This window comes from Enoplosus armatus, chromosome 11 (assembly GCF_043641665.1).
Source record: "Enoplosus armatus isolate fEnoArm2 chromosome 11, fEnoArm2.hap1, whole genome shotgun sequence".
Lineage (NCBI taxonomy): Eukaryota > Metazoa > Chordata > Actinopteri > Centrarchiformes > Enoplosidae > Enoplosus > Enoplosus armatus.
Window position 1 is genome coordinate 15,133,510 of NC_092190.1, and position 72,089 is coordinate 15,205,598.

A 72,089-nucleotide genomic window follows, 5' to 3' on the forward strand; every position below is an offset into this window, starting at 1 on the left:
ACATTTTAAAAGTCTTGAGAGGTTTTCTTTTTAAAATGGGTAAAAAGGACACAGGTAACCATTTGTTCTTCATGTTACAGTTATACTTCAGGACATATATTCAGAAAGCTGTACCTTTTCTAAAGATGACCAGGCATCTGTATATACCCCTGAACACTTGTTCTTTAATCCCGCATATAAATTAACTTTATAAGATTTTCTGAAAAACACAATTGTACCATTTTCATTTTTAAACTCTAGTGAGGCGACACGGCTGTGAAAATGAGGTTTCTTAAAACACAATAAGGGCCGGGGGGACTCTGGCGAAGGCCCAGGCACAGTAATTATGCTCTTCTCCTCTGAGACAAGAAAGGAGGTCTTGCTAATGTAATCTCAATTTTATCTTCTTTGGGGGGCGGGAGGCGGGGTGGGAGACAGAATAAAAGGGAGAGAAACAGAAGGAGGGAGTAAGAAAAAGAGGAGCAAGAGCATCGACTTGAGGAAATGGAAAGACAGGGACTGCCATTTCAGACTCACAATAAAGGAAGGATAATATCAATCCCCAGTTATGATGATGTCTTCTTATTCCCTAGTCTCTGTCGCAGCCTACATTTATATTAAAGCCACTGAAGCAATTCTCCTTTCCGCACAATGACTTATAGAGAGAGCATCAGATATACTAAATATACCCTCATCCCCTTGTGTCTGCTCTAGCTTAAATGTTACAATACTTTTACATCATTGGCACTGAGCTGACAATCTCTACTGCAGTTTCTTGAGGAAAAGCAGCGACTTTTGTATCTTATGGCACATAGAATATATCAAAGGCAGCTTGTAACTGTTTGCAGCTGAAGCCAGAGTGTGACCTGCAGGGTAGCGTCCACATGTATGTTGCTGAAGAAGCTGAAGAACAAGTAAGATTATCTTTGGCAAAAAATTTAATTAGTGTGAAAAAAACAAAACAAAGGGTGACATAGCAAATATTGAAAGTGGCCTCTTGTGAGCAACATTTGCTGGACTTGATTAAAAATGTGGATTAAGTGTTTGTGATAGTGTTTGTGTATTAGCATGTGGCTGCGTGTGAATCTGTGTATGACCAGCAGTCAGGAACCTCGCATATCCACGTCCCATACTGTGTTGAATCTGTGATCTTTGTTTTTGTTATCTGTGTTTCTTTAACGTATATTTTAACAAGTGTGTTATGTGTATATTATTATACGACATAAAACCAAACCAAAACAATCTGCTGTTAGCTGGACATATGAGATCCTTTCCGGATTGCGTGCAAGGGAACTCATCTAATCTCTGACAAGAAAACACTGACACCATCAAAACAGAACACATTCAAACTCAGTTCATAGACTATAGATACTTTTATCACAATCCAACTTGTTGCTATCCAGGTCCTGTGGCTTTCCCTTCACACAGTCACTCTGGGGAGCTCCGTGTTCCCTTGTGTGTGTTGTGATGTGTTGATTGACTCAGATATTAAGAGGTGCCAGGCTCCACAGCGGTTTTCAGTTAAATTTGATAACCATTGAACAGTTGCAGATGATTCTGCAGACGAGAACTGGAGGCAACATGAAAGCAGAAATGACACCAGCAAGAACCAATTAAAATTATTTGTGTAGCACAAACTATTAAATAGCAATACGTGTACACGACAGCATTTGGACAGCAACACATGCACATAAAGTTGGTTTTGTGACGGTTGTAAGTGTCCAGCTGTCATGTTGTGTGGTGTGAACTGCATGTTGACTGTGATGAGCTGTGTATCCATGGCGACAAAGTCATCTACCATTCAAGCTGTTGTTATATTTTATCAAGACTTTAGCTGAAAGGCCTGGTAATTACAAACTTGACAGTCATCTCTGTCCTACACACGGTGTTAGCTAAGTTTCATCTCTGTAAATATGGAGTAACAAGACTAAAAGCCTACTGCCATGCAAGCGTCTCTGTGAGCTCTACTTACGGCTTGTCTACGCAGGAGGCTTTCGGCTATATGTGTCACCCATCTCACAAGCGCCTGACGGAACAAATACGCTCCCATTTTAATCAATACAGCTGTCTAAATAGACAGTGTATACACCATGTTTCCCTCCAACTATACACGTGTAACCAATTATTCTATTTTCTTCTATCTTATGCAAGCACCTGCAGTGATTGTGTGTTGGGCTCTGAGGGCTGCCAAATTGCAGGTGACCTACACTCAATACTGTTCTTGAATGCATCCTGTGTAGACCCAAACACATGACTGAAGCTGCTGCTGCACTGCAAACGTCTTGCTTTTGCGTAGACATTGTGTGCTTTAACATCAGCATGCTAACATTCTAACAATGACGATGCTAACATGCTGATGGTATTTTGTTTACCATATTCATCACCTTAGTTTAGCATAGTAGCATGCTGACATTTTGCTACTTAGCACTAAATATAAAGTACAGCTGAGGCAGGGCATCGCCGGAGTCAGCAGGATTGATCACCTGACAATCCATCAAAAACTGTAGGAGTTTAGATATTTCAGTCTGCGCCAAAGTGATGGATACACAGACTACCATTGCCATCGCTAGAGCTGCTCGGCTACTGGCATCTAGACACTAGATCTACATTAGATCTACACAAAACACTGTTGTCCACATTAACATGAAAAGCTTGCCACCTGCCTCGGGGGAAGTCAAAGACATGATTATACCAATGTGTCTGTGCACATAGTTGTGTGTGTATGCGTTTTTGTTCATGCATGAATGTGTGTCACTCACACACATTCATGCATGAACAAAAACGCATACGCGTGTGTGTGCGATAGTTCGTGTGCCTCATACATAAGTGTGAGGATGATATTCAAGCATGCTTTATTATGTGTGTTCTTGTCACTCTGGGATTGTGTGCATAGAGAGATTAATCAGGGCACATCAACATTTGCAATAGACCCTGTGTGTGTGTGTGTGTGTGTGAGTGTGTGTGTGTGTGTGTGTGTGTGCGTGCATGGCAGGCAATGCCACCAGAGATTTAACAGGAGAGGTTCTTTGAGTCAGCAATCCTGAGGGGTTCTGACTCAACTCACGACTGGTGGGTGGTGTTTGTGTTTATGTGCGTGTGATGTTTATGCATGTGTGTACAATCAGGGTGATGTCGTGTGTGAAAGAGCCACATGTTTGTGTTCATCATATGAATACGTGAAAGGGCAAAGGATGATGTTGATGATTATGGTGTGCAAGTGAATGTGTTAAATGACCATCAAGAATTTCTCATCTTTCTCACTCTAGACACACAGTACACTGTAAGGCCTAACCCTCATCTTAGTTTTATAAATGAAAACTTCAACTCAGAGGATTTTATAAAAATATTATATAAACCATATGCACTCAGAAAGGTTCAGCTCATGATTATGATTTGCTGCCAGACTGTAATCATAAGCTAAACCTTTCCATCGATTCAAACTAAATAACTTACCCTAACCTAAACTACAGGAAATCTGTATTATGTGACAAATACGATTGTCATGTCATGTCAGGATGGTTTTACAGGTCATCATAGCAAAAGTAGGGCTTTTTGTAGAATAAAATAGTCTCTGTTAGAGCATCACACACATCTCGTCGCATAGACGAGAGCGATTAAGGACAGATGAAAAAGGCTATAGAGGACATTAGAGAGAAGCTATGGAACAAAAAGGAAGAATCGGCTTAAGAAAGGATCACTGAGCAAACGCACAAATGAATGAACAGAAGAAAGAAAGCTAAAGAGAGGAAGAGAGATGAGAGAGGGGATAAAGACGGTGAGACCCATAAAGACGAAAGAGGAGGAGGAGGAGGAGGAGGGAGAGGGGAGGAATTATCCCCTGAAGGGCTCTGCTCATATTTAGACAGACAGACAAACAGAGGAGTCTGCCCGCCAACTCTACTTACAAAACTGATTCAGATTCACTGGCTGCTGCCGACTTCAATATGCTGCCCAGATCAAGTGTTCCCAAACATTTCAAGTTGGGAAAAATTCAAAGAGTATTCTCTTGCCTTAGGATCTGCTGTGACACAGAATCCACCCTTTAACCTTTGACCGTGGTTCCCAACACCAGCACTCGCTTCATCTGTTTTTTAGAAATCTTGATCTTAAAATAAGGCAGATTAAACCACTGGCATCACAACAGTGTGGCTTTATTTGGGACAAGTTATTGCAATGCAACCCTAATAATAATAATAATAATAAGATACTGTTACGCCTACAGTGAGAAACAGCATGATGGATTTTTTCTGAGTTATGTCACACTTCTCAGTTGCAACACAACTGAGAAGAGCTCTCTTGTTCAAAATATTCCCCAGGCTGTTTTCTGCAGTCCCTGGTTGTGACAACAGGACAATGGCTCCAGTCTTGTGGCCCATTGCAAAGACTGTCAATTCTTTTCATGTGAAAAATTGAACGTGAAATAGAAGAAATAATAAATTCATGCATTTTCCTTATACTTATTATTTTGTGCAAGGCACTAGAGTGAGTTGGATTCTGTGCTCAAGTGATAAATATAAACACAATACTTTAAACTACTTTGTTACTTTATTGTGTGATACTGGGACTTCACACAATCACTACTAGGTCTCTCCCAGGACATTTGATATCACAGTTATTACATACCAGTAAAGGGGTCCACAAACAAACATACTTAATGCATATATATCTGTGGTCCCATCATGGCATTAAGGAAAGATTTGTGTGTTTTGATAAAAAATCAGACTTGTTAAATTTCTCAGATTTCTAAGAAGGTTATATTTTATGTGTCAGAGCTAGATGAGCTGAAAATATGAAGAGTGCAATATGTTTATGGGCCTTATTCTATCCTTGTATCACATGCATGGACATTGTTTCCCCTTTGATCAAATTGTGATTGATATGCATTACATATACAGTTTATGATGCAGAAATTCCTTCATCTTGATATTTTCCAGATGAACAACTCAGTTAAAAAGGTATTTTACACAATGAGTTGCGAAACTAAGTCCTCACCAATTTCATCTTATTGAAATGAGAAACACCTGATGAGTGAAGGCTTTATTTTTTTTAGAGATGAGAGCCAATCAAAGCCAAGTATACTTACTGCAGAATGTGTTGACTCAAAAGTTTCTGACTTTCAACGATAACCCAAGAGAGTGCAACATTTTTTTAACCCACGGTTTTCAGAGATATTGTTAGCTGACATCATGTCAATCAGACCACATTGCAAAATACCAATTAGCATTACATAACTGAATGGCAATCAGACGTTGAATCCAAACTCTTCTGGCCACACCCCGGTGATGCAATGAGGCAGGTGTTTTTAATAAGCTGGCAATGGCAAAAACACCTGTGTTGACATCACTGACTGTAGTGTGGTCAGAGGTGCCACATGTCTGAACGACCTGGGAATGAGAGCGGGTTGGCCCGAATGTCTGAGCCCACAGACGATGTGAGTCAGTGACAAATTGCATTCAAAATATGCCAGAACAACTAGTGTATGTGTGCATTGTTTAACATATGTGAAATATTTCCTTGCACTTAGAGCTGATAACATGCTAGTCATGTCATGCTAACTTTGTACCAAATACTTTGTACCAAATATATTTTACAATGGGAAAAAATATCACAATGGTGTCCATGTGTCTTCTCTGTTTTTTTCCAGACCATTGGAAAACACAGAGGTGGAGGTTTTTTAGGGTGAAAGTGCCCTAAGACCTTTACATTTAACTGTGAAAACGTCACATTTCTAGTATTTTATGGTATGTTTAGGGTTGATTGTTATGTTTTCCCTGCCAGAAGCTTTTAAAAATGCACCATTGCCAGACTCCACCCTGATGACGTTTAGCTGGTTTGAATGAAGATGACAGTTCACAGTGACACCACCCTTCTGTGCCCAACTATTGGGTTTAAATTTCTACAGGCTGCTGTCATTTTCACAGAGGTGTCGCAAGATGAAGGGTATCACAACTACAAGACTCTGTTGTAACTTTGACACTGGCAAAGTCAATTAGGCCCATTGCTCTCATAATACTAAATGTTTATTTATCAAAGAGGCCATTTGAATTAGCCTGGGCAGAAGGACACGTTGGTCCAAGAGGAGGGATACACTGAAGTAAAGCTAATGCATGAATGACACCTGGAACATAAGCCCAAGAAAAGTCATGGATATCAGTGGATTGTTTTCTTGGCCCAGTACCTTTCTACAGAAAAAAAACTGTGACCTTAGAAGTCCTTCCATGGGAGTCATGAAGCTCACTGCTGTTACTGCTGCTAGTTTGCAGGGAACTCTACAATGAGGCCATAGTCTTCAGCTACACACCCTCTCTGTAGTCACTCTTTCAAACACACGCACACACTTTCTTTTGCTGTCTTTTATTACATCTCTCATACCCACATGCACTCTCTTTCCCTTACTGCCTCTTCTGCTCTTACCTACAGTATGCAGCCAGTCATTGCTATCGTGTTCAGTTTGGAGTTACAACTCGTTTCCACTGGTCAAAAACATAGTTCAGTGACCACATTTAGAAATAACATAAAACTGTACAAAAGCACAATCTTTTCCTAACCTTAACCAAGTGGTTCTTCTTTTAATCATGACCACAATCTTTCGTTAAAAGATAAAGCTGGTGATGTTCTTCATTTTTCTTGATCCTACAGACTTGTGTTGTCAAAGGCTAATATAACTTATTCCTCTATGCCGTAGACCTCTATTGTTCAGAAACAAAATACATTACTTTACTATTGCATTTGCTGACATGTTCCTTCATTATAACGAATATGGGCACTGTAGTTTATTTTGAGTCGATTGTACAAACTGTCCTGCTGTAAATACTCACCAAATGTGTACTGATCCGCAACTGAAAGTACAAATGCACCTTTGACTCCTATTTGAGTAACATTTGCTAAAAACTACAGTGCCCAGCTGTAGTAATATATATATATAGTTATTATATAATCATAACTAGTAGGGATTCACTTTTACAAGGGATGTGTTGAAAATAAGAAACAACCAGCCTTATCCTTAAACCTTAGCAGTAGTTGTTGTTGTTGTTGTTGTGCCAAAATGTAACCAAACATTCATTTGTCAAGCTGTTGATAGAAGCATGAGATAAACATTTTTGGAAGGAAATGACAATCAACCTATTTAGTTGATTACTTTGGAGGACTTGTTGTACCACCACAAAACACACCACACACACACACACACACACACACACACACACACACACACACACACACACACACACACACACACACACACACACACTCTGGCGGCACATTCCAACGTGTTGTCATTATCAGTAAGAAACAGATGTGCTTTAAACCTAAATCATCTAAGGGGAGAAAAGAGAAATGACCTACATATGTTTAATGATAGCACAAGCATGACCTCAGTCCCGCCACTCCCTTCTTCTCTCTATTATCCTTCTCTCTTTTCCTCATTCCTCTCTCTCTGCATCTCTCCATTTCCCCCTTTTCTCTCCCTTGCTCCATCGTTTTGCCCTTCATCTCTTCTCACCCACCCCTGGCTCTCTCATGACCCCCCCCCCCCCAAAGCGGAGTGACTCAGCGTTTTCTCCACCGTCGTCTCCCTCACTCATGTGTTTCTCACTCAGGCCATCACTCTCTCTCCGCAGAGAAGTCACCCCTCTGACACGTCGTTTCACTCTCTAATTTCTTGTCTTCCAAATTGAAATCAGCTTTTTAGGCATGACCATAACTAAGTAAAGTGTTGCTAAAGCATGCTGTGCAAAGTTTACAGTGTAAAAATAATAACTTAGAATATGAGGAACAGACATGAAATGAAAGACTATTTATTATTAAGGTTAGATCTAGTAACAAAATAACGTATTGGTAAGATTATATAATAATCAGGAGTCAGAAGCGTTAGAAGGTGCTCAGTAGTTTTCTGTTCTGCTGGTTTTCCCTCAGGCTGTGACATGTTCTGACTTATTTTGCTTATTATGTAAGCTTTTACCCAAGTAAGTGTTGATTTTTGTTGAATTTTTTGGTGTTTGAGTTCTATTTTGGTAAAGAACTTGGTTCTTCTGTCTCCATACAGGCTGCAGTGTAGGAGGAAGTGTTGCTCAGTCTCTGCATCTCGTTGTTGGCAGAACTGACACATTCTGTCTCAGTTGTCTGTTTTCTTGGAGACGCCAGGTTTGCGTGACTCGACCAATCTCAATGGCCAGACTGTCATGTTTTTCTCTGTCTGTGGCAGCTCATAATGCCCAGATAATTTGCCACCCACTATTTTCTGTTCAGTGCTACATAACATTGAAGTGTACCTTCAGTTTTGGTGGTAGGTGTTCAGTGATTGATGTACTTTTCTTTTTCTTTGGCTGGTCCAGATTATGAGGGCTTTGCTGACGCCATGCACTGCTAGAGGAGCTGATCCTCATGACCATCTGGCCGAGGGGACTTGTCTCTATCTTGTCCTCTTGGCATCACAGAGCTGAGAGAGCTAGGATCTCTGGCTTTAAGGTGTTAAAATAATGGTATTGCTCTTTTTTGGACCTGAATTAAAAGTGGGATTCGGCCTAATTTCTTTGGACAAATTTCGGTGTGCAGGCTTTCATTTGGGTGTTCTCGTTCTCGTCTTTGCTTGTTGCACCTCAGTTTTGTACAATAAAATTGGTTGGATTGGAATATTTTTAGCCAGGTTTGTGCTGGTACAGGTCTGTATATTTCTTAGAGAAGGTCTCCTATCCTTTGACAGTTACAGCTAAATTGAAATTGCTTGTAATTATTCTTAAATTTGTAAAATTATGTCTTTGTTCAATATCACTTGAGCCCTGTAAAAATGTTTTGGTTTCGTCTTACATTTAGGCTTTTTCTGAAGAGCCCTGATCTTGGTTTTCTCCTGACTCGCAGTCGAGGCCCCGGTCTGATGAAATTTCTGCAGATGATGCCTTCATCTCTTTCTTTCTCAACTCGTCTGACACTGACTACCACCTCTCACCATTCTCACACACTGATAAATCAGTAATGCTTCTCAGAGTCTTCTTTCAATCTCTGTAGACTACCTCATCTGGATAAAAAAAAGTGTACATTTGCTGCAGACTGGATCCCTCATATTTCCTGCTTCTTTCCAGAAGATCAAAGAACTGCCTCGGTGCAGTGGACTCCATATTCTCATTGGATTTCAGCTTCTCTCTCTATATTCCCCCTACTCTGCTTTTCCTCCCTTCATCTCTTCCCTCTGTGACTGTTTTCTCTCTCTCAGGCTCTCATCGTTTCTGTGCCTCCTTCGCTCCATCATCCCTTCCTCTTTTCACAGCCAGAGGCCCTCTCTCCATCCCGAGCTGTCTCTCCTCATCTCTCTCTCCTCCCTCCTCACATCAGAATCCCTCAATCTCTCCCTCTCCCCGTAAACAGAGTGACCCTTCAGTCTGCTGTCGCCTCTCCGCCTCCAGACTCCTCGCCGTCTCTCTCACTCTCCCTCTCCTGTGGGTAAACATGACCCATGCTTCGATCATCCTCTTGTCATTTTGTCATTATTATGCCCCCTGAACCCCTCTCCATCTCTCTTCATGTCCCTTTTCCTCTCTCCTCCCCTCTGTCTCTCTCTCTCTCATCCCTCGGTTCATCTTACTCTCCTCTTCTCATCACCCCAGTGATGACAAATACTTCTATCACTCTTCAGCCATCTCTCAAGAACGCCGCCTCTCCTTCTTACTCCTTCAATCTTTCGTGTCATCTCTCTTTCTGCTTCTCGACGAGATGTCCCTCTCCAAACATTCATCCCTTCCCTCTGTCCTTTTTCTCTAGAAGGAATGACTCACACATCTGAACCACATGGCCAAAAGTAAATGGACACTCAAACATTACACCCATACAATATGTGCCATTCCAAAACCATGGGCATTAATGTGCTACTATAACAGCCTCTCTTCTGTGAAGGCTTTCTGTTTTTGCTCCAATTCAGCAACAAGAGCATTAGTGAGGTTGGGCACTGATGTTGGTCCTCCAGTTAATCTCAAAGGTCTTCGATAAGGTTGAAGTCAGGGCTCTGTGACACCAAACTAGAAAGTACACTTCTTTATGTACCTCACTGTGTACACAAGGGCAGTGTAGTATTGAAATAGGAAAGGACTTTCCCTAAAAATATTGCCTCAAAGTTGCACCATTGCACACCATTATCTAAAATATCATCATATGCAGTAGCATTAAGATTTCCCTTTGCTGGAAATAAAGGGTTTAGCCCAAACCAGTGGTGAAAGATAGATACAGATAGACAGGTATTTTATTTAATTAAAAGTAGGATTGAGAATAACACAGTTTATCTTAACCTATAATAATACATAATAATAGTACACAAAGGTATTTGGACCAGAGGTGTCCATATACTTTTGGCCTTAGTGTATCTTTCTGTTGTTTTTATCTTAGCTGTGAGACCTCCTTCTGCCTCTCTTTCCCTCATCCTTACTTCTTGCTTCCCTTTACATTTCTCTCTCCTCTTTTTTTTTGTGTCACAGGATCACTAAAGCTTTTCTCTGCTTTTGGAGAGAGACATTTTCTCAGTCTATCTCTCCAAAAGCATCCTCTTCTCCCTGCTGCCATAGTTCCTTGTTATTTCGACTTTTTATCCTCCACCCTTAGAGTGAGACCCTTAAGGTTTTCATCAGCGTCTCGCAATTATTTTTTTTCTCTCATCCATACTTCAGCCTGTCTCCTCCTGTTTTCTTCCCCAATCATCATGTTGAGTGCTTTTCTCAGTTCCTCCACCTGTTCATCTCTCTGTCAATCTTCCACTTACATGAAAGAGTACATCATGACAGAAGCTGCTCTCATTCTTCAAGAATATTTTTTTCTCCCTCTCTTCCTCCCTCCTGCTCTCTCTCTCTCTCTCTCTCTCTCTCTCTCTCTCTTGTAATCCTCTTATGAGTAAAAGCAAACAAGTTTTGTTCAATTTGTCATCAGCCAGTCTGTATCATGTTGGTCACACTTCAAGCACCCCTCCTATTGCTATGCCTCCATTCTCCGTCCTCTGTTCCCACTGCCACTATCATTCGTTCCATCACACTCCCTCCTCCACTGACCATCGCACCATTTTTCCATTATTCATTCCCTCTGCTCTTCACCAGCCTGGACCCTGTCATGATGAGTTATAGAGGGAGTATTTGGTCCTATAGTTGTAAATGCTTCAAACTGGTTTCAGTTGTAGTTACACAATGTTGTCACAAAAGGATTAAATCTTAAACATTTTTTCATGAATTGGGTGTTTTTTCTCTTTGCAATATGATTCCTGTTGTATGTTTATTTGTATAATCATGTCATTTGAACCTGTTGGGGAGGCAATTTTCCCTTGTGCGATAAATAATTTGTTTACCATCCTAAATACAACCTCTAATAGATTCTTAGATTAGATTACTTTGAAATGGTCATCAGTTTGCTTTTTTCCTCTTACAGCTACTTCCAGTTCCTCCTCTTTGTTTAAGTTCTATAATAAGTGAGCTTGTACACCTTAAGTGTTAACTAAGTTTCTTTAATAATAATTAGTGTCACACATTTCCGAGTATTACTGTATGTATTTTGTGGGGTGAAACTACCAAGGTGGCATAGTTGGTCAGTAATTTCATTCTTCTCCCTTCCTTGCTCTGCCACAATCATCAGAGTTCAAACATGGGAAGCCACATGGATTCAGTTTAAATACAGTTTAAACAACAAAGAGCAGTGATGATAATTGCCACTTAGTGTCAAAACCAGGGGTTTTGGTTTTCATGTTTAATATTTGTGTCTAAAGTGCCTAAAAATGATTGCCCTCAAAGATCCTGAGAGTTCCACCAACCATGTGGTATTTTTTTGACCTAATTTATGTCAGACTAAGCTGAGTGACTTGCCTTAACAAAGAAAGAATAAAATAAAATTCAAACCATGAAAACTGTTGCATCCTACTTAGTGGTTTTGTAACCACTAAGTAGGATGAGTGAACATATGCAGGCCATACATGTAGTTTTCAGGAAGCCCATCATACACGATGACTGACATCAGTGTGACATCTGCAGTCTGACTTGAAATAGGCTCATGCAGTATGTGTGTGTGTGTGTGTGTGTGTGTGTATGTGCATGTGTGTATGTAGGTCGAGGTGTCAGATGTGGGAATGGGTTTCTCTCTGTAAACCTGTAATTCCCCTAAATTACACACACCACTCTGACGCGTCCTACTAGCCGGGAGTAATTTAACAATTTTGCTGCAGTTGTTCTTTTTTAGCCCCCGAATTGAAGCATGCCTCGGCAACAAAAAAGCCTGAGAGCTGTTGCTCTCGAGTGCTAAACTGAAAAACAGATGAGAGTGGTTGAGCCAAATTCTGTCAGTTTAAGAGGCATAAGGACAGGAGGCGAGGTTAAGGACCTGCATGTGTGTGTGTGTGTGTGTGTAGGCTACAATTGTCCCATTAGCCTAGTTATTTAGCTATCTGTTCTTCATCAAACCCCACCTCACTAAACACTTCCTGTCACCAAAGAGGGGCTGAATGTTAAAGCTAGCAGGGGGTAGTGTGTCAGTTTGTGATTGTGTGTGTGTGTGTGTGAGTGTGTGTGTGTGTGTGTGTGTGCATGAGTGTAATAATGACTGAAAAATGTTTTGAAATGGGAGAAAATGTATGTGGAGGGCGTGTGTGTGTGCTTGTGCACATCAAGTTTTAAGGTTTGATTATGTGTGCACAGGAGTGTACGTGTGTGTGTGTGTGTGTGTGTGTGTGTGCCGACATGCTAGTCCAAATGCCCTGTTCCCTGCCTGAAGCGCTGTCCCCTGTGAGGGGTAATTTTGACCATATGGTACACAACATGATACATACTTAAACCACAGACACCGTACCACACTAAATACACAAATGCACAAAAACACAACGTGGTCTGGTGCAGTACAACTCCCCCGCCGGTCCCAGGGATCAGAAGAAGATCTACATTTAGATACAAGGGCAGAGTATGGACATGCAGAGATGGAGAAAGGCTTAGAGTCAGTTAGAGTTAGTGTATGTGTGTGTTTGTGTGTGTGTGTGGTGAAAGTTCTCCAGCAGAGACAACATTTCATCCCCTGGAGCCTATCTCACACGGTAACAATTTAGCCCAGTGCTGCTGGAAACACGCACACAATAATCTCACAAACTAATACATACGCACAGAAATCTGCCTCTGCTGCACTGACATGATATGATATAAATAAGCACACAGCTACAAATACATTCTCTTCACTGTACTGTGCCCTTACACCTAAAGACATATACTGCATACACACAAATCCAATCGACACTAATAGCAGCATAAACACCTCCATCTTGTTCTCTAAAAGCCTCACTGACGACCCTGACACAGACTCGCACTCACTTTCTCTCTCCATCACACACATTTTCTGTGCTTCCTTATGTAATAGTGTTGTAATGGTGTGTAACTGCCGCCTTGCCACAGCAATCTGTTGTGGTAGGTGAGAACACCTTAGATAGAAAGACAGATGAACGAGAAAGAGGAACAGATACATAGTCAGCACTAATTGATGACCTCTTGGACTGGTTGGTCAGCAAAGTTAGAGAATTAAGTAGTAGACAGATGTAAGTTGAATGTATTGTATTCTGCAGAAACCTTGCATCTGTTTCCCCCTCAATGCATCACCTTTTTAACATTGTGCTGTGTATTTAGCTTTAATTTTGAGGAAATAATAAAAGGCGTAAGAGGGCAAAGAGTACATGCTGCGTTGGGCATGGACTGTAGATTGTAACGGTATGTGATGGCTTTACCACAGAGGTCAGTTGTGGTTTTTACAAAACCTTAGCCCAACAGAACATTAACATGGCTACTGACTGGCCACAGAGACTCTGCCCTCGTTTTCATGTATATAAATAGATTTTCTTTTTCTTCACTTCCCTCACTTCCACAGCCAATAACCAGCTATTGTGTTTGTAGGTCTCCAATTATCTCGTGAATCTTCTCACAGTGACACTGTGAGGGGATAAAATAGACACAGGATGTGCTGTCGAGGTGGAGAGGTTGTTAGATGAGTTTGAAGGGGTATTTTCACTGCCTCCCAGCTCCAGCTTCATACTTAAAGCACAGGCATGAGTGGTGTCAATCTTCTCATTTAACTCTCCAAAAGAAAGCGAATAAGCACATTTCCCAAAATGTTAAACTATTCTTTCAGTGGTTTATTATCAGGCTGGTATGCATACTCAAGTTAGAAATGTACAAAAGTAAAGCAGCAGTTCAGAAGAAGTAATTTGAGCAGACGGAGGGACGGGGGAAGATACTGGCCAGGAAGCAAAAGGTTACAGTACTTGTTTGCTGTCATTCAAACACGTACAAAACATTTTGACTGATAGCACAGTCGTGGTGTGTGTGTGTGTGTGTGTGTGTGTGTGTGTGTGTGTTTGACATTTCAGTATCAGTTTTTTTATTATTCAAACTTCAAGTGTTGAACACAACAAACATTTTCCAGGCTTGAGACTGTCACTGCGGTGGAAACTAATTACCAAGACAGTTTTTTCCACAACAAAGATATTCTGCCACACTTGATTGACAATGTTAATTTTAAAAATGCTCTCTTGCCTGTAATGATCCCTATTCTTGTCATCATCCAAACTATAGGCACAGACCCACAACCGAATCAAAACACAATGCAACTACAGCCCCTTAGCTATTTGTGTATGTGTAACAGGAGAGCTATTTCCAGTGTGTTTAAGCTGCCATGCAGTATTCCTACCTTTTCAAGCAGTATGTGTTTATGTGTGTCGAACAGAGGGTTGTAAAAATGCTTTATGTCGTCTCCTGAAACACTGACCTTTACAGAAAACCACCGATCTGTTCAAAACAAAATGATATACTGTGTGCATGTGCGTGCACAAACCTCATGTGTGCTCATGCTTACGTGTGTGTGTATGTGTGACATGATGTACGGCTAGTAGCATTCTATCCCACCAGCCATCATTAACTTTGATGTACAGCCAAATGTCGTTATGTATGGTCGACTGCATGATGTACTGTTAGAGATATAATGGAGTGGCTACTGTAATGAACTTGCTGAGCGTTTGATGTACGGGCCTGAGCTGGAGGGAAAGAAGTAAATACTACGACCGTGATGGCAACGATTACAGTGATGATGATGATGATGATGATGATGAAATGCCCCTCCTCACTTGCAGATGCCAGTGACATTTCTGGAGGGAGAGGAGGAGGAAGAAGGGAGGACAACAAGGAGGAGGGGATGCGGAAAGCAGTTTGAGGACATAGAGGAAGAGGAAACGGAGAGAGGAGGGAAGGAATGAAGGGGAGCAATTATATTCTTCTGCTGTAGCAAACTTTGATGTTTTGACATCCAGCCACTGCTGGAGGGAGACAGTGTGAGTGTTGATGATGATGATAATCAATGATGATGACAGTGATGATGGAGATGTTCACAGTCTTTAAAGTCTTTTATTAATGGAGATCTGTGAAGCCATGGGGTGCCCTTGTGGTCAAACTAGGACACCCTGCTGGTAGACACCCTCCCTGTCTCAGTGTCCTTGAGCAGCGCTGTTCTGCAGCTGATCTGGTGCTCTGATGTTCCTGAAGGGGAGTGACTGACAAGAAAACTCACTTCCAGTGTTATTATATATATACCAGAACATTTTGGTTGAATAGGAAGGGAAGGTGACAGGTGAGAATTTTAAGGAGAATCAAGAAAATGAGGGGAAATGAGGAAGACACGAGGAAGATGGAGCAGGATCAGTGGATAATAAAGAGCGAAAGGAAATAAAAAGTCAAAAAGATGATAACTGGGAGGTATTTCTCTGATCACTAGAGCTAAAAACAAACAAAACAGAAAACAAAAAAAGGGAAGGGATACGATTTTTAACCTCCAGCTAATCACCACTGATGCAAAATTACACCAAATGTTACAGCAATAACAAAATGTTGTTTTACATTGTGCTCATGTATTTGAGTACCTGTTTTGCCTTGAAAATATGTAATGTAATCCTGATATTTAATTCAAACCACACTGCACAAGAGTCCAGTGACAGAACTGAGCTGAAATCTTACCCTTAACCCGCACACACCCCTCCCGTGTCTCTCTCTCTCTCACAGTGCAGTTAACTACCATGCAAACACAGTTTGGCTCTGCCCTCTAATGGCGAACAGTGTAAACTACCTTATTAAGGAATTTTACCTCTATTTTCAGTCTTATTCTACTGAAATGTTTGGCTGACTTAACCAAATCTATGAAAGACATCATCATAAGCATTATGATAAATCCGATGACCTCACTATCAGTCTGGATGTATGCAGACAGAAACACGAACAAAGGGCCTCATAGAATTCAAAGCGACTAGAGAGATTTAATGATGTATTCAATGAGACAGAAATGCAGTGGGAATTTTTTGAATAACCTTTTAGGTACTTATGTACTTAAAGCACTGTTTTTATGTGACTTACTTACTGTAAGAAATAAGAGCACCAACTGAAGAGATTCTTCACTTAATGAATGATACATATATGTAAAGATGCATAATTTTTGGCTACTACTGCAAGTATGTCCAGAGTAATAATGCACTGACTGTAGTCAATGCATTGTTTAATCTTCCCTAACCCAATATGGACCTTCACCAAGCCCAAGCTGTTTTTTTTCCTTCAACTTTTTAAGACCGTCTGGTGGATTTCTCCCTTAAATGTGTGTTGTGTCCTCTTTGCAGGCACAGAATGGAAAGGTCCCACAGCAGGGCTGCAGCCAGGGTCTCCACAGAATCTTGTCCCATGTCATCTGGCTTTGAACGCTGTGTGCATCTTTGTTCGGGTGTGAATGAGCATCATCAGACACCGGCTTGTTAGTGAGGGTATTTCGATGTCTCTCTACAGCTTTGGCAGTCTGCTCGAGGATTTCAGCGTATCGCGGCTCAGTATCAGGGGTCAGTGGGCGAGACTCTCTGGGATCGTTGAAAAGGTCATACAGCAGCGGTGGGTTGTGGTGCGTCACGTGTTCTCCGTGACACAGACAGACTTTAGTGTCGTAGCATCCACCGGCTCCCGGGGGAGAAAAGTTGGGAGTGAAAAAGTGCATCTTGAAGACGGAGTCACCTGGAGGGAAACATACCAGGGAACACGTGAAGTGAGATTTTACTTCTAATTTGACATTTTCAGTATGACTGGGCTGAGAGAAATGGTTCTGAAATTAAAAGAACCATGATCTGTTAAGAAAAAGTAAGGTCATCTAACAGAGTTGTTACAGCACCACACTGTAGGGGTAGTGGGCAGTGTTTTTGATGTCTTCAGTCGTAGTCGCAAAGAGCTAAATTCTAAACAACAGCGATGCCTCGTCACGTTTCTCACATGTTTAGCGAGCATGTCAAACGTTTTGTCTCTCAAATTTAAAGGTTTTACAAAAGCAAGAAAAACAGAAACAACACTGCACTGAGACAGAACAAGAGTTTCACCATGACACTGCACTCAATCACACATACACATATCGTAATATATGCATCTTTACTTGAGTACTTCAATTTTCGTTTATTTTAGCTCTATTCTCTGGTATTCTATTTGTCTCAAGGTACAGATCAGTTTAAGTTCAGTCTTACATCAACGCAGGCGGTCAAAAATATTTGTCTGCTAGATGATTATATGCATTTGTGTGTCCACATGTGTGAACTTACTTCCGGGTGGGTGCCAGCGTACTGTGTTCAGGTAGATTCCACAGTAGTGGAACATGAATTCATGCTCTGATCGCTCTACCTTCCCCTCCAACAGTGGCATGAGATTATAGCCGTCTAATGGTCTGTGAGAAAGGTCCAATTAAGAGAAAGAGAGAGGGAAGAGGGGAAAGGTGAAACACAAATACAAAGAAGAGAAAGCGTATTACCACAACACTATGTGCAGAAAGAGATACAAGACTTTTGACGTCAGCTACAATACTTGCTAAATTAGCTAAATCAGAGTCCACCCAGCAGCCTTCTCCAAAACAAAAGCCATGGTTGTTTACAGATAATGAGGTACTTTTGGATCCACACTGTAATCATCTGGCTACAACACACTTGAATTATTATGCTCAACTTTAGAGTTTTTTCTCCCCTCTTTCTCTAAACAATGGTTTGATGTACTATTGTATTCAACAAAATAAAAGATTTTCAACCTTTCCAAGAGTAAGACTCCATGACTCAAGTACAGACAATACAAAGGAGGCACCAATAGTCCAGCCTTTACCTGTCTGGTTGTGTGTCCTTGGCCAAATATTTTAGTGTTGGATACAGGTCCATGAGGCTAGTGGGTTCGTCCACTACTCTTCCAGCTGCCAGTCTACCAGGCCAGCGGAAAATACCAGGCACCCTGATTCCCCCCTCCCAGCCCCCCATAGCTTTCCCACCTATAGGTGAGAAATTAGGAGAAATTACACCACACAGATATCTCTATTTTTGCAGTAAAAGATATACACTTTGTATAATGGTCATTTAACCAAGCTAATAATTTTCAACATTTATAATCACCAAAAATAGTTAACCAGCTTTAACCTTCGCTACCCTGAAATTATTTTAATCCCAAGGAGGAGTCCTGCTGATTTTCGGTAATGAATCACTCATTAAAAAAAATTCCTATGCTGTTAATAATGCTTCATCAACTCTTTATAGATGTTTTGATACTTCAAATACCACAGTAACACGTGGAGGTCTGTTTAAATTACATCAAAGTTTTGTTACATTGCAGCTAAAGTGACATTAATACTGTCATTAAAAAACAGCGTAACATGACGTCTACCTTTATAGATACCGTTCCAGCCTCCTCTCTGGCCGATTCGCAAATTAGCATCCTCTAGGTGTCCACCATGGTCTGATGTAAAGTACACCAGAGTATTGTTGGCTAGGCCGAGGGAGTCCACTGTCTCTGTCATTTTACCTAGAAAGCATATTAATAAAGCATTGAGGTGAGAGAGTTTAAACAGATAGAGAAAGAGAGGTTTGCTCTGACTTTCCAGAGGGTTAAAGGACAATTCTGGTAATTCTGATTTTTCGTAGTTTTGTCATTTCTAGTGGTTATCATAACTTTAAAATGCCACACACAAAGAACAGTACTATACATAGAGACCCCAGTCATGATGGGATGTTTGCACCTTTGTGAAATGTTGCACTGAGTAGGTGACAACCAACCAGACCAGTCTGACACCCTCAAACTAGAGGCCAGTATATAATGTTTAACAATGCATGCCAACATCAGCACACTGACTTTGCAGCCCTCACTCACCGATGATCCAGTCCATTTCTTCTAGGTTGTCACCGTAGCAACCATGGCGACTTTTGCCAGCAAAGGTGGGGTTTTTGAAGAGTGGCGTGTGGATGTGGGCCAATGAGAAGAAGAGGAGGAATGGACGGTCAGCATTTCTGAAGAGGAGAGTGAGAATCTTTCATCAGCCATGAGTGTCATTTTCAATATTAACAATTTATGTTGTTTTTTGGTTTAGTATGACAAAGGATAAGGCGACAAATATAAATATGAATCCCATGAACAGCTTTGCCTGTGTAGCCAATGCCTGATATAGCTTATTCCTAGGTGCCATAGAATTTAGCCGTATTCTTTAAGTTGCAAGTCTAGTCAATCAGTAATCAAACCACACGTGAACATAAAATATGATCAGATTGCAAACATAAAGCCATCCAGAGGGGTTTAAGGTGCCATTTTCTGTTTCGGATAGCTAAAAAAAAAAAGAAAAGAAACCAACAACATTCCTACCTCTTTATAAAATTTTGTGCTTCTCCCAGCAACCTCTGGGGCAGCGTCTCCACTGTCATTGGCTGTTCGATCACCTCTTGGTTCCTCATGATGATGCAGTTCCAGGTCGGCAGGAGTTTAAAGGGCATGTACCACACAGCGGTTGCTAGGATAGTGAGAGTACAAAGTGCTACCAGGAGCCTCAGGCTGACTTCAAGGAGGCCACACACGCGGACACACACCTGGAAATACACAACACATACACACACCCGGTGGGTTTAGAAAGACAACGTACACACTAAATGAAACCACCGCCGTACAGTACACAGCAGATACAGAATATCAAACATTTCTGTTGTGAATCTATTCTGTATACACGACATCTACTGCATGTCTATCCGTCCTGGGAGAGGGATCCCTCCTCTGTTGCTCCTCCTGAGGTTAGGTTGTTTTTCAGGGGAGTCTTTCCTCATTCGAACCGAGGGTAAAAGGATAGAGGGTGTAATATGCTACAGATTGTAAAGCTCCTTGACATAAATTGTTATTTGTGATATTGGACTATATAAATAAAATTGACTTGATTTGACTTGACATGTAATATCGGAGTACCATGACACTTATGTTACTGTCTGTGACTTGGAAGTTGGATTCTGATGTAATTCCATGATTTTGCCACTAGATGATATCACACACCATTATTAAAGTAGTTATTTACTTTCACTTTCAAGTGAAACAAGTGGTACAATGTGTCCTTTGTTCATTCATACTGTACAGTGTTATAAATCTAGACCTGTTGTATGACTCTGACTTCAGAGTTCTCCATTTTCCTCTTTAGAACACACATTTGTTTCAAGCTTTGTTGTTTTCCATACCTGTGGCACAGCTGGTTCCCATTCGTCATACTGGTACCTTCCATCACTAATTCCTCACCGAAATTCACCTACATAATTTGCTTTCCCCTGAAACAGGTTTCTGGCAGAGGTGACAGTGAATTTCCCAATCGCAGCCTCTGTTCCCAATCATTTGTTCAGCCCTGGGGCTCATGTCTAAGTGATTACGCATTAGTTATTTTGCTTTGAGGTGAACGGCACAGCAACTCTTTGTTTCCCAATTTCTTCCTCTTGGTCGTCTGGCAACCCAAATGTATCTCTCAGTTTTCTTTGTTTTTCATTTTGTCTTCTAGCTCAGCCATCTTTTTCTCATATGATCTTCCTGTGTCCTCAGGAGATGTTCCTTTGTGTGATCATTTCTAAAGAGAGGAAAATGAAAAAGCTAAACCGTCACAAAAATCACCACCCACCAGTGTGATAAGTCCAACTCCAAGCAACATGGTCAGATTTTGGAGTGTGTGCTGGAGGTCTGCCAGGACATCATTCCCCTCTCCGGGCACACAGTTGTTAAACAGGGTGAACGGCAGGCCGTAGAAGTAGCTGAAGCCGTGCTGGTTCGGATGGTGGCAGTGGTCCCCTCTGCGTTCACAGTTCACACCCAGGTGCCACTTTCCTGCAGAGACACAGAGAGAGAAAAAGACAGGAATGTGAATACAAAATCATTTTCATTTCAACATCCTACATTCACATGGGAATCTTTCTCTTACTAGAGATTCTCAATTTATGGCACATCCTTCCATTAAATATAATGACTCTTTATCATTCCTTTGAATGTTATCTTAAAACTTGGTTAAAAGACCTGCCATGAGTCACTGCATGCTTGCCTTGTCTGCTCTCCTTTCTCCTGGTTTTACCTCTCTGCTGTAATGTAATGAGATTTATGTTGTCATATTTTAGCTTTGTTTTGCATTAATTACATGTCCTACTTTGCATGATGCTGCTTTACTCCTCCAAGCTTTTTATCCTGTTCAGCTGTGTCATGTTTTGCTTACTCCTGTTCTAAATTTGTGTGTTTCATTGTTGTTTTCATGGCTAATTTAACATCAGGCCAAAGGGACTGCAGTTGAAAATTAGCCTTTTGGCTAACACTGGCACATTTACAGTGATGCTGATCAAATTTGGCATACACTGAAATTTCACCGTGAGGACCAATGAATAAATGATCACATTATGTTATCTCACCCACTAGGCTGGTGGTGTATCCTTGCTGCTGCAGCCTCTTGGCGAAGGTGGTCTCACTGGGTGGCAGCCCCCCTGAACCCCCAAGGAACAGCAGCACCTGCACACGGCCTATGCTGCCCATTCCTTGTCACACACAGACACACGCATGCAAACATAAAATAAATATGGAACAAAATGTAAACAGCCCTGTACAAATATGACCGGGATGCTTCTACTTGCACTGGCTGAGTAAGTTTAAGAGTGTCTGTCACCTGAGCGGAGTGCATAGCGACCCGTCACGAAAGCGGCCCGGCTCGGGGTGCAGAGAGGAGCAGCTGCAATGTGCTGAGTCAACTTTACCCCTTCAGAAGCAAGTCTGTCTATGTTAGGAGTCCTGCAGGGAAAGAACGGGTGGGAACAGGTAGAATGAAGACATACAGATAATTAGATATAAATACACATAAAATTTACACGCAGCACAAATTGTAAAATTTCCCCCCGGGGATCAATAAAGTATTTCTGATTCTGATTCTGATTCTGATCAGCGGTAGACAAGAAACAAAGTTGGGATGATGATAAAAGACGTTAATAATGAATGACAGTGGGTGAGCACAAGAGGAAGAGGCACAGAAACAGAAGCACAACACATTTACTAGGACTGACCTGACGGTATCATTACCGTAGCATCCTACATCACCGATACCCAGGTCGTCCACCATCATCAGAACAAAGTTGGGCTTCCTGTCCACCTCCTCCCCTCTGACATCACTCCTTGCTGCCAGGAGCAGGGAGAGAAGAAGAAGTGCCAACGGGGGGGACCTTAGGGTAAAAGATTCAAAGGGATTTCTGCAATTGAATTTGATGTAAAAAAAACAAATACATAAATAGACGACCTATGAGACCTTTCTATCACCAGAAAATGAATCAACAACTGCTTTGAGAATGGATTCATCCTTTAACTCATTTCTAAAATGTGAGATCTGCTGATTTTCTCAGTTTTATAATCACTGTAAATTGAATAACTTTGGGTTTTGGACTGTTGGTCGGACAAAACATTTCAATTTGGAGGATTTTCACTATATTCTTTAAAGATTAATTGAAAGAATACTCAATAATAAAAAAAGAATCATTTGCAGCCCTAAAACTAACACAAAATAAAGCTCTTGCATTTTAAAATCAGTTTGAATTTTGGGTCTTCAGACTGAAGACGTCCCTTGATCCTCAGCAAGGATGCATTTAGGTCTACTTAAGTTTTTCCTCTAGTTTGACAATTCCTCCTCACAAGCAAAACACAATGATATGTGTCTAACTGGTTCCCTTTCACTTAATCCAGTTGTTTAACACTATGGCACAGTGTCAAGAAATATGCAAGTGTCTCAACAAACATCGCGTCTGAGTGAATCAGCACCAAAGGAACAGGAGGAACATGGACATCAGACCTCTTACAGTAGCAATGATTGACCTCCCAGCAACTGTCCTATGTTGTTGTTGTTGTACTACTGACGGATGTGACCGCAAACGTTGCACTGTTGGACTATGCAAAAAATAAACGTTTGTAAGTTTATAACTATAAGCGTGAACTACAGCAAATGCACCAAATGTGAACACAGTCTGCAACGCTTTGAAAGCAAAGCCGTCGGACGCATCCTTTAGTTTGGCTTCCTAATATTTAGCTCAGTAAATCGGTTTGACCGTAGCTCAGGCAAACGGCATTGCACGTGCTGTTGCTTTAGAAGGACAAAGGTAAACCTGCAACGTGGACTCACCTCATACCTGCACAATACACTGCTTTGTAAAACTAGCCTGCAAGAGTGCCGCTCATTTCCGACTGTGCTGCTGGAGCCTCTGAGCCCGCCTCCCACACTCTGCTGTACTGCCTGGCTCACGAGCGCACCACCACACATGCCTTAATGTATGGAGTAGCGGCGCACAAACTATTTGAAAACAGTGGTTCCCGACCTGGGGGTCAGGACAGCTCAAATTATTAAACAAAATAGAAAAAATACACATATATATTTCCCTTACACTAAATATGTGATATTAACCACTATATTTTTTCTTGTGAAACAGTACATACTTTGACCTCTTCAGGTACCTAAAAAACCAAAAACATTGGGAACCACTGTTTCAGAACTTCAGCAGGATGAACCTCACACCAAGTCTTCCTCCTCATTCGTAGTTGGCATCCTCTGCTTTACTTTCCTGATGATGGTGCTGATGGATGAAATAATTTATTCTAAACATCCACTCTTCAGCTATCCTATCATATTATATTGCCTTCATACTTAGAGGCAACTGAATAATTGTGTTTTATTAAATGTTCCAGGATTCAGATCAAATAATATTTTTCAGGGGTACAAAGTAACAGAGCTGATTTACTCAAGTACTTTGCTTAAACACAGTTTGGATGTATTTGTACCTTACTCAGGATTTTTATTTTGTGCAACTTGACTTCTTCTCCACCACATTTTAAAAGGAAATTACTGCACAAAACTTTACTCGACAGAGTAAAGACTTGATATCAAAAAACATGATGTGGTTCATTGTTGTGGTTTAAACCACTGATTCCCAACCTTTTTGCCCTTTAATCCTTTATAGACAGGCATTACCCATGAACCCCCCCCCATCACATGTTGTCTGTGAGTTGACAGCAGTTTAACCACAGAGGGATGTTTTCTTTCTCATATTGGGTCATCGTTTTAAATGAATTCTTTAGATTTAATCTTGTATTTTGTCTTCTTCTCTCGTGGCCATCTCATGACCCTTCAGATTTATCTTGTGACCCATGTTGGACACCACTGGTCTAAACAACCCAACAGCACAGGAATAGTAGGTTGACATAGTTGCCGATTACAACATTAAAACTGGTGCTGTCACATTACAGTAAATCAATAACTTGACACTTTGGAGCCATTCTTTATAACTATACCGCTTCTACTTGTAATGCACTATTGCAACACTCTTGAGTAAATGATCTGAATACATCTTTCACCTCTGGTATTTTTATGGGTATGTTCATCTCGCAGACACCAACACAGCTGCGTTTTAGAGCTTCAGCCTTGAAAGATAATTTAGTCAGATTTACTTGGAATCAAATCAACTCCATTATAGAGTCAATATCAAGTCATCATAGACGCTCGCAGTGCTGGGTTTAATTAGGTGGTTTACAGTTGGTGTGTAATAGCTGGTGGGTATGAAATGAATATGTGCACAGGAATTATGTGTGTATATGTTTGGCAAGAAAAAACGCCACAGGTTCCCACATTTTACCTCTGAGGTCCAGGTGTTTCTTTATAGACCTGTCACCATCAATCATTCACAAAGTTCGAAACTCTGTGTACATGAGTTCCCTTCTATAAATACCTGAAATATCAAGCATTTCAGGTCATGTCTTATGAGGCATGTTTGTTTTTTTGTTCTGCATGAGCTTTCTTTACTTTCCAACGGCTTGCAGGCACTAAATAAAGTCACAAACAGAGAGAGAGAGCTACAGGCACATGCAGCTGCACAAACTTTACATAAAGGTGTTTTTCTAGCTATGGGAAAAACTATAATTATGTATGTATTATATATTGTAAAAATACCAGGATTTGAATATGATTCCTTAAAATCAGTGAAGCATTAAGTACTCCTGTTGACCTACCGTGACACACACACACACACACACACACACACCAGACAAAGATATTTGGTAGGGAAATAAAGCACTAACTCCCACGAAAACTGTTTAATTGACTCATCAAACATTATTTACACAATTCCAGAAGAACAACACAAGTGCCAGATGACAAAAATGAAGAAGACTACACAAAATAAGAACACAGAATATTTAAATAAAAAAGGAAGAGTCACTAGTCTAAATCAAATTCGAATTGTCTTACTATGTTTAATGGATCAAGATGTATACAGGATAGGAAAGTGCTTCTCCCATAGAGAATGTGTTATTAAAACCACCTGCTTGTTTCCATCTTTCTTTCTTTCTGATGACATTGTTCTTTGTATTCCTCTCTGGAATAGTCGAAAGGTGGTATAAGGCAGGACTGTTTGGCGCCATGATTGAGGCCTTAGCATTATCTGGGAAGTGCACTTCAGGACCCAATAAGTGTATGATTTCCTTGCTTTACATTCTGGTTTGGATGCTGTGCTCCAATTGTTTGTGTTTACAAGGAGTTTAGTCCTATTGCACTTATTTGAGTGCACAAAGGGGGGGCGAGTGTTTTGTTTTGAAGGCATCAGTGGCTACATCTGAAAGCTTGTACTGTTATTTAACGGGTATTTTGTGCATTATCACTCCATGCCTTTGTAGCAGATGCAGTAAGAGATTTCAGAAACACTTGGTTCCAATGCATCAAGAGAAACTCAGTCTATCACAGATCACAGGGTAAGAAGGCATTTCAAACAGAGCTTTGACCCAGCGTCCAGCCCACACGTTATACAGTAGGATTAATCGATATGTGACATCACAGACTATTAATATTTCTCAGTTTGAGGCTAGGCTGTTAGCAACAGTCTCTGTCCTGTATTGCAGCTATATGGTGCTTTAACACACAAGTAACACACTTTACATGAACTGCAGCACTATGCAACCTCTATAACCCTATTATCAAAGTTTAAAGGGAGCAGAGCAAGTACAAAACTGCAAGGCAACAAAAAGACATTCAGACGTTAATATTTTTTGTGCTACAGCTGCAAAAAACAGTTGGGCTTATTTTTTTAACGCAGTAGCGCTGCTTCTGAGGCATTTCACAATAATTATCACAAAATACCACAGCGAACAAGTTGGCTAAAGACTACCTGTGTCAGCTCTGAGGCACCACTGCTAAATGTAAAATTCATATAAAAATCACAGGTGAATGGTGTTTGTAACATGGAAATATGAATGATACAAAAACACTGTGACAGCAACTGGCTTGTTCAAATAAAGAGACACACAATGAGGAGAGTTTCACCGCTGAAATTAACGTAGGTTTTTGAAAAGGTAGGTTTGGAATGTAATATTAGCTAAAAAAAAGTACTGGAAGTAAAACAGCAAACTGGCCTCCTGTGAACAGATATACAGCAGCTGTTGTAATAATGTACAATGACAGTTTCACATACATGAGCAGTTCCACCAAAATGATAATCTATGAATCACTTAAGATCATACATTCCTCAATTGTCTTTAATGTAATACATTCATCAACTATTTTGCCTGTTTTCACTTTTAATGTCCCGGCTCTCTTCCCTGTGTGTCTGTAGATTGGTCAAGCCAGGCTGTGTCAGTGAAAGGCACTATAGAGGAGAAATTACTGCATCACAACTAGACTGACACGCACTACATCAGAACAATGTCTAAAACATTACTACATGACCTCTTTTGAAATTGTCCATGTCAGGTGAACACTCATCCGTTAGTCTAGACTTCACTTGAACTCACCTCAGTAAATTTGAAAATAGATGTATTTTTTAAATGTTCAAAATGGTAAATTGATATGTTTTAAATATGTCAAATCAATTTGCAATGAGTTTGTTTAATTTGGAATTTTATTCTGTGTTTAGTTGGAAATTACACTCATCAAACTCACTGAGGAGAAGTGGAAGTCACTCAACACGATTTAAAACAAAGCCCCTTCACCAATCAGAAAAGACACACACGCACACACACACACACACACACACACACATACAGTGACATCAGTGGCCCACTGAACACACATTGGACCATTTAACAGCATCCCCAGAATCCTACAGGATTATAATCCTATACTTTTTTTCCAAGCCAGGATCTAGGAAATACAGTGGTAGTTATTGAAGTCCCCTGTTATCCATTTATGCTGCATTTGTACTGCAGACAATTACATTGAAAAAGAGAAATATGTTTTACTTAAGTGACAGGTTGCCAGTGGATTTTCCAAAATCATACTGGTGGCTCAAACAATAACAGAATTAGCAAAAAATTTAAATCCACTTTTAACAATTCAGTACAAAGTTAAACGTTTACATCAATGTCTGTCACTACTTTTGTATCCACACTGAATTAGATATAGATGGATAGTAGCCATACAAATAAAATAAAAAAGGTAGTTCTATAATTTAGCCATCTCATGGTCACACTTAATTTGAGATTTAATCTCTTATATGAAAAAAAACTTGGTGGATTTGGTTAAAAGTAGAAAGTTTGGCCAATCATTTTATTAAATTCCTTTGTTGAAACAATCATAGAACCCCTAAGATTCACATATATCTACTTTATTTTTCTATATATTTATGCACACACACTCTTACAGACACACACACATACACACACACACTCACACAGACCAACATACAAACATACAATCAAACTGAAACACACACAGCCCGACTCTGGGGCCTCACAGTAATTTAGCTCTACAGACGACAGAGCCTAACAGTGAGATTGCCAATTTGCTTGCCAGTAGTTGGTCCAGGCAGTCGTGTGATCATTGCTGGTCTAGGAGGAGTTCAGCAGGTTGCTAAGGACTGCAAAAAGGAAAAAGAAAACACACTGTGAAGGTCACAACATCTCTGTACTGTATGTGTTTGATCTGTGTGTTTGTATCTTCTTAAAATGAACTTTTCGTTTGTTTATGTGTTTGTCCTACCCTGGGGATCGGACTGAGCCTCTGCTGCATCAGCTTTGCGTGCAGCTTCTGGATCTGCTTCTGATCACAGAGACAAAAGTCAGACGCAAAAACACAGAGAGATCAAATGAAGCACACAAGTCATCACATGTCAGTCTGAATTTCACAAGCATTTAGTTTACTGACCGTGAATTAAGTATGACAGTGAAAACACCCAGGGGGAGTTTCTGAGGATGTTAATATTTCTCGGCTCTAATTGCATTGTCGCCACCATGAAAATGAGTTGTTTTTTTTTTTCCTGGTGTAAAATCTCAAAACCACTCGCTTCTGAGCAGTCAACCCTTCCCGTTTATTGTCAGTGGAGCAGCTCCAGGCTGTATGTGCTGATTACGTACCCTTCATAATCCTTACTCTCAACAGCTGAGGGAGAATCATTCATATTCATGAATACTGACTGAGCCATCTTAGAAATTTGCAGGGAAATAAGATAAACGAATCTCTAAAAGTGATGCACATTCATGGGTATTTGGAACATAGATAAATACTAGCTATTATTCTATATATTCACAGTATAACCCTCATTGTGAGTCTGACTTTTGCCCTACATTGCTTAAGCTGAATGGCCTATTGTTCATGTTGACTGTAAATGAAAACTTTGCTGAATTGGTAGTATTGGTATGCAGGATGTGTGTGAGTTGACTGTAATTGACAACACTTTCTAAGGGATAAAGCTGAGTCTGCCATGTCTCAAAGAAAGACTGCTGACTCCCAAACCTCGTGATATTCAGACCAAACGCCCCACCCATCTCGCGCTTCACCCGGGGTAAAGCAAAGTGTTACTGAAGACGCTGGTAGATTGACTAAAGGCTGATTCTGCTATGGTGTCACTAACTCTTCTGTCTGATCTGATCGATCTGAAGTCCTGATGGGGGTCGATGTTAACTTTTACTCTTCAGTCCAGACCAGAGACTTTTAAACATTACCAGGCATGGACCTAAACAAGCCACACAGGCTGAAGTTATGAAAGCGTTTCCTTGACTGCTCTTACAAAGTGGGCACCAAGAGGAACTAGAAAAACTACTAAATCTTAGCTTGCAGGTCATTGAAAGGGTTTAAAGGCATTTCTTGTGTAAGTGCTGTAGTCCAGTCAAGTATCAAGCCCTGTGAGCAGCTGTTAGGTATCATGTTATTCAATTTTTCTGATTAGTTAATTAGTCAACAAGATAATTACCCTCTCTATTTTTGAAGCATAGCTTCTTCTTCTGATAGGTGAAGTATCCAGCGACTGCTCCCAGCATAGCCACACAAACTGCACCCAGGATGCCTGCTAAAGAGCCGGAGCTGGCCTCTGTAGGAAAACAAACAAACAAATAGATAATTGACACCGGTGCATCAGTGCTGCAAATTGAAAATACCATTTGAACTCTAAACATATTAGCTTGAGCAAATCTCAGGATACAAATGTGTCAGTGTAACACCTACTTATGGAGATTGTAATGTTAGGCATCACCACTGGGTGCCATTTTGCAGTGAGTGAAATAATGAATGGAAATTTAGCAGCGAGGCTCAATGACACAACATAATGTGTGTTTGTGTGTGTGTGTGTGTGTGTGCGTGTGTGTGTGTGTGTGTGTGTGTGTGAGAGTGATGCATCTTATTCCAGCATTTTCTGATCCTATTTTGCTGGCATATCCTATAATTTAGACCCCTAAAAGCATTCACAGTCAAAGCATAAATCTGTCTGCACCTGTAACCCAGTTACTATGACAACACTGATCTGAATAGTTTTTCTGCTGTGTCATAGCATACCATCGAATACCTTTCATGGTCTACGCGCACACACAACCCACAATGCCATGAAAATGATTCATTAATCCAAGTGAAGTACATTCAAAATACAAATACAAAAGTATTTAAGTAAACAGTTAAGTATTATCAGCAAAGTATAATATAGTGCACTTGTATAATGTAACATGAGGTGCAAATATCACAAAATTACACCAAATGGCAGATGTCAGGAAGACATCTACGCAATGTTACACTACATGTACTTTGTGTAGTATTCCAGGTTTGATGTAGGTGCATCATCGGGTAATCTGGGTTAATACTTAATCATTAACTAAGTTATTATTACATTATGCTACTAAAGCCTTCTGAATTGACTCTAAATGAGGTTGGTGGAAGTGAAGATTACACACTAGATCATAAGGCAGTGCAAACTTTTCTGGCTAAATCAAATCTGTTTTTTTTGTTTTTGCAATTTTAAACTAAAAATATAAAATCAGACAGAATGGACTGTATACTTGTCCTACGCTATTGTTTTTTCTCATTGTTCTTATTTACATCTCTTATCAAAACTAGATTTCCATTGTCCCTGCAGTGCCTTCAGTCAACACAGAGTAATAATGGCAGGATATGCTGAAGTGACAATAGAGAGAGAGATGGCGGAAGAAAGGATGTAAAGTGAGTCAGCAACTTAAGTATACAAGAAAGGATGAAAGAGTACAGTAAATCCAGTGATAAACAAAGTTAAAGGCTGAGAAAAACAAGGGAGTGGCATGAGCGGGAGAGAGAGCTCGCGTGACTCAAGATAAATCAAAAAAGAAAGAGGAATGAGTCAGTGAAACTAGGTGGAATAAAAACGGGAGAATGTAGTGAGTCAGTAAAAGGAAGTAAAGGTGAGTTCAGACACAGATGTGTATGAACATGCATGTGTACAAACGCAGAACACGAATACACCAGTTTGTCTGGTGTAAAAAGATGCGCTATGGAAGTATGGAAACAGAAATCTTTGGGAACCGCATGCTGTCAACGGCCACAACCCCAATGACATTACTGTTTGCTACATGGCTGAGGTCAGAGGTCAGAGAAAAATCTGGTAGCTACAGTAGAGCTTGTCAATATATCAAGATATATATATTATATATATTATATATGTTACTACTTACATAGTAGGATTTTTTTGGAATGGTTTTTGAAATACTAAAAAAGTTACACTTTCAATCTGACTTCCTGTCATCATGCAGTCCGATGTGATGAACTGATCCATGATTTTTAATACTTAAACAGAAGCAGTGATAATAATTAGAACTGAAAAGAGATGTGTTGACTATCATAAAACGCATAAAACTATGTTTTTAAAACAATCAGCATTAGACATTTTAGAACTGGTGACTTAAACCTTTCAGTAATTTGATTGAATCCTGCCACTGAAAATGAAAGCCATCCCCATTTGCCTCTTTTGCCCGAACATGTCATTTGTGAAAATATATTATAACATACTTATTAAAGTTCAAAGGAAAGTTCAAGTGTAAGAAAAAAAAGACATGGAAAATGTCACATAGCAGCTGTAGCAACAACACTTCTGCCTAGGGCTCTGTGCATGACACAAGACAATAGGGGAATGCTTATGCTGCATGGGTGGGTTAATGTGTTCAAAACAAAACAAACCGGAAGGATAACTCACCTTGGGCCTCAGGTTTGTCTGTTTAGAACATAGGACACAAAAATACAGTTAGCAATGTGAAACCATTAACAAACTGGTTTAACAGTCATGCATTTTGGCCCAATACTAAATGTGACACGAGGGACCGTTTATTTAAACATGCTCAAACATGCATCCTGTCGTTCTAGTGGTCCTGTTTTCCAGTTTGAGAATCAGGAATAGAAGTTACTTCCATTGCGGATGAGCGTCAGAGGCAGCACTTCTAACAGATGTAGGGTGACTACACTTGAGAATTCAAGGTAAAATACTCAAGTTTACAGTTTCAAACAGTGTTTGAACTAAAACAATAGGGGAGAGGCATTTGCTGCAGTGTCTTGTATCCTGTTTTTATTGTCAGAGGCATGCCAGTAATATCCTGTGTGTTTCACAAAGTTTTAGAACTACATAAGCTCATACTACTGCTGCTACTGTAGCTGACTGGGATTTGGACTGAAGATGGCGTGACGTGATCATTTCTATTGTTATCATGCATATTTTGACCATTAACACAAATAAAAAGCCTTACCGTCTCCTGTGGCGCCAGCAACATGTGCTAAAGAGAGAAAGAAAGACAGACAAGTGATTAAAGGAGGATGGAGAGAAAAGGCGTTATGAAGATTAAATGTGTTAATGATGTGTGTAAAGCTCTGTGGCAGAGAAGGCAGAGAAGAAGAGGAGAATTATTCTCTTTGTGGTACTTTATACCTCGGAGGCATTAAGAGGTCTAGAGTTTCTGTCCTAACCAGTGTGGAAACACACGCACACGCACACACACACACACACACACACACACACACACACACACAACTCTGCATGAAATATCCCTTCGGCAGAGGCTTTTAGAATATCAGAGAGATAAAATATCTCAGTCAGGAGACCTCCTCCTTCTATGTCTCTCTCTCTGATGTTTGATTCGATCCATATGCAAACAACCTTGTTATCTCCTTCTGTGCTGCTTGTCTGTATATGCCTGTGACATCATGGCTGCCCTCCACCTGCTTCAACTTGACAAAGCCACTAATAACAGAGCACTAAAGAAGTGCACCATTCACTAGATTATAATGATTATGCCGACCTAGATGAATCAGCTTTCAGATGGGGAATAATGGGTGAACGCTGAGAGAAGCTGCTTTGGGAGAATCAGTGTACAAGCGTTGTTGTCAAATTGCCTTGTGGCTAGTGGTTAAACTTTCTCAGCCCAGGGGGTAAAACGAGACAATTAGGTCTCTTGTCATGGGAACAAAGCTCATTAAAGTAGAATGGCTTTCTCGCAGTATAGAGATCCACCAGACGAACGTCTAAAAGCACAGTTTATGAGGACTCTGTCTTGAAGTGGTCTTGTGCTACCAACCATTTGGTAGAAGTGTAACTTTGTAGTTTTGATGCCAGACTACAGCCAGTACAGCGGGTGCATAAAGATGGCTGCTTCGTGATTTGATTCATTGCCCATAAGGCAGTGTTAATGTTAAGTAATTAGACTTAATGCCAGTTACAACAGAAGGGCAATGACATACACAGACTTACAAATGCCTTTTTCATACAAAGTGCTGAACGGTGAGATTAGTCTATCTTAGAGTTCAATAAGCTGCTTTGCTCAAATAAGGTAGAGAAGTACAACTTTAAACCTCTCCTAAGATTAGTGACAGGTCTAACTTAGTCATGTTGTTGTAATTAACATATTTATAAAGTCACTACTTTCAGCATTTATAAAGAATTTAGATCATATCAAATGTCCCACCCACTTCCTGTTTACATGTGCAAATGTTGCCAACAATAATTATTAGGATTTTGTACGTATTTGTCAAAGGATTTGAGACAAAAATGCTAGTTTAGGCTAACAAGCACAATGTATTAAACCCTCCATGTTAGAGAAGGAGTAATGCTATTCCCCATAGTGGAGATGCTGCTGATCCCACAGGCATCTCGGAGAGGCTAATCTCAAACTGCATGCAGAGTGATAAAAAAAAAAGGCATCTGTGAGATTTCAGTAACTAGGAAAGCTAGAACAATTCCACCAAAACAGACCTATCCCTTCATCTGTGCCTGTTTGTATTGCTAACTGTGTACCCAGAGGTTCTTGTGTGCATCCCAATAGATTTGGGAAAAGTTAGGTTATTGGCTACAATGATAAAATCAACTGGAAGTTACTGACCCTCAGATTCAAAAGCGGGGCTCTTTCCTGACTCTGCTGGGTTGTCCTCTACAGTCCCTCCAGTCAGAGCATCTTCCAAGTTAAATCCTGCACATGAAAAAATAATTAGATATTATTTGTGACAGAAATGATCCGTGTAGGGAAATTCTCTTTTCACCCTCACCGCCCAAGAGAGACACCTTCCAGATGTTCACCAAAAACATGTCATCTCTCTCTAACACACTATACTACACCATATTAAACTATTTAATGATAATGTCAGCCATCATGGAAGCACTCCCCACTTCAGTTCTTCATGTGAGTGCCCTGCAGAGGTGTCCTCGATAGGGACTCTGAAACACTACCTGCTCCGAGGGTGTGACAGTGATCTTGTGAACTCATGCTGACTTAGATTAAAGGATATTATCTGTCAGGAACAATACCTTACCCTGACTCTATATTCATCGCGGGAAAACCCAAGTGACTTATACAACACATGTGACTCAGAATTGAAAAACAGTTTTAGGCTGGGCAGGGCGAGGTAAGATCGGTGAATTACTTTTACGGCTGACGGGGCCTCAGAGGTACAATTATCCAGTGATCTATTCTTTCACATAAAAAAAAAAACCTGACAATAAATCCTGGTGAGTAAGTATTGTGCTCACATTGTAAAGCACCATTTGTCACAGATGAGTACATGAATGTTAAGTAATGAAACCATATTTTGAGCCCAGTCTTACTCTGATACTCTCATTCTTCTGTGTTCATTTCTCATTCCTTTCTTCTTTTATAATTCTCTGACCTCTCCATTAACCTCACCGCCTGCACCTCTCTTCTCCTCCCTTTATCACTTTACTTTTGTTTCTACACGTCACTGTGCCTGTACCTCTCCTTTCTTCATCCTCCTCTTTTCCTCTTGTCACCACCGTGCGAGAATGTTTCCCTGCCAGTTGTCACATGGAAGAAACCTTCCATAGCAACCATTTCCTTAACACTCAACAGCAGCCCCCCCCCCCCCTTCTTTGTTGTTAGTACTACAAAGAGAGAAGCTAAGCTAAGGAAGCTAAGGAATTCAAGTTTGAGAAAGGAGAGACCATAGAAAAGAGAATACCATTAAGTTAAACAACAGAGGGTGACACTATGATTCTGATAATAGGATATTTGAGAGGTTCCTTACTCAAAACATACCAGCCCTAATTTAGGAGGTACAATTCTGAGGGCCAAAATCCCACCTAATAACCTTCCTCGCCTTTGGATAGAGACGCACATCTGCTTTCCATTCATCTGTTCAGATAATAGGGAGTTGCAGCAAAATGATATGATATCTCATGACAGCAGCACATGTACATTTTTTAAAATGACTGATAACACAAAAGGATGACAACAATAATTTGATGGGTATTCCTTGGGTCAAATGATGACACGGTGGAGATCTAATATGCTTTGAAATATTGTAGTAGGTTCAGAGTTTGAGGGAAATGCACAACAGAAGTGTTCAGTCAGCCCATTCAGAGCGCTGAGAGATCTCTGTTCAGTGATTTTCAGTCTATTTCCCACTCTGAGCCCACTCACATGCCATTTCTGTAATGTTTTTAAAATGCTGCATGTAGAATTTCAACATTTCCATCTGTCACCAGCATCAATTAAACAGGTCATCTTCTTTGTGGATTCATTGTTACTGCGATTATTGGAATAAACTGATTTGAATTTGGTTGTCCTGAACTGCTCTTGTGAGATGAAAAGAGCTTCTGAGTCATACTTATAAGCAATTATTTGCGGTGCGCCTTCGTAAGTTTTTGGCTGAAGTGAGACTTGGCTCCAGAAGAGTTGAGGTTTATAAATCATGGCTGAGTAATTTGGTTCAAATGACAGAGGAGAGAAAAATGACATGATTTTTTTTTTTTACCTGAATTCACCTCAGGTGCAGCCACCTCCACTTTAACTGTTGACAAAGACAAAGGACAGAAGAGATGATGTTCTCTCATCTCAAAATCTCATTACAAAGAAACTATGTTTTCACAATGTAATTGTTCATATAAGAGCGGCTACAAACATCTCTAGCAATGACAGAGTAATATATATACATTTAAAAAATAAGCTGAATGCATGCAATTCAAATCACTAAAGCCCCCATAGTTGTCACAGCTTTCTAGTGTTCACAAAGAAGGAATATGTGAATGCTACTTTGAATATAGGAGATTTATCATGACTAGCAAAAGCCTGTTGACACACCATGACATGTAAATTAGATAGAACGTACCAGAACAAAGGGGCAGAACATGAAGTTTTACAAACAAGTTTGTACAGTTTCCCCTTGTAAAAAACACAAATGCGGAAGAGGTGAGCTCATCTACAGAATACATGTGTTCAGCTTTTTCTACAACTCCTCTATCTGTTTGTATAACTTTTAACACGGGACATATACACACCTACAAGTTACATACTTGGTCCAAAATGCCATAGCATGTAGATAATTCTTAAAATAAGTTTGTAACCCACTGTCTCAGGGCACTATTCTGTACCAGGGTAATTAAGAAAAAAACATGGAAACAGGCACGGAAATTCTTGCTTTCATGAATGACACGTGTATCACTGGTGTTGGGATCCTTTTTGCCTTTTTTTCCGTTGGTGCTTGTATTAAGTGTGCAAAATATGCACCCGAACATCTATATTCTTACTTGTAGGATCAAGGACTGGTGCTAGTTTTTCCGTCTGCTCTGCATCAACAGCTGGATCAGTTGGTTCTTCGTCATGATCGGCAGCAGTTGGACCTGACGCTGGTGTGGCCTCCTATTAAACGTGTATTATATAGCATATAAACATGGACACATTGACTTATCATTAGCATAGCAGCTGCTGAATAATATTTGCGTTATACACAGCATGTTAGAAATGATATGTAATTGGAATGGGGAAGTTTGTTAGACGACTATATATATTTGTATATATATTTGTAAGAGCAGGTTTGAATAACATGTTGTTATGACCTCCTGAGCAGGTGTTGCGCCGGTGCTTGAGGCAGGTTCCTCCTCTCCAGTAGCTGTTGGCTGCTCAGCCTCTGTATCCTTAACCTCTGGATCAGCTGCAGGCCCTGAACAGGAGAGTGAAACAGAGAGGACGGTAAGTATTACATCACTGATGTGTTTTTATCATTCATTTACCAAAACTGTTATGGCATGGGCTGTGATGGCTTACTTTACTGCACTGTTTAATGCAAGTACTGTATTTTACCACACCTTCGCACATTTGAAAGGTGAATGGAAGGAGTCTGTAACACATGGAAAGGGAAAATTCAAGGAACAAATGCAGAACTTAGAAGGTCTTATTTGTAAAACTTGTGTTTTAGTAAGAGGCCTCTGATTTGAGGTTGGCCTCATGCTGAACCAATAGATTAGATTGACTGATTAGATTTACTCTTACTATAATATAATAATATTCTTCTCAGTATGAATAATATTGGCTCTGCTCATATTGGAGTGTGGCATTAAAGTGGAGGAAAAGGAGTAGATATCATGGCAAAAAGTAGAATCCGCACACTGTTCTTATATTCCACAATGATTTTTTAGTCTCTGTTGCTGCGCTAAGGGAAAAGGTTTGATCCATTAAAAACATTACACAGCAACAGTAAATAAAAACTAATTTTGGGAGCAAAGAACAAAGTGCAGATTCTACTTTTTTGCCAGTGTAGGATTTATGTAAAATAAGAAAAAGTGAGGACATTTACAGTATTGTATTAGTGTCAGAATAATCATCTGAAAAAGGCACACAAAATGTTTATTTCAATTTCACCTTGTGTTGTTGCAGCTGCTTCTGCCTCTGTGTCTGCTGCTGCAGGAGTCACTGCTTCTGCATCCCCTGCAGGAGTCACTGCTTCTGCATCCCCTCCTGCAGGAGTCACTGCTTCTGCATCCCCTCCTGCTGGAGTCACTGCTTCTGCATCCCCTCCTGCTGGAGTCACTGCTTCTGCATCCCCTCCTGCTGGAGTCACTGCTTCTACATCCCCTCCTGCAGGAGTCACTGCTTCTGCATCCCCATCGGACGAAGTCACTGCTTCTTCGGCTCCGGCTGCAGGGTCAGCAGTGGCCTCAGGCTCACTCACTGTTGGTGGTATTTTCTGCATTCAGCACAAGATATACATCTCGTGAAATTATGTTCACATAATGACAGTTAACAGTCAGTGAGGAAAAGGGCAGAGACACAGAGCTGCCATTACATTTCAAGCCAATATAATTATGCTACATAAAACTTTCTATAACCAACCTAGAACTAACATGAGACACACATTTTTTAGCCATTTAATCTGTCTCAGTTTATCAAATGACTGCCTGAGCATTTAGAACTAGATTTTCTCCAGACCTCAGTGAACTTGACGAGATGAAGGTCGCACAAAGGCACCCTTAAACTGAAACAATGAATAATTTAGGTGGCTGAGAGCTGGACAAGGGCTCTGGAAGTCAAGGGTTTATAGATATGTATTTATTGCGTCAGTACTGCTGTTTTCAGAGGGCCCAAACCTTCTAGTTGTGCTCCTGACTTTGAGGCCAAGTTTGGAGTGAGGATGAGAGCTAATGACAAGACATTTTGCAATGTCACAGTGACCCAAACTTTGAAAAGAACCTTTTAGAAACTATATCTGCCTTCACATTATTCACCCATACATTATTTGGACCTGTACTTATGTTACTTTTTTAGGAATCTGTTTTTGTACATTATTTTCACAGAGCCAGTTCTCCACCAGATATCATGATGGATCCAAAAATGGTTGCTTTGAGATTTGTGATTCACCAGGAGACATCTACTGAGATAAAAGACTAAATATTTCCGTTCTTCACCTCGTCTGTATGGGGAGCTTCCTCGTCAGCGGCAGGTTCTCCGTTGATCTCTGGCGCTGCGTCTGCTTCAGGGGCCAGGGTCCCAGGAGCTGCTGCTTCCTCTGTTGGGGCTCCATCATCTACACAGAGAATGAAAAAATGAAAAAAATAGCACACATATAGTGAAGTACAGACTACTGGGACATTTCAAAAAGGGTGTGTGTGTGTGGGGGGGGGGGGGGCTGTCCTGAAACCCTTCAAAGCTTCAGTAAACATCACACAACTGACAGAAGCCTGTGAATCTATCATTTTCTTTTTGAAGAGAAGAGAGGAGGCGGACACAGTCTTAGTGTCTCAAAGGGAGTTACTCATGCCTTTGAAGGCTTGCAACTTGACAACACAACATCCTTACAATTGACTATATTGACTATATACTTTTGAGGACAAAATGGGAATATTATAGACTATTTACTAAAATTGAACCACTAGAACATAAAACTGGTAATGATTAGTGTAACCATTGGTGATTAAAAACTGCATGCCTTAATCCATCTGTTGTCATTTAAAACCATTCAAGTCATCTGTGAATGGTCGTTAAGATGTTGTGGATTCAACACATTCTCTAACATGACTACCACCACTGACACACACACACACACACAGCCACACCCTGGTCTGATTGGTGCCTGATGTTAACACTCCAGCCACAACTGGATGACAGACACATCCATCACGCCTCACCTGCCTCAACATCATATGAAGTCTCGACCTCAGCACTGGCATTGCAGCTCTGTACTAATGAGAAAATACAAAGAGCATGTCTTTGTCGTTCTGTATGTGGGATGAGCATGGTGTTTGTGTGTGTTTGAGTCAGTGCTGTGAGATTCCCCTGCTGCATGTGAGAAGCTGAAACAGCAAACGGTGCTCTGACTTGATCCGTCTTTGCTCTGCTGATTTCAGCAGCACCCTGATGCTGGTTCATCGGGGCAGTACCTTGTCCAAATACCAACCATTAACTAAGAGATCTAGATATATATCTATATAGGGAGATATGGTGGAAAGGAAATATTCAGAAATGCAGGACAGGTGCCAAAACACTAGTAGAAATTGAAAAACCCAGGCATATCAGAAAGTAATGAGAGTTATCAGGACTTTGCTGCTCAGTACCATAACTTCCTTCATATGCTCATAGAAAATCATTCATCTTTTTTTTTTTTAGCAGTTGCTCATTGCCAAGCGAGTTTCCAATGAAGGATCACTGCATTTGCCAAGTCAGATCTTATCAGAGTCAATGCAGCCTTGAGGGAGAGAGCGGCACGAACACATCTGAAGTGTTTCCATCACACCGTTAATTCTCTAGAGGCGAGCTGCCCTGGTGACACCCTGGCTCCCTTCACACACACACACACACACACACACACACACACACACACACACACACACAGACAAACACAAATTCATACACTAGAATAAAATCTATACACTCAGTAAGTAAGTGCACACAAGCATGGTTAAACACACACCACATGCTCTCATGCACAGAAACATGAAGACAAAATATGCATGGTTACTGACAGCGATAAAAACAAGCACTCTTTGTTTCTTTCAATCTCCATTTTTCCAGTGAATGTCTCTGTAACAACTTAGCGTACAATAAACATTAATCAGTGCCCTCAATGGTTTATTAAGAATGGAAAGAGAAACAGCATTTAGAGCTTAATAAACAGGACTGCTACTGTATAAGAACATGTATGTGCACGTGTGGGTGTTTCTGTTACACTAACTTCATAACTTCCTTGGTAATCACTGTCTCTATCAAAGATGTCCCGTGGCACGCCATGCAACTAGTTGAACATAGTTGAGATGCCAGTTGATGTGTCTCGCAAGCATACAGAAGGCTTATGACAAAACATAAGAAATCTAACTTTGTGCTGACATTTTATTGTTGATTTGTCAGACCAGGATCTCTGTTGGTGTGTGTGCATGTTTGTGAGTATGTGTGTTTGTATTTACATTTATGTTTTCACTTACAGTGAATGTGGAAATGACTGGGCACATTTTTTCATGGCATCGTGCTAACACGCACGTGTGAGGTATGTGGCTCTCATGTCTCCTCTGTGTGTGTGCTTGTGTCGTGTGTGTGTGTGTGTGTGTGAGTGTGTGTGTGAGAGAGAGAGGGAGTGATTCTATATATTCTATATATTCCCTAAACATACACAAGTTATACGTTATATTAACGTACATCACCCCTGTCCCCCCTGCGTTACATTAACGCACCCACCCCCTACTGGACACTTTATCTAGACACTTTACTTTATTCTGGTCACTGCACTGTTTGTTGTTTGTTATTTATCTTATTTTTATTTTTATTCTTATTTTACCTTTTATATTCTACTTATTTGTTATCAAAACAATAGCACCTTCAGACCACGGCAAATTCCTTGTAATGTATGTTACTTGGCAATAAACAGTTTCTGATTCTGATTCTGATTCTGAACATAAACCATTCATCAGCACACACACACACACACACACACACACACACACACACACAAATACATCCATAGGATATATTGTATACGTAAAATACAGTATATGTCAATCTTAATGTTGTGTTAATGTTCATATTTCTGTCCAAACATTTGGGCAAATTGTATTTTGATGCTTTGGAAACATTGTTTTTGAAACTTTCATGCCAATAAAGCCCTTTAAATTGAATTGAGAGAGAGACAGCCCCCATACAAACTCTCTCTCTCTCTTTCTCTTGCCACTCCATAGAACATTCTGTTCCCATCTATCAGTTTGCAACTTCCTCTTCTAACTACCTCCACTACAAACACTTCCATGCCACCCCCACCCATACACATACACACACACACACACACACACACACACACACACACACACACACACACACACACCTGCGTGTGTACAAACTCATAAAAACACCTTCTCCACCCCTTTCAGTCCAAACATACAAACAACCACATGTTCACACACACGTAAAGTTTATGTGCACAGGCAAGTTCACATTCACTCTCACACTTTGAGTAAGTGGCGACCTGTTTTGTGTTAGTGCAGCAACAAAATGTTGCACATCCAAACCTCTCTCCCTCTTTTGGTCTTTAAGTCAGCCCCCCCCCCCCCCCCCCTCTTTCTCTCTCCCAATCTCTTTACTCCCTTTGTTTCTCTGCCACTGCTTTCCCTTGAGGCTGATGAGTCATCTGTGTGTCTCTGACATGGCTGCACGCGATTGTATGGGACTCTACAGCATGTGCGGTGTTAAACTGCAAAAAAGGTCCCCAGAGATAAATTCTTAAGTCAAACCAGTCTACACATGTGGGAAATCATCACAGTGTTGGTTACACTGTGTTCCTTTAAAAACTAGTCAAGTGGCCTGATAGATCAATGAATACGCTCCCTGGCCACTTTATTAGGAACACCCATACAATCCAATGGAATTCAGTACAACAGCTCTGCCACATACTCTATAAAACATAAAGTTAAACTTATACCTCTCTGACTATGTCAATCAAAACTGAACATTATTATCTTTGTAAAGGTCGAATTTATGGTTGAGCTGTTGTTTTGGATGGCATTAGATTTTACAGGTGTACTGATTGTAGATATCTTTCTATCTTTAATGGGTTTTGAATCATCTGATAGAGAGAAACAAAAAATAAACAGATACACAAACATATAGCCAAACCAGAAACGTTATTATTTCATTGAATTAATAGTTCAAATATTTTGAGATATACGCTTATTCACTATTTTGCTGAGAGTGAGATAAGAAGAATGATACTACTCTCAGGCCTGTACGGTAAATATGAAGGTAAAGCCAAAAGCAGGTTAACTTAGTTTAGCATAAAGACTGAAAACAGCCAGAAACAACTAGCCTGGCAGTGTCCAAAAGCTCACAAAATCTGCCTACCAGCATCTCTAAAGTTCACTAATTAACATGTTCTTTGAGGGGTTACAGGGACTATTTCTTGGCTAGGCCCTGTAACTTCCTGTAGTCTTGTGGTCACTGTGAGTTACTGGTCCCGTCCAAAAAAATAGTCCTGCACATAATCCCATATAAAACTACAAATAGTTGTTTTAACACTTCATTTTTTGTGCGAATTAAACAAATGAGATATAACTCTGTAACTCTGTGTCTTCATGGAGTAATAGGATACGTATCTATGCCAAAAAGAGCTAAGCATGATGTTCTTCCCCTATTGAAAGGACAGCAGATATCAAGAGTGTAGCTTTACTCTGCAACAGGAAAATGTTTCTGATCTTCTAAGGTACCATCATAATGAACATTACTTCCCATATCCCTGTTCTTTACGTTCCAACAAGCAGGACTTTGATATATATTGCAATACTCAACTAATATGGACATCAGCTTTGCCAAAGTGGGCACTCTGCATGCATCAGCACACTTTTAAAAGCACCCCTTTTGACAAAAAACTACAGGTAAAAACAGGGTTTAGGGAAAAGTGGCACCGATTGTGATTAAAGTTTGAGCAAGTTACATCATGTTGGTTTGCTACTGTGACAACAGCCGACACAACATGAAGACTGCACTTAAAGTGTAGTATATATCAAGTTTCACACTGTTTTGATATCCATGGGGTGACATACATACTTTGGCACCTGATACCACCTCTGGTCTTTTGCCATACAATAAAAAAACTGAACTTCCTTTCACTTCCGCCATATTCACTGTTTTTGGAAATTACAAAAGCAAAAAAGTAGGAAGTAAATTTGCCACCCTTTAAGTAAACACACAGTACTGCACTATCCACATACATAAATTGAAGTCCGAGGCATGTTAGCAGTGTCAATCAAAGGGAGACAAACTTCCTTTTCTGAGTCTTCTGGTTCCTGTTGTGAGCTTGAGTGAGATCACCTGCTGAGTGTGGTTGAATGAGTAATATTGCGTGTACATGCATGTGTGTGTAACCGATAACCAAGCCTTTCCCCATAACGGTACACCCGAAACTCTTTGTGTGTGTGTGTGTGTGTGTGTGTGTGTGCGTATGTGTGTCAGGTGATACAACAGCACCTCCACAACACATTGTTCTGTCAGATATGGTTCTATTGTGTGTTTGTGGGACAGAAAGTGCCGTGTTTACTCCCAATCATGCACACCTTAAAACTTCCCCCATGAGAGTGTGTGTGTGTGTTTCACTTATCAAAAGAGTGACTTATGTTGTTGGTAGTTGAAGGTGTAAACACAGGCAAGTCTGCACACACACACACACACACACACACACACCTGGCATACACCACACAGCTTTTTTTTTTGCTTTCATCTGCTTCTAAGACACACACATGCTCTACAACTGACTTAAACACACTCACATTAGGGCCCTGGGGGAGCTGAAACAAGTTGTGTTGCTGGGTGTTGTCTACAGCTGGAGCTGGATCTAGTTACTGAGACACTCCCTATCCTTCACTTCTATAGTTTACACACACTGTACATGATGTGCACACATGCAACTGACCTAACACTCCATCTTGTTCAGTGTAACTATGAATTGGCGTGTACACTTGCATGCAAGCAAGCTAACACACCCATTGAGACTTCCAGTGCCACAGTGCACCAGCATCCATTGAATTTACAGTGAGGTTACAGTTCAGCAATTAGAGAAAAAGTGTGTGTGTGTGTTTGTGTGTGTGTGTGTGTGTGTGTGTTTGTGTGGGAAAGAAAAAGGAGGGAGGGTGGTTCCTCTCTGGAGGTTTATTTGGTAATAAAAAGTGAACCGGTAGAGTGAGATTGCTCAAGATCATATCCAGCACACCAACGTTCAACTGAAATTCTGTTTGCATAATGATGATGAAGCTCACTGTTGCTGTGACCGCCTCTCTCGCTCTTTCCTTCCTTGTAAACCTCTCCGCTTTCCCTCTCAGTCGACTACATTTCTGTTTTATCTTTTTCCAACATCTCCCCTTACTTTCCCTCTATCTTTTCCCAGCGTCTGTGTTTGTGTCAATGCTTCCTTTCTCTCCCTCTGAGTTTTATTGTGCGTTTGAAATCATTGCATGCGCCGCGGGGAAGGGCAGGGGCCCATGGGCCAGATGAAGAAGAAGGAAGAGGAGAGTGCAAATCATGAAGAAAGAAGACATAGAGAAGAAAAAAATGAAGATGGGAGATTTGAAAAGTGACAGAGATCAAATAGACAGATAAACGGGGGAAGGAAGGGGGATGAAATAGAGGGAAAAAAAGGAGGGAAGTACTTAAGTAAGGACAATGGGTCCACCACACCCATGTGGGCCAAAACTCATATCCTAAAAGATATGGCCACATTACATGGCACGCCTATTTCACTGTTAATGTCTGGGCTGCAGGGCCGTGGACAATCACAGCACGGCTGAGGAGTGAAGAGCTGGTTTTTATTCATTCAGTCGGAACAGATTCAAACAAGCAGAATACAGCTAAAAGGTGAATTGAATTGACATGCCGACAGGGAGGCAGACAGACTGGCAAAAGAGACTCACACACTCAGACACAGACACTTATGGATGAGTAATGAGGCAGACTGGCAGAGGAAGAGGAGGGAAAAGACAGAAGGAGAGAAAGAGAGGTGAGAGACAGAAGGGATATGGATGAGGGAATAATAGAGACAGTGAGATGTAGATGATCAACACGAAACACAAAGCCAGACAGGCAGACAGACAGGCAGATGAATAGATGGACAGATAGACAGTCAGACAGTCAGATAGATAGATAGACAGATAGACCGATAGATATCTGACGCACATGCAAATGAACAAAAACATCTGCATACAGCTGAGGACTGGGCTGAATTAATTGGAAAATAAATCATTACCTTGTGCCTTGGCGCTTGCAGCCAGCAGGCTTCCTAACAGCAGAATCCACAGGTATGACATCATGGGAACACGGTGTTCTGGCTGCGAATGAACCGGGGCTCGGACTCCCTCTCCTCGGCGCTCAAACAGGACAATTCACCGGCTCGGAGGTGGATCAGGTGGATCTGGAGGGCGTGTGTGTCGGTGTGCCGGTGCGTTCTTGCGCGTCGGATCAAACCCGTGGCGTCTCCAAGGTGCTCAGATGCTCGGCTCAGTGCGTGCCGCCGCGGATCTCTCCCTCCTTTTGTCTGGATTGGAAGAGAGAAGGTCCAGTCTTTATTAAGGTGGGCGGGTCTCTTCTCTAAATACAGGCAGGCAGACAGGCAGCAGGACTGTGTGTGGTGATGTGAAGGCATTACTTTCCCCACTTCTCAGTAGCGTTCAGCCATTACCATTCCGATTCTATGACTGCTACCAACAATTTGGACTGGACCTCGTCTTTATCAGCCCAGAAAAAGCTCAATTATCCAGAACTCCCCTATGAAACACATTCTTTCATTCAAGTCGTCGTCCTTTAAGACACTTAGAGCAACAGCAGCCGTTCCTCTACGGTGAGATAAAACAATAGAGAATGTGTGTCCACCTTTGGCGGGGCTGTGACTTCAAATTGCCCTAAACCATATGTGCCTTTCATTTTAATAACGGGTCCAGTGCTGACATGATCCATGCATCCCATATGTCAAGATACCGGAAGGGATTTAATTGCACACTTAAAAAAAAGATCTACCATATCAGCTTTCCCAGGCCTATAAAACATTTCCATGAAAAGCTAGAACTTGGCTATGATTTGGTCTATAGGCTATAGGCTTTACTCGGATTTATTAAAACATCGAGTTTATGACGAGTACACTGAATTACTGGATTTGGAAATTTAAGGCTTTGGGCCTGTTTTTAATGTTAAATTAATGTTAGGTTTCCATTTGTGAAAACCACACATGACCTCATGTAAACCAACCAGTAGGTGGATCTGAAAAGAAAAGAGAGCGTTTTTTTCTTTCCAGACTCTTCTCCTTTCCCTGCCAGCCGCTTCGGTGCCAAATTGAAATGTTTTTACTGGTACTGGTCGGCGGGTGGCGCCATTCACTCTTAATTTCGTAGTTTGCACCTTCAACCCATCTTTTCTATGTGGGGCGTTCAAATCCCAATACATATCAAAGGTTCAACCACCATTCGAAAGCCACTTTTGACCATTTAAGATAAGAACATTCAAACCACCTCAGAGCGAGTTATTATCTTTATATGTCTGCCTTTTTCCACACTGTACATCATAAAACGAAAATGGTGAAGGAAGGGATGCATCTGATAAATCCTTTATATATCAGACAAAGCACACGTTTAACTACTTTGTATTAAATACTTTCAAGAATCTTCTATAACCTATGATTTATTCATCCTATGGTGGAAAATAAAACCTTAGCGAACAAAACAACTGTATAGAGGTAAGGTTGTGTGCTACTTTGACACATGAACAGCAAACTGACCTTTACAAGGTGCTCATTAGCCAGTTTCTTTTATACAAAGACAAACAAAATGTCATGTCAACAAGTTCTTCAATCTGTAAGCACGGTGTGAAACCAAAGTGTCGCATATCGTCCTGGTTTTCAGCATCATCTTTCACTCTGTTGGACATTATTTGTTATAAAAATGCAATGAAAATAGTTTAAAAAAAGAAACATGTTTATTAGTGTCTTAGCACAATGATTACATAAACATAAAAACAATCTCTCATTTAAACACATTTATTATAAAAAAAACGCACATAAAGCCTCAACTTGGAATTATTTCAGTAAACTGATTACATTTATTCTGAAAAGGTAGGATTTGCTGACGGAAAATAATCTCCGCACCATTTTTACATGTCATCTCATTTTGCACCCCTTCTTCCCCCTCAGATGGATATCATAAAGGAAGCAAGAGCAGCACAGGTATAGTGTATGTGTAGCATATGTAGGCAGATTGTGAGGATCAAACATATATGTAGTTAAATGTTTCCACCATTTGGTCATTATTTTACATAAACACTGACCTGAGATATTCTTGGAACCAGGTTGATTATTTAGAGAGACACAGTGGGCAGAGAGCATCAAACAACTGTTTTGTCCCCCCCTTTTGTACAAAACCAAAGTTCATATTAAGGCTATAAAGATTGACTATTGATCGGTATGTGTGTTGCTTTTAACAACACATATTGTTGCACTTGGTAGATCAGGTAGTCTTTCTCATGGCTCTTTGCAAAAACAAAAAAAAAATTCAATCAATTAATCAATTACTAAAACTACCCCAAGCTTGTCAACAACCTCTGCTGCGCTCCCCACACGTGAGCTGTACTTTACAAGTACTTGGTCACAAGCACTTTGGTCGGCCATTGATCAATAACAGCATAAAGACTGACTTCAGCATGAAGTGTATACAAGTATTTGAGGAAAAAGAAGAAAAGGAAATGTGAATGTGTAGTGGCTTCCTAAAGTGTGGTACATGTTCCCTTGGCTTGATTGATCTCCATCTGACAGTTTTATTAACTAGAATTTCAAAAGATTACATTTCTCATTTGAGGCTCAGAAGAAGTAGTAGTAGTAGTAAAAGCCTTCTTCTGGAGCTAGTTCCTGGAAACAATTCTCAGGCTGATTCCCTAACTCCTGCCCTTTTATTTCAATGCACAGTTTTGAAAAATTAAAGTAAAAAAAGTAAAAGTTAAATGCCTTAGTGGAGTGAGTCAAATGAACCACTGACTGAAATGCACAGCTTCTAAAGACTAAATGTTGACTGGGACAGAAGGGTAACAACTGATATACGCTGCACAACTATTACCACCGTGCAACTTTCGTGCATTATTAGTGCAGGATTTTCCAAGAAGAAAAAGTATATATGATGGTTGATTTGGATCATCTGCAGCATGATAATGGTTCTGTTAAGACACTTGGAATTAAAAGGCATGAATCCACTAGACTAGACCTAGATGACTCGTGACTTAGATACTTTTTCTAAATAAATGTGTGTGTGTGTGTGTAAGAGTAGGAGAGAGAAAAGAAGACAGAATCATTCTTAGTAGCTTCAAGTCAGCATGGCAAACAAAGAGAAGGCAGTATCTGGACTCCTGTGGTCCATCTCCGTAAGACGGCTGACGATTGGCTGATGGCTGATTCCCACAGTGAACAATGTGACTGACTTGTTTTGGTGCAGGAGAGTGGTTGGCTGGAAAGTGGCTCACATTTTGTTGAAACACTCCTTGGCATTGGACCACACCTGGACTCCCTGAGCGAGTGAAGGAGTGACAGAGAACAAGAGTGATTTTGAGAGAAAGACAGAAAAAACAAAGCAATATTTTTAGAAGAGACAGATGGGGAGCAGCACTGCAGAGGAATCTGCATCTCAAAACACCTGGCATGTTTAAGTAGGCAAGTATATAAGAACAAACAAAGAACCCCATACCTTCTTACACATGCTGATCTGCATAATGGCATAGCTGATTAGTGCTTCACGCAAATCTTTGTCCTTCTGTTCCTTAAATCGTTCAATGTCTTCCCAGGCTGTTCGCACAAACTCTCTGAAGACGCAATCACAAACAAACGACACATGCTATTGTCAGTCATTTTGTATGGAAGAGTAGGCATGGAGGGGGGGTCCTTAATTATTTATGTGCCAGTTCCTGCTTTTCTCTAAGGGTTGAAGCTACTCATCAGTCATTATCCAAATTAAGGGTAAATTGTGTGACTAAAAGCAGACTATATACAGTATTTCCAGACAGAGGAGAAAGGGTGAGAGGAACAGACATCTAAGACAAGACAGTGGGAGAAACTTTAAAGATAAACAAATTAGAAAAAGATGGCAGGTTGATTAATTGGTGTAGAGCTTACTGGCACTCTGTGTTCTTCTCCTTGACCGTTTCTTCTCCCTCCTGGATACTCTGCTCCAGGGCTGCCAGTCTGCTCTCCCTCTGCTCCTGACTCTCTTGGCCGAAGAGTTTACTGGTCATCCCCTTCAGAGAAAAGACGCGCACTGTCTGCGCACACACACACGCACACATATAGACACACACATTAACAAGTTGACTGATGTTTTCATCAAATTGGACCACAAAAATGTTTTGAAATACACGCCTAATTCTGTTGAGCAATTTAGAGTGCTTGTGTGTGTAATAATGCACATTTTTGACAAGTGACTTGACACAGTCATTGTGTGTATGTGTGTGTGTGTGTATATGTAATACACTTGTGTATTTGTGTAGGAGAAAGAGAGATAATAAGCCAGATTGAGTGTTAGTGTGTTACCCCAGTAGCCAGCTCTTCTTTCTGTTGTTTCTTATGGGCGAGGTCCAGAGCTGCCATCTCCAACTCATACTGGATCAACTCATGTTTCCTACATACTGACCTTCATTAACAGACACACACACACATATTTTTTAATAATCAATTGAAATTCCAACGCATTTGTAGTCCTATTACATTGTTGCATCCTGATACTAATATTACAACAGTCAAACAGAAATTACGCTTCCACTCCCACTAATAATAAAGTAACACGTAGCTGATCTCCATCCAGTCGAGGAGCCCTAACATCAGTGCTCATCGGCAACTACAGGTCTGCATTGTATGGTTTGAATATGCTAAAAAGCATTTGCATTAGTGCTGCTGCATGTGGCTTTGTTTTGCTTTGTTTTGAATGAAGATATAGAACAGTGGCAACACAACAAGCTGGTGCTCTAGTGTTTTAAAGAACAGCTCTAAAGGGTTTTATCTCTGCAACCACTCACATTACCTTTGCCAGACATTAATAATCACCAATGCCCTGAATCAGTAGTATATCAGATATATACAAATTTAGGACTGGAATAACAATTATTTTCATTATCAATTGATTAATTGTTTGATCTACAGAACATCAGAAAACTGATGTCCACTGCAATATCCTACGTCGACAACATCAAATGTCTTGTTTTGTGTGAAAAGCAACAAATTCTCACATTTGAGAACCTGGAACGTTAAATGTTTGGTATTTCTGCTTAAAAATGACTTAAAACAATTATTTATCTAAACAGTTGGTGATTTATTTTCTTTCGATTAACTAATTGATTATTCGACTAATTGCTGCAGCTTCAGACAAATTAAAGCTTTTTCTTAAAGGTCAGAGTCAGCTACATAACAAACAATCAAGGACACTTCTGCAGGATTAATATACTTTTGTATGCTGCCTTAATGTCAATTCCACTTCAACATCACATCTGAACATCACATCAACTTCACGTTGTAAGATTTCTTCAAACCAAATGGTAATAAAGTGAGCTGACCTCAAAAGCCAATGTGGCCATAAAGAAACTGAGTACCAACCCTCAATCTATTCTGATAAGAGCATTAGCTAATTTCATTAATATTGCATGACAGTTTCAGTTTGGTCTGATATCGATATGTGCCTTTTAAACACACACAAACACTTACCTGACCGCGTCAGTGTAGAAAAGGTATTCTTTCAGCTGATCTGCATAGTGCTCTTCTTCCTCCAGAATGTCGTCTATTGTTGCAGCATATCTGTGCACATACACACAAAGTCGTATTCAAAAATGAACCAATGCAAAAAAAGAAGTTTAATGACTGGTCTATTACTACTTTTGTAAACATATTTAAGTAAATGCTAAAGCTTGAGTATGTGAGAGGGTACACTTGTACACTAGGAGTGCATCTTTAGTCTACTACTTACGTGTCCATGTGGTGGCCAGCACTTTGTAGTCCGTCTCCCATCTCTTTTTCTATAGCACTCCACTCACTGGAGAAACAATAATCCAGGTGTATTTAACTTGAATTGAACTCGAAAGTCATGGAAATCAACCTGATATAAAATATAATATAGCTTACACATTTCTGCAAGCAACTGTGCAGATCAAAGGTAGCTGGATATATTATATGCATTTTATTGCAGATTTTATTCATGTAGAAATGCAGTAACAACAGAACAGGTGTTTCTCACCTAAAGACTCTGCCGTAGTTACCGTGTACCTTGTAAACGCCATACAACCTGTCTGCTACTCTCTAGAATAAAGATAATCACATCAATTATTATGAACACTACTTCAGATGATTAGCCATTTAAAAAAGCTTAGCTGATATTTTTGGTATTAACATTGACTCAAATTACTTTCTATTAGTGTCAGAGGATTGCAAGTGTTGACATTCACACTGAGAATCAACACATCTTGCAGCCTGACACAGCTTTTAACTCATTGTTATGAATAGCCAGAAAAATGACTCCAGAATCATACTGGTTCATAAATAAATGTAGGCAGCGCTCGCAGCACAGGCGCTCACAGGCAGACTACAAGTCAGTAAAATGTGGATGCCCATGTTACACAACACAGTGTGCATAAAAATGTAAACGGCCGGCCAAACCTAAGCAGACAGTTAAAATATAGATGTGTGTGTGTGTGTGTTTGCAGATGCCAAAACTCACCGCCCGCACCCTGAGTAACTGAGAGATGACAGTGTTCAGTTCATCACTGTAGTGTTTCAGTGCTGTGAATCGCCTGGACGACACAACAAATGGTTCATAACTCAAACAGTGTTTAACTGAAACTAAAATTTTCATACCTCTTATTACCGGTTTTGCCGCTGGGATCAATCATTTTTAATTCGCTCTACTCATTAAAAACTCTTAAGAAACTATTTCACGATAATTCAGTAATCTGACTTAATCTCCGGCTTTGTATAAACCCTGGCAAAATGTTTCATTGGCAAAGCAATGAAAACTTTGCAATAAGCCACCTGTATTACACCTACTTGTCAGGGTTCTTGACTCTGAACATGGCACTCAGAGACTTTAGTCTGGAGTCAACCTGGTAGACAACAGAATTACAAATACGTTAAGGAAAGTTATATTATATTTTGTATACAGCATGCAGGAGAACCTACAAAGAGATGCTTTTGATATGATTCAGTTTGCCTTTCATAAAACAAGCCAAGTGACTGAATCACTGACAATATTAGTTAACAGCAACATTCTCAGTCAAGAAATTCAGCAAGAGCAACGTCACGGACGGTGGTAAAACAGTTAAATCAATGTACTATCCAACTAAAGTGTGAAGGAGATGAAGCACAATTAACTGTATACCTTGTCTTGGAAACCTGTCTCCAAAACTGCCTCCCTCCATCCCTTCTCCTGAGGACAGATGATTGACAGATGACGGACACATGATAGACAGGATCATCAAAATGGGGCTTTCCAGCCGACAACTGTGCTACTACAAAACACCCCAAGCGGCTGCACTGGATTGAGCATGTTTCTACAGACTACAGGGAGAAGATAAAATACAAATCCAGATGTTCATCTTAAAGGTGTTTCAAATAGCAAGACTCTGCACAAAAGGATTTTCCAACTTGGCAATGTTAGCTTTCACCTCCATACTAACAGATAAACAGCCAATTAGACTTATGTGCTAGTAGGTTTTTTTTTTTACCTGTTATGGGCGCATGCAATAGCTCTGTGTCAAAAATGGAAAGCTTTTCCACAGCAGCGTGATATGCCTTCTGACTGGAATTGCCCTTTCATATTTCTTCTTCTTTGTCTGTATCCTCCCACCAGTGTAGCCTCTTGCAATGTTTTGCCATAATGCTATAGACACTTTGAAATCCCTGTTAGATTGTGAGTGTGTTCATGTCTGCATGTGTATGGCAGAAGACTTCAATGGGACGTTATGTAGAACTTGGATGAGAGCTAACCTCTGTCAGAAAGAGGAAGAAGATTTTGTCATTGGAAAGGACAGGATGTGATGCAACACGCAGCAAGAAGTTTTCCAAGCCGACTCGCCGTCGCTCAACAAAGTCTGGGTCGAGGTTGTCTGCTGACAACTTGTGCCACACAAACTCTGCCTACAAGACGGAGGGAGTAAAGGAGAAAAAGTGAATACCACCTCAAATAGATGAAGTAATTTTATCACAAAGTCCATTTGTTAATCACATGGATTAGAAATACTCAGCAAATGAATTACCTGTAATTCATCTTTTTTAATTAATTATATTTCTCCTTCCACCCATGTGTCACTCACCCTTTTCTCTGGTAGTGGAGGGATGATGATATAGGGATAGGTGACCAGGAGGTATGTTCTGAGCAGCTCAAACTCACTGTAGCGTCTCCACAAAGTGTCAGGTGCGGCAGGCGTACCCCCCTCTGGCACAGTTTCAGCTGGCCTGCACACAGAAGAATGGGAATAAAGAGTATTTTTAGGTGTTATCATAGAAGTTGTTTGAGCTACTGTTCTTGTTCAAAGCAACTTGAGATACAGAATGAGCAACCTATCAAATCTAACTTGGACTTTGCCAATGGCCTGTTCTGAGTAGAGAGGGGTAAAATAATCTTGCCATAGGCATTGTGATTATCTCTTTAAAAGATTCAGCACCTATGGAAAAAACTCCCTAAGTGCCAGCTAAATGGTCAAGCAATCGTCTCAATGATGAACTCTTTCTATTAGTGGAGTAATTGGTCTGAAAAAGTAGTGAGGTAATCAGGGCAAGCCATCTGGTTTTATTTAACCAGGTTAAATAAGCAATCTTAACACGTGTGCAAGTCTTTACTCTACCCACTGACAAAAGTTTTGTTCAGTGCACCGTTAAGTAACTTCAAGTTATGTACACTAGTGCACTTTAACATAAACAGCTGCAATTACCATATTTCGTCAAGGATTAATATATTGTCAAGACAAAAGGCTAATTTATTTTTTAGTAATCAATCGTAGCACCTGTAGCATTAAAATCCAATCAAATGATAAGATACCCAGAAATACTCTGAGGACACTATGAAATAAAATTGTGCAAGAGCAAGCAAATATGTCCTGTGTTTTTAATATTGTGTAGGTGTAAGTGGTCCCACTCCACTCTTCTTATCACTGCTGTTTTTTCTGCCCCACCAGAGTGTTTGCATGCTGTAACAGTAATGTCACTCAGGATGAAGAAACTTAAAGTGTTTCATGTATTGCACATAGTAGCAGTAGAAAGCAGCAGACAACCAGAAGCTCCAGTTTATGACCTACCGTGTTTCTATGAGGTAGACTGTATAGGTTTCCTGCATATTAACCGTGTTCTTCCCTGTTCTCTTCTCTGCCTCCGCCACATTTATCTCCATTTTTCTCAACAGAGCTGTCCCTCTTTCCACCATCTACACAGACACGAAAGAATAGCGTGCAGGGACAAGAAAATAAAAGACAGTTAATGAAAGGTAAAGTAAAACATAAAAGATATGTGACAAATATGGGAGCATCAGAAAAAATTTACACCAGGTGAACAGACAGGTGAGTGGTTCTCAGGCACTAAAAGAACAAAAAATGCAAACTTCCACTCTGATGGACAATAAAGTTGCATTCTATAGTATTCTATTCTACACAGATACAGAGAAGCATGAAACCAGATGAACACATGCTATTGAAGATACTGTAAAAGTGCTTCTTTACACAGGGTTGTGACAGGCGTGCGCAGGTCACAAGACGAGAACAAGATAATACTGCCACCAACAAAGTATTAAGAAATAGTAGCTTGTGTGTCCGGAAATGGTCTTTTCTCACTAGAAACCACGGTGAGACTGAACTTGAAGGACGCAAAGAGGACCCCAAACCAAAACTTTAGTCTTAGCGTTCAGACTTGCTAGCTTGCAAGCTAACGTCAGGAGTAAAGTTTACAAAGTAGCTTCGGAACACTGTTAGCAAAAGCAACCATAGCTCAGTTGACGTTAGGTAACTTTAACGTTATATTGCAGAGCTAGTCGCTAAATTTAGCTTTAAAGCCGGTAAACGGTCAAAATATTGCTACAGCTTCTTGAAAAGGTGAGTGGAAAACTATCCGATGCTCCGTATGTCACTAACTCCACCTAGCTAACTTAACATTACGTTGGGCCTGTTTGGGAAAGTTTTCAGTAACGTTAGTGACACCAAGCTTTTAAACACCAAAAATGGTTGTAATAGAGAATAACATAAAGCACGACCGTGTTTATAATGTTGTTTTCGGATTCCGTTGAAGTGATATCGGTGTTACCGATCACAGCTACTTCTTCGGTACTTCCAGAGTCTGCCATCATCATCTGGCTGCTGAAGTGCTGCTGTTGTCAGCTGAGCTGGCAGAGTAGACCGTTTCCTCTGCTTTGCGCATGCGCGTTTCAGGCTGAGGCCAGTAATCAGTGATCGTAAATGAATGGTATTACATTTAAATTTTCATTAGATCATAAATGACTCAACAATGAAAGAATAAAAGAATGAAATAAAAAATAAATGTTACAGTCCACAAGAGTAAAAACAATGTAATATCAGAATAATCTCTGGCTATAGTCTAAAAGAAAACAATATAATATAATGTAAAATGCAACAATACAGTTAGAAATGACATAAACTGCATAAGTGCAAGCAATCAGACCTTGAATGTGTACTGAAAATGTTCCAACATTCCAAATGACCAAGTTTCAATTTGGCACAACAAAATTGTGACTCCCTTATGTTAACATGCAGGTTTTACAAAATGCATGGGATTCACCAACATGATGATGGTTCAAACTGGGACACATTTGAAGCAGTTCAATTGATGGTTTATGGAAGTTTGAACCCATTACCCTCCCTTGGCATCATTTGCATCTTCCTTCATCGCCTTCCTTTGGCAAGACTGACATCTACTGGTGGGATTTTGGTTTGGGATTTGTTTATTTCCATTTTGCTCCCTGAGCCCATGCTTTTTGTTCATATTGTTTATTTTTGGAAACTTTGGGCCCTTGAATGTTTGTGAAATGCCCATTACCAATTGATTCACTTTGCAGAATCTCAAGTGTAAATGTTTTCCCCACTGAATGATTACCAAGTCGTGTGTTGACACTTACCCAGCCTAAACAGTGATTCTAGATTGATGCATGAACATGCTTTGAGATACCCTTTAAAATGGAGATTATGAGGGTTTTGTCATATCAAAAAGTGTTGGGCATTACACCATAAATTTAAGAAATAACGCACATTTCTTCTGACTGTTTATCATTGCTTTCATGGTGTTGAAAAACGACATTCTGAAAAAGGTGCCTTAAGTGATAAATTTCCTCACTGTGGCAATATCATTTGGTCCCTCTCTCATTGGTTGTAGATGGTTGTGGGCCCAAATGTGAATGAGAGGGATGCGGTATGCCTCAGGCTAGTAAACAGCACAGAAACACGGCCTTTTAGTTCCTGTGGTCACGCTGTTGTGCAGCGTTTAATGTTTAAAGAGAAGGGTGGGGCAGCATTTAGTAAGGAAGCATTTTATATAGATGCCACTGGGCATGGAGTGGGGTGTTGGAGTGTTGTGGGATGTGGGGTGTATGAAAAAGAGAAGGGAGAGGCAAATAAATGCATACCAGGGGAGAAAAGGTATTAAGGTGAGATGAATTAACATAATGATCCATTGTAAAATGATCAATGACACAGATGCAGCAGGTATTGCTGGATGGATGGAGTGATGGTGGGATGCGGTTTCGGACTGCAGCGTGTCAGGAAACCCAAAGCCTGCGCTGTGACCAGCCGTAGTCACAGCAACAGCATAGTTACCATTCTTTCCTGCCACTGACCTCAAACCAGCCACCACCACTTCCTGTCCGCACACACGGGCACGCAGAAATACACATGTGCACACACACTTCTGTCCCTATTTGGATGACTGTAATCAGCCATTTAACAACTTTTTAGAGCCCTCTGACCAACGTTCTTGAACACTAAGCTACAATAAGCTATGTACAGTGTGTGTGTGTGTGTGTGTGTGTCTGTGTCTTCCTGTCTTGTCTATATTTGGAAGTTCTGACCTAAAGCTGCTGAGTGACTATAATTCAGATGGGTATGTGTGTAGACTCTTATATACTGAGTCATGATATTCATGTCAAAATGCCTGGAGACAAACAAGAAAATATATTGTTGTTGATAAAACTGATCAACTGGATATTTTACATGCCAAAAGGCAATTCTAAAAATAGCAAATAAATGAGTATTACAAATGATTTTCACACATATTATTTTAATGTTTTTTTTTTTTCAGGCTTGTTGTCTGAAAAATCTTTCCGTTCACTGCTTTATTTGACTGGTATCTGTTGTTCAAATTAATCACGTAGTTCCTGTGTACATTCATTGGTAAAGAGAAAATGATTCATCTGTCTGTTGAAGTTTGACTGTTGAACAGCAGAGGGTAGCAAAAATCCAATAATGTTGATGCACAGCTACCTGTGGTGCATCAATATGACAATCAGAATCAGTATTCACAGCACCACAGGGGTTGGGCACACTGTAGTATGAGGATGAATGAGCATAATAGGTCTTCAAAGTAGACATTTTGACTCGTCATAGCAGGAAAAACACAGACGTCACTAATAACATTTGCGATGACTCCGTTCTATTCAAGTGTCCCAGTATGCCATGACAGTGAACCAGCATGCACATTGAAATATTGGTTAGGTTGTCAAACTATTACACTATTAACATGCATGTTTAACATGATTATTAATGCGTGAACATTAACTATGTATAAATGTGGATTTTAGTGTATACATAGATATTCCGCACACTCATCTGGGTTCACTGTTAATATGCTGTCCTAGAGTGGTGGATGTACACAAGTATTGCAGTATTAGTGAGTATTATTAAGATTAAACAAGTGAGCATACTGTAATAAGGGCGTATGTTAGTTTACTACAAGTTAGTTTTACAATTTAGTATTTGAAAAAGAAAAATTGCAAAAACCATTTATATTTATTTGGTTAGGGTTTGAGCTGATTATCGCTGATTAGCACGTCTCAGGGGCCAATGTCAAAACTAAACAACTGTATTCATGCCTTCTCTTTGTGACCAATCTACCTGTCATGTAAAGTTATTTGTGTTTGGTGGGTTTTTTGAGATTTTAATGTTTTGTATAGTTTTTACATATACACTTGCCATTGTTTTAGATACATTCATATATGTGATTTTTTATCAGATATTGGATTCATAGGAAGTTTTATTTTAGAAAGTTGTACTTTATGTGCATGTTTATGTGTGTGTGTGTGTGTGTACGTGTGTGTGTGTGTACACGCTGTATACAAGGCTGGTCACGAAGGTCATAAAGAGGAAGTCCTTGCGGTCAGTAGAAAGGAACACATGTTTCGCTTCATGTCATAGTCGCCGTCCTTCATTTTCCTCTCCTTCATCCGTCTATTCTTGACTTTGACAGTGGTGGAAAACTCATGCAGTGTGTCCAGTGGACCTGTATTTGTGTGGGTGAGCCTGTATAGTATATGCATGTATGCCATAATGAAGTGAATCCTTGTTGGTACTGTATTATGTTGATGGTAAATATAGTACAGTCACGCTTGCTGTAGGCCTTCTGCACTTGGGATTACCTACAATTAAAGAAAACATTTAGATTCTTTTTAAAATGATGTTGTTCAAATAATCTCCACATAACCTCTATTTTAACAGTTCTAACTTTTTTTACTATGTGACCCTTATTAAGTTTAAGTGATCAAATTTTAGTTTACACAAACTGACCCCAGTCTAACCTCCACCAACATCCAGATCAATTAACAAATTATATTTCAAATTAATAGTTGATAGCTTTTCATATTTCTACGCTTATAGCAGCATTGCAAGTGTGTGGTGAGTTAATGCTTATTGCTATCCATTTCCAACTGAGACATAAGAGGGCAGATCATATATCTTTTTAATTTTTACGAGCTTTACTTCTGTTTAAATTCTTGTGCCAAATCAACATTGGTATGAAAATAATTTTTTCCCCTTTTTTCTCATTTCCCCTGCACGTTTAAAAATGTCCTCCGGCTTTCTCTCTCCCATCCATCACCAGGGTGTTGACAAATTAAGACGTGCAAGTCTCATTGAACGCTTCTCTGCATGACTGATGCTGCTTTCCAACAAGCTCACACACTTGCATGTGTACGCATTTACTGTATATGGGCACTTAGTCTCACACACACACACACACACACACATGCATACACACATACAGAGTGTGAGCAATGCAGTATAATAAGCAGCGTGGCAGCGATGTGGTCAGCTTTGCCCCATGTGCAATCGTTGAGAAGCCACATGAAGGCTTCTGGGTATTAAAGGACAAGCCTTGGTTGGCTGGGAGGGAATCTGTCATGCAACAAGAAAACTGTGTTTTTCACCCTTTTTTCCCTCTTTCATTTCTTCTCAATCCTTTTTTTTCTTTACCCCTCTTCCCAAGTTCTGTCTTTCACCAAATTCTCTCTCTCTCTGCCCACTTTTTTTCTCCTTCTTCATTTCTTTCATTCTGTGGCATATTAGACGCAGTTGTAATACTCTCCAGCTTAAAATGCTTAGACCACTGGAATGTTCCGTCAAAGAGGTGGGCGGACCCGGGGGGCGGGACAGACCAGCATAACCAATTAAGGAGGAGATTGAGGTAAGACGGACAGCTTCTAAATGGTGTAATAACAACCTACTAAAATGTAATTACAATGCAATAGCAATAGACACTTCTAATGACAGGATGTATATGCCAACGTGATTTCCTAATTATGGCCTTGGCATAATGGGTGACTGTTAACATGGCGTGGAGATTATAGAGAGGTGTCTGAATGCAGAAATACAACCACAGGGACTTGTAACAGTGTTGAAGGGCATAATGGCCATTCAGAATTCCGGCCAAGTATTGATTACAACACGTAAGTTAATGTGTTTGAGAGGGAGCCTGAGAGTGAATGACTTAGTTAGTGTGAACTTGAGTGAGTAATTTAATTAGATTATTTATCCATTGAGCCACATATCCATTTGCCCATTCAGTCCATTTATTTGTCCAACAAGACTCTATCTGGATATTGATGTAGGTTTTTGCTTTTTGTTTGACCTATTCTTCTGTTGGTCCAATTTCATTCCTCACAAAGTGCTCATGTCCATCTACTGTCCGTCTGTCTTTCAGTTTGCCCATATGCTGCCATCCATCTATCCATCTGTCCATCCATCCATCCATCTCCATCCCTCCATCCATCCTTCCATCTCTAACAAGAGGAGTGGATGGTGGCGTCCATTATTACAGAGCATCCCAGAATAGACTCTCGTTTTATTACAAGTCCCTCTGGTCGCCGTGGCTACCCAAATTACAGGCCAGGCTTCTCACACATAAAAAAGGTTGCGCTGCCGAAAACCAGCCACCTCAATAAAGGATGGATTAGAAAATCCTTTGCTTTTTTCCCTTCCTTTCCTTTTTGAAAGGTTTTCTGTACATTTTTTTCCCTCTGGTGTTTTGTTTTATGTTGGGGTGCAGCGGTCTTCTTCAGTGGTTTTGCTCCCCGACCCTGCGGCGGGAAAATACGCTCACTTGTGGGTTTCTGGGAAGGCAGCGGTGGACGAAACATCTGCTGGGAGCAAGATGTATGTAAGTGTGTGTGTGTGAGCATGTGCATGTAGGGACACTGCCCTGGCATCCTGTTCAAGTTTACAGATCTGTTTGAGTGATAGCAAAATAGTAGGAGATGGTGAGAAAAATATTCACTATAAACAGTGTTTTATAGTTTTGTAAGACAACTTTAAAGGTGCAATGTAACGTTTGGTTCTTTAATAATATGTTATCTTGTAAAAAGTGCAGAAAGGTACACCGCTTGCAGAAAATATCTTTCAAGAGAATTCTACATTTCACTTATTATTTATAAGTTTAGATCACAGATACAGGATTTAAGGAATATCCCTGAGTTTACTATCTTTGGTGTATCGACCAAACATTACAAATTGTATGTTAAGTGTTCACATTTTCAATGATTAGCAGCTCCGTTCACATGAGGTAGTTCCACTTTTTGAGCTTGCAGTAAAAGTTAAAGTTAGCATGCCTAAGATTCAAAGCTTCATTGATATAGAGCTGACAAACAGGAGACAAGATAAGGTGCAATGTGAGTACTGTCAGATGTTTATAAAATGTTAAATGAATATGCTCATGTGGCAAGCTGGCTTTTGTTATGTTGCATCAACAAATACTAGATAGCTAGCTTATGTGGCTGTCATTAGCTACATCACACATACCTGTGCGATAAATACTGTGCATCGATATTGAGTTTTTCATAGTGAAAATATTCCTCTCATATAACTCTCAAATGCCGCACCCATGTTTTGAATTAGTTCAGAGCACATGGTGGGTAATTCAGGGGCGCTGGGAATGTGCAGTATAACATATACACAGAGCTGGGGAGGCTTTATCTTTTTAAAAAGCTTTCAAATCTCAGAGTGTCGAGTACCGATCCCAGTAAACTGATCCCAGTAAAGCCTGTTACTGGCAGTAGCACTTGATAAAGTATTGTAGGGTAAATCATGATCATAATAATCAGGATATTATGTATTAAAACAATGGATGTGATTTCAACCTAATTCGTCACAAGCGGATGATATTCCATTTTACTTGTCTTCAACACATCTTTGAATCTTTGACTATCAATATGAAATTGTTGCTTCAAAACAGTAACAAAGACCTCCATGTTATAGTCTGAGTTTCTGGCCTGGGCATAAATGCTTTTAAGTACATTTTGACAGGTTTGGATGAGCAAAAGCATCTATTTGGAAAAAAGGGGACTTCAGACTCTTTTCAATTCTTTACACTGAATCTGTTTGGTTCTCTTTTTCTCTTCATTGTCGTTAAGTGTGCTAAAATATTGTCTTCAGTAATTTCAAAATGAGTAATTTTGAGGTTCAGCTTTATAAAGCAGCACCTTTATGACAGATCTAAGGGTTTCCAGGTACTTGTCTTACTGCAGATGTTTTTGTGACGGCTTTGCTATCCTTGCTACCTACCTTCCCTGTAGGCTATATATTGATATATATTACTATATTATGATTTGTTTCCATGTTCCCAGACTAGATTGCCTGTAAAGTGCCTTTTTGTTCTGTGTGACGTTATTGTTAGTATGCTGCTGTCTCTAGATCTATTTGATCTACTTGGCTTGTCATGGCCTGAATCATCCTCCACCAATGATTCAGAAGCAGTGTTTCTTTGATTGAAAACGTTACCAGCTGAAATATTGTTCCTGGTGGTTCACCAAAAAATGTTTAATGACGATGTGTATAGTAATAGATACTGTGTATAGTACGATAACACCCTAGCTGGTGTAATGAACAATGATGCAGTCATCTCCATGGCAACAGGTTGTGGTCATGTCTTGGGAGAGAAAGATTACAGAGATTCGAAGGAAGAAATTAAAGCTGCAGACTAGAACTTTTTGATGGAAAGAGGAAAGATGGGGGGTTGGAGAGATCTATCACCAATAAAAGAGGATATTTATGGCAGTTTCTTTCACATCCTCTGCCTTTAAAACCAAAAGGAGAAATATAGCCCTGGATGCAGCCTCATTAAACAATATGAGGGCTCTTTATCATGTGGCAACCCACCGGAAGTAGGGCTGCGACCCATCTTGGGTTCCGACCCATCGTTTAAGAAGCAAGGTTTTACGGGAAGTGTGAATGTGGTGTGCAATGAAAGGATGGGATGAGGTGTGTGTGTGTGGATGTCTGTTTGTGTGTGTGTCTGCAGTGCACGCTATTATTATGTTGCTGCGGTTGTAATGATGTAAGATGCTCGCAAGGGAGTAAACAAGAGCAGCACGCTATCTACAAACAACATATGAAAACATCATGTTACTGTGAAATCTTTGTAGTCAAGAGATAAAAGGTGATACAATATGTAGATTTCAGACCCCATTTGTAAGATTTTAGGTGTTTGGGGGACTAAATTATATTGAACCAAGTACAATTACAAATATGTTTTCGATATGCTGTAGACATTTCACTGAAACGTCCGTTGTACAATAAATAATACTTTTGCGACTCTGTTTCACATATAGACAAATTCACTCTCACATCCTCAGGGAATTAATAATTTACAGTTAAAGGAGTTTTTATTGAAAATAAACACTGTTTTGTCTACATATAGCATTTTTGGTGTGTATCTGTAGGGGCTAGCAAATATGTTGGATGCATTCAAATATTTTGAAAGCTGCATTCTTCTTCTCCACTGCACACATGATTGGACATTGCCATTTTATGGCACTTCCAGCAATTGTTGATGTTTGGAATAGCAGTAAACAGGGGGGCACTATATAGCTGTTCTTGCTTTTCAATTCAATAGTTTTTAGCCATGCTAGTGGTGTGGCACTAGAGAGGTCTGTCAGTATAGATTGGTCCAGACTGAAATATCTCTACAACTATTTGATGCATTGCCATTCAATTTTATACAGACATTCATGGTCTCCAGAGGATGAAGCCTACTGACTTTGGGGATCCTCTGACTTTTCCTCTTGCGCCACCATGAGGTTCACATTAGTGTTTGTGAAATGTCTAGACAACTATTGAATGGATTGACATTTGGTACATATATCCAGGGTGCCCAGAGAATGAATCCTCATTACTTTAATCATCCCCTGACTTTTCATCTACTGTAGCGCTATAACTATATAACTAATAACTATACCTCTTCACCTAACTATACCATTGGCATGTAAAAATAGTCACTGTGAGCATGTTAGCATGCTCAAGTTAGTATGTAGCTTAAAGCTCTTCTGTGCTTAAGTACAGCCTCACAGAGCTACTAGAATGGCTGTAGACTCTTGGTCTTGGGTTTTATTGTTGAACCTGATGAACTGTGTGTCACAGTGGTCATGGCATAAAGATCACGCATCAGATTGCACTTGAAAAAACACTATTAGATACTTAGTTACTAGAATATGACATTGTATCATAGCTAGCCATCCTACACACACCTTATTAGAGTACAGTGTGTAGGATTATATGTATGCTGACTTTCATCTTTGAAGGTTTGAAGGTATTCACTTACATATTGACCTGAAGCTGGCAGACGTGGCAGAGCCTCACCAGGGAAGACACCAAGTTTCTGCTGATGTCTAGGGATTGTAGATGTCAGGTGGTCTTTGACTTTACCTTTGCCTGTGTGTTGCAACTTATCCAACTGTCTAACTCTCTATAAGATTTAGCTGATGTGGATGTAAACACCCTCAAAGCTGAAAGTCAGCATGTGTTACAAAATAATGTCAACTCAAAGGAGCTTTCACCCACATCGCATGGTCTTCATCTGTCTTTGAATCAAGGCAGGGGTTAAAATCTACTCACCCACGACCACTTTAATATCAACATTGTTCTGTATGTACAGTAGGTCATATGATGACACCTGGCCCAGCTTGATTCCCTGATGGATCTTTCCCAGGTGATGAAGACTGTGAGATGCGGTTGACAGCTCAGAACAAAGCTAGTAAGTTGACCTTTGAGTTAAGGTCACACATGCTGCCTCCAAGGTCAAGAATGAACTTCCATGCTCAAGCCATGAAATCGTTCATCACTGTTTCATTTCAAATCTAGTGTGCTAGAATACACAGACATTTGTCAAGCTCCAAATACGTACACACTGCTCTGTGTATTTTAATATATGTCTGTGAAAGTTGAAGAAGTAATTATTTACATCAATTCATAACAACATTTTAAATCCTCCCTGGCTGACTGATTGATCACGTTACATATTGCATTCATGTCAAAGTAAGAAACCTTATTTAATAAAAATCCAGAAATGTTCTTTTCCTGCTAAAATTAAAGAGTGAGACACATGCTCTTTCTCTCTTATTGCCTTACCCCCCCCCCCCCCCCCCCCACCCCCCTCACCCCCCACCCCCCTCCACCCTTCTGCCTTGTCAATCAGTAGAAGGAGGAAAAAGTCATTAAATCTCTCTGTTGGCCATATATGTAATTACAGTCTGCCTGTATGTTGCTAAATACGCCCCGGCGCTAGTCTGGTCTCCCTGGTCATGTTTTTTCCTCCCACCGGCCGTGTTTAAAGGCCTTATAATTGGCAGAGGCAGCGTGTCAGGATTAGAAGCTGCTGGTTTGAAACCCCGACCCCCCGTTTCCCCTGCCACCCCCCCCCCCCACACACACACACACACATAAGCAGACAACCGCAACCTTAAGCCCTAAACTCCCTCTTAGCCCTCTTCATTCTCCCTGTATTACATGTGTTGGGATTAAAAAGGGAATATCATTAAAGTCTAATAAATGCATTATTTTAGTCCTATAGGTACAGATAGTTCACTGTTGAGTATAGGTGTTATTGAAAAATAGTTACATTTTACTATTTCCCTTAGTTTTTAATGTAACTGTTTACTCTACATTGACGTCACCACATTCTCAGCAGTTATCAATCAAAATAACTTGCCTGCTTTATTTTTGAAATACTCCTACTTACCTTGCCTCCATAACGTCATCATCCATGGTTTTCCTACCAACTGCTGTATGGGTACATAGACCATAGACCCATACACCCTTACTTCTCCCCATGTAGTGTTACATTATATATGAAAGCTATCATGGATCACATTGTTAGCCTCGTTAAGGGTTTTTACAAGTGTTAATTAAGTCGGTGTATATTTTACTGGTGCCTGCAGGACGCCTGTGGTCAGTTGTCTACCTCTCTCATCTCACACTACAGTCCTCTTATTCAGAACACCACTCTCCAAGTAGGCAGTCCCTGCAAAAAAAAAGAAAGAAGAAGACACATTTGGCAAATGTTTTTTTCATCTTTTAGAGATACCAAACTCAGTATTTAAGTTGGTCAATATTTACACCCTGAAGCTAGCATTTTGCAGTGCAGTGAAATAATCTGACTTTTAAACCTTTAATGTGTTTGGATGTAGCATAAACCTGCTGTGGCATTTCTCTCTCTTTTTTTTTTTTTTTTTTACAGTGCTACAGGGCTACCCCTGTCTCACTGGCAGTAGTAAAACCCTTGTGGGTTCAGACAAATGAAGGTTGTTTGGGCCATCAAAGCATTTAAAGTTGAAATGATGGAGCTGATGGTCAGTGATGTCAGCAAAGATGTTGACTTTGTCTGAGTCAGAGCAGTTTCTGGTCAGTAGAGCCCCTAATTTCTCGGTCTGTCCGTCGCTGTCTCCCTGTTTCTGTCTCTCTTTTAACCTCTCTTACTCTCACATCATCTCACTCTGTTCTCTCTCACACATCTAAAAACTGCTGCCCTCTCATCCAGGTCAGTGTGCTGTCCTGAGCCAAAAGTGTATGCATTCACAAATCTTAAATGCGCTTTACATGAAACTATGCGCTGAATTATATGCATTAAATGTATATTATTGAGTGATTTGCGTCTACCACAGGCTCAGTTTCCATCAGTAACAAGGGGTAACATTCTGTTTTCTGTTTTTCTTTTGCTTCTCTCTTTCTTTTGAAAATAAACATTGTAAATGAGCAATTATTTACTCATTCATGATTGATTTACTACCTTGGAAAGTAATGGGTTACACTCTTGTTTCCAGAAATTTTTGAAAGACTTGCAATCTTAATTCAAAACATGACAAAATTAATCTAAATAATAGGCAGGCTACACCAGGAGGATGTTTCTTTTTGAATTGTAACGGAAATGTTAAAAGTTCATATTATTGACCCCTGTCATGAACTACGAGGCTTCGCGGTTCACTGCAGCAGCTATGCTAATTCCTTTCTCCTTTTTGGGCAACTGGTTGTCTGGTTCCCAAGGTTTCTTAGAACTATGCTATATTTATGCTGCAATAAACTCAGTTTTTGGTTGCTATTTAAAGTAACATTAAAACACAAGGAAATCTATCACTTCCAGGTGTCAGCATGATAAAAATCTAATATGCTACAGATTAGTTAATAAACTGCAAGATGGATATTTTGTTCATTGACAATATCATCTTAATGCTGAGATGCTTGATGAAAATGGAGTGCAGATGTTGTTGCTGGGGACTGGAGGCTGGTTGAGGTATAATTATGGTAAGGTAAAATGAGGCTGTCGATGGTGAATGAAGTCAAATGAAGACGTTGTTGACTGGGGTGTTATTTTCAGTGAGGCCTGACATGTTTTTTGAACAGAATCCGGTACATGTATGAACACCAGACATTTCACATGTTCATTTATGAATGCACACTGAGAGAAAAGATGATGAGTGACCTGGGCAAAACCTTTTAATGAAATAATCCTTGCTAATGCTCTCAGCAGTGGACAAACATTTTTCAACTACTAGCTCAGGCAGGGTTTGTGGAGAGTTTTAGAGATCATCAATAGCCCAGAGTTGCCTCAGCTCATGGAACGAAGGAAGTCAGAGGATAACACTGTTTTCTCTATTCTACACATACACATGCATATATGAGGGAAATCCATCAGATGTTTTCATCACCTCTATACACACTTGTAAATGCATACACAGGTCATGTATGTTCCACTCCTTTACCGCTGGTTCACTGAGTAAACATGCAGCATGCACGCAGTTAACAAGTCAACACATCTAGCTAACCCCAACAATCTCCCATCAGTAAATTCATTCATGAGTCAGCTACAGCTTCCTCTGTAACACAGATGAAGAGTTTGATTAAAGTGGAGCTCTTAGTAGAGACGTCCTTTAAGAAAGTGCCCTGGGTTAGCATAGCAACAACTGAAGTCATGATGAAAAATTCTATGTTGTACCCTACCTGTTTCATTTACCTCCTTGTGGTGAAATACTTTATTTGTGCCTCCAGAACATTTATTTCCCTTTCAGTCTGACCATATGATAAAACTAATCTGTAACATATTTAGAAAGTGTGTAGTCTGTTGTCACATTGAAGGAACTTTTGGTACTTTTAACTACTCTGTGCTACTGACACAGGTTAGTCAGTGATTAAACATTACAAACATTTGACAACAAGACTTCCATGCGGGATCAACTTCCAGTGACCACTTTGAAGAACTTGAACTGCGGATAAAACGTAGAAGCGAGAGTTTTGCATACATAGTGTATTGTTAGAAAAACCTGTATTAACATACAATACGCCAACAAGAATCAATGTGTTTATGTGAACAGCACTAAAATGTATTTAATATGGAGTTCTTCTTCAACACTGGCTCAGTGTGTCTTCATTAACTTATTTTTCAGCTTCATGTTAAGAGGCCTTGCTAATGTCTCTGTGGCCTTTTCACCCCCGTTGCCATGTTCTAGATGGCACGTAGTCTCTTGCTGCTGTTTTGAATGGACATTATAAAAACCATTGTAACCATGTGAACAATAGCAAAGTATCTAAAAGGGCCTCTGAATGGGAATGTCTTCATTCAATAAACAGCTGAACAATAAAGCACCATGTAATTTCCCTAGTTTCTGTTTCCACAGAATAAATATTTCTCTGTCTTTGCACAAGTGAGTCTGTGGGTGGGACTGGTGGTGCCAATGAAAGAATCTTTAATTTTTTAAAGTTTATTTTCCCTTTTGTGTTTCTTCATTTTGAGCTTTTTCCGCACTGTTTTGTAGCAGCAGTGGTATGGATGTTATCAGATATTTTCATTTTTCATTGAAAGCTCTCACTAATTTTTACTTTCCCAGTTCCTTACTGTGTGCCAGCCCTTTCTGTTCTCAACCCTTTCTGTTTCTCATCTCTCTCTCAGTGCATCAACTGGATTTCCTCTTTTTTCATCTACTATACATCTCTGTTAAATGCCTGTCCCTCAGTCTTTCCACTTGTTCTCTGTTACTCTACATAACCCCCCCTCTCCACCCTGCCCAAAGGCCAACGCCCCCCACCCCCACCCCCACCCCCACCCCAGACAGCTGTCTCACCGCAGCACAGAGCTACGATGTGACACCGTGCTATAAATATGAGTACACATAGACACACACAAACACATACACACACACACTATAAATACCATCTCTGTGCAAAACACACTGCTGCAGTATAAATATTTAAGTATAAATGTGTAATGAATTTATTGATATGTTGCCCATGCCAGCAGGCACTGTTTTGAGCCGCAGAGTGGTGAACCAGTGTGGTGGGATTGAAGTGGTGCTGAGGGATTGTGGGAACGCATGTTCCGAGTTAGGCAGCTGACCAATCGGTGGGATGGAAGCTGGAAGCCGCATCACAGAAAGAGCTACTGATCAGTACCAGTCTTCATAGCCATCCATCTCTCTCTTTTGCTCCTTCTTGCCCTCTTTCTTTTTTCATTTTCTTGCTTTCTTTATCTCTATTCTTTCTTTCTTGCTCTCTTTTCCACTAGTATAGTAACTCTGATTCTTCTTGTGTCTTTTTTCCTCCTTCTTTATCTTACCTTTCTCCTTTTAGTTCCTTTCATTCTGCCTTACATGCTGTCTCTTTTGTGCGCTTCTGTCTTTGTTACTTAATTTTTCTGTCATTGAGAGCCTCTCTCTCTCTTTACCCTTAAATCAAAGTCTTTTTTTTCTTCAAACGTCCTCATGCTTACATTTTTAATTGATAGTTCCACATAAGCTCTGCAATCATGTGTCTGATTTATGAATGAGGATGTTTTTTTGTGTGAAAATTTGTGCAAAACGAGAGAAAATCATCTCTGTAGCAGATTTTCCCGACAGTTCCACCCAGACTTGTGTAAATGAGCAGGTTTTCAGCAAAGCAAGCAACAAGTGAACCAAGATGTTAGTCTGTATGGACATAAAGTGACAGTATCTTATGGTGGTTAATTGATACAGAACACATTTTTCACAACTGCTCCAGAAATGTTGTTTTACTTGACTGTGATATTTCAAGTGAATTTATTAGATGAACTCAAATAACAAAGGGAGGGTCTTATGATTGAACAGTTGCTGAAAAGGGACTGACAGTAATGGAAACTGTTCAATTATTACGTAACATTGATCTCTAGATTACAAGTGATGAACATTTGAGTGAGACACTTAATAAGCACAACATATTATGTATTGTACAGATGTGGAGGCATTTCTTTGTTTGAGTGTGTAGCAACGTGCTGCTGAAAAAAGACTGAGGTACAAAAAAAGTAACAAAACCTACTCTCACACTAGACACTGCAGCTATTGTGGTCTTAGTTTTATTGGGAGTAGCCAGTATCACTTCCTTTTGATAACAATCTCAATTAACCCTGCTGTTTGTTCAATAAAATTGTTCCAATGTCCCAATTTCCTTCCTCAGTAGTAACTGTTCCACTCGGGTAACTATTAGCCTCATGGGAAAATGAATCTGATGTAGATTTCTATAAATACCTTTAGGTGCAACAAGCAGTGTGGAAACATTTTGTTTCAGTTCAATTGCTAACTTAGCAAAAGAACCATAGTTCTAAATGTAAATGATTAAATAGGCATAGATTTGAATGTGCTAGATTTGGATTAGACCAGTCCTGTCCCACTATTTATGCATCGACATTGACAATGTCTTTTTCAAGTGATCAACAGAAAGTTGCAGACAGAACAAAACTTAAATGTTACTTCAAAGGAAACCACGGCAGATGTGTTTTCTCCCCAAAATAACATGTTGATGGCAACAGATGTTCAAATATTCTGTCCGGAGGCTTTGTGGGATCGTTATCCATTGGATGGTCTTTGACCATGACATTTGTATAAGGAGAGATACATTTACAGATATACTGTCACTGATAAATGTCAGATTATATAGACTGAATGTATGTGTAGGCCACATGGTTCCTCTGACCATCATCCCTCTGATTCTGAGTTCTTGATGCAGGTGGTGTTGGGATTAGCATCAGCAGCTGGAGGCTATGTGCCACTGGGGCAGCGAATGGGGTTGCTGATTGGTTTCTGGTTCCTATGTGGGTAGACGAGAGGAGTGGTAGCTAACAGCTTGATTGATTGTCTTATTTGGATTGGATTACAGACAGAATAATTGAGGGTAGGGGGAAACTTTCTACACCCTCTCCAGTCTGGATTGAAGGCAGGCCACCTACCTGAGATAACCCTCTCTGTGGTGACAGTGGTGCTACACACTGCTAGAGCAAAGTCATTCTCCTTTGTCCTCATACTCCTGGGTCTGTCTGCTGTGTTTGTGTTCCTCCCCACCCTTGAAGGATTAGGGGTCTCAAGCTCTGCATTCTCTATGTTTGATCTTACCTGTTGGGTCACTCCTACCAGGTGATATAGAAAGAATCGGTGTCTGAAACATGCAGCCTGGGCCCGCTCACCCTCTTCCTCTACACAAGGACACTTGTTCCTGTCATACACTAACATGGCTTCTCCTACCACTGCTATGCTGATGACACCCAGCTATTCCTATCACTCCTCTATCTTATAATCAGGTGGAGGCATGCATTACTACTTACCTTGCATCTTAAGACTGAGTATGTGTTTCTTTAAGGGAAGGGAATACTGAGACATTTCCATCACTATTGGCAATACTGTGGAGATGCCAACTGAGACTGCAAAGTACTTGAGTGTGAAACAAACGGTCACTCTCTGTGAACATTGCAGGGGATGAGGAGGATTTGCCACTTTTTCAGTAGGGAGGTACTCACCCAGGCACTTGTCATCTTCCATCTAGACTTCTGCAGTTCCCTCCTTGCTGAAGCCCCCGTGTCTGCCACCAGACCTGTGCAGCTAGTCCAGAATGTTGCTGCCTGCCTGGTATTTAAGTTTTCCCACATGACTCTGCTTCACTGGCTACCTGTTGTGGCTCCCATCCAGTTCAAGACTGGTGTTGCACTACAGGGCAATGAGAGAAAAAAGTAATTTTTACCTTCAACCCATGGTCAAATGAGGACATGAGGACCAGAGGTCTTCACAGGTGCAAAACCTACCTAAACTG

General features: G+C 40.2%; 3 protein-coding genes across 3 annotated transcripts; all 3 read right to left on the minus strand.

The window, feature by feature from the left end:
- Positions 1-16,240: 16,240 nt before the first annotated feature.
- Positions 16,241-22,463, minus strand: arsh (arylsulfatase H). The gene is made up of 11 exons (XM_070914722.1): positions 22,334-22,463; positions 21,943-22,064; positions 21,692-21,814; positions 20,920-21,122; positions 19,641-19,861; positions 19,155-19,291; positions 18,672-18,809; positions 18,123-18,282; positions 17,576-17,697; positions 16,745-17,003; positions 16,241-16,693 (listed from the first exon to the last, which is right to left on the minus strand). Exons 1-11 carry the CDS (start codon positions 22,390-22,392, stop codon positions 16,594-16,596), a joined length of 1,644 nt encoding a protein of 547 aa, XP_070770823.1. The 5' UTR covers positions 22,393-22,463; the 3' UTR covers positions 16,241-16,593.
- Positions 22,464-25,382: 2,919 nt separating this feature from the next.
- Positions 25,383-45,774, minus strand: LOC139292516 (skin secretory protein xP2). Its single transcript, XM_070914870.1, has 12 exons — positions 45,502-45,774; positions 38,699-38,817; positions 37,656-37,980; positions 36,854-36,957; positions 36,545-36,656; positions 35,773-35,808; positions 33,888-33,974; positions 32,262-32,288; positions 31,718-31,735; positions 29,483-29,599; positions 28,273-28,332; positions 25,383-28,150 (listed from the first exon to the last, which is right to left on the minus strand). Exons 1-12 carry the CDS (start codon positions 45,563-45,565, stop codon positions 28,122-28,124), a joined length of 1,098 nt encoding a protein of 365 aa, XP_070770971.1. The 5' UTR covers positions 45,566-45,774; the 3' UTR covers positions 25,383-28,121.
- Positions 45,775-47,235: 1,461 nt separating this feature from the next.
- On the minus strand, positions 47,236-55,606 carry LOC139292284 (sorting nexin-4-like). The gene is made up of 14 exons (XM_070914561.1): positions 55,496-55,606; positions 54,552-54,676; positions 53,571-53,712; positions 53,245-53,394; positions 52,637-52,684; positions 52,306-52,361; positions 51,980-52,052; positions 51,500-51,561; positions 51,233-51,298; positions 50,974-51,063; positions 49,810-49,909; positions 49,396-49,541; positions 48,971-49,085; positions 47,236-48,793 (listed from the first exon to the last, which is right to left on the minus strand). The coding sequence occupies exons 1-14, from the start codon at positions 55,589-55,591 to the stop codon at positions 48,746-48,748; spliced, it is 1,317 nt and encodes a 438-aa protein (XP_070770662.1). The 5' UTR covers positions 55,592-55,606; the 3' UTR covers positions 47,236-48,745.
- Positions 55,607-72,089: the final 16,483 nt, after the last annotated feature.

Coding starts and splice junctions, on each gene's coding strand:
- LOC139292284 (XM_070914561.1), bottom strand. CDS start 55,591: ATGATGATGGCAGACTCTGGAAGTACCGAAGAAGTAGCTGTGATCGGT. Junction 51,064..51,232: donor GCTGGCCACCACATGGACAC/GTAAGTAGTAGA, acceptor GTATGTGCACAG/ATATGCTGCAACAATAGACG. Junction 49,542..49,809: donor AAGAAGAGCTGGCTACTGGG/GTAACACACTAA, acceptor GTGTGTGCGCAG/ACAGTGCGCGTCTTTTCTCT.
- LOC139292516 (XM_070914870.1), bottom strand. CDS start 45,565: ATGATGTCATACCTGTGGATTCTGCTGTTAGGAAGCCTGCTGGCTGCA. Junction 37,981..38,698: donor AAGCTCCCCATACAGACGAG/GTGAAGAACGGA, acceptor TGCTGAATGCAG/AAAATACCACCAACAGTGAG. Junction 36,657..36,853: donor GCGCAACACCTGCTCAGGAG/GTCATAACAACA, acceptor CACGTTTAATAG/GAGGCCACACCAGCGTCAGG.
- arsh (XM_070914722.1), bottom strand. CDS start 22,392: ATGATGGTGGACGACCTGGGTATCGGTGATGTAGGATGCTACGGTAAT. Junction 21,123..21,691: donor ATACACCACCAGCCTAGTGG/GTGAGATAACAT, acceptor GTGTCTCTGCAG/GAAAGTGGCACCTGGGTGTG. Junction 19,292..19,640: donor GCACAAAATTTTATAAAGAG/GTAGGAATGTTG, acceptor TCTCCTCTTCAG/AAATGCTGACCGTCCATTCC.